Source organism: Humulus lupulus, chromosome 5, assembly GCF_963169125.1.
Source record: "Humulus lupulus chromosome 5, drHumLupu1.1, whole genome shotgun sequence".
Lineage (NCBI taxonomy): Eukaryota > Viridiplantae > Streptophyta > Magnoliopsida > Rosales > Cannabaceae > Humulus > Humulus lupulus.
Genome location: NC_084797.1, coordinates 233,343,294 through 233,415,382, shown reverse-complemented (window position 1 = coordinate 233,415,382; position 72,089 = coordinate 233,343,294). Strand labels below are relative to the sequence as shown.

General features: G+C 40.6%; 4 protein-coding genes across 11 annotated transcripts in view; 1 reads left to right on the top strand and 3 right to left on the bottom strand.

The window, feature by feature from the left end:
- The window catches only part of LOC133778394 (probable copper-transporting ATPase HMA5), a 4,669-nt gene extending 2,497 nt beyond the window's left edge, over window positions 1-2,172 (bottom strand). The window contains exons 1-2 of the mRNA XM_062218300.1: window positions 1,666-2,172; window positions 1-757 (exon numbers count right to left, since the gene is read on the bottom strand). The exon at window positions 1-757 is cut by the window's left edge and continues 641 nt beyond it. Coding sequence (XP_062074284.1) covers window positions 1-757; window positions 1,666-1,965 — 1,057 coding nt within the window. The 5' untranslated portion in view covers window positions 1,966-2,172. The remainder of the gene's footprint in view (window positions 758-1,665) is intronic.
- Window positions 2,173-46,601: 44,429 nt separating this feature from the next.
- On the top strand, window positions 46,602-52,500 carry LOC133778393 (uncharacterized). 6 transcript variants are annotated; one of them, XM_062218295.1, is made up of 6 exons: window positions 46,602-46,664; window positions 46,994-47,079; window positions 47,153-47,268; window positions 48,457-49,474; window positions 50,090-52,170; window positions 52,257-52,500. In XM_062218295.1, exon 5 carries the CDS (start codon window positions 50,239-50,241, stop codon window positions 51,964-51,966), a length of 1,728 nt encoding a protein of 575 aa, XP_062074279.1. In that variant the 5' UTR covers window positions 46,602-46,664; window positions 46,994-47,079; window positions 47,153-47,268; window positions 48,457-49,474; window positions 50,090-50,238; the 3' UTR covers window positions 51,967-52,170; window positions 52,257-52,500. The 6 variants fall into 6 exon arrangements, with proteins under 6 accessions (XP_062074279.1, XP_062074281.1, XP_062074283.1 ...); XM_062218297.1 differs by having other exon boundaries at window positions 46,646-46,713; XM_062218294.1 differs by lacking the exon at window positions 46,602-46,664 and having other exon boundaries at window positions 46,878-47,079; window positions 48,457-49,170; window positions 49,304-49,474.
- Window positions 52,501-52,881: 381 nt separating this feature from the next.
- On the bottom strand, window positions 52,882-54,849 carry LOC133778391 (uncharacterized). 3 transcript variants are annotated; one of them, XM_062218292.1, is made up of 3 exons: window positions 54,034-54,849; window positions 53,729-53,899; window positions 52,882-53,394 (listed from the first exon to the last, which is right to left on the bottom strand). In XM_062218292.1, exons 2-3 carry the CDS (start codon window positions 53,877-53,879, stop codon window positions 53,126-53,128), a joined length of 420 nt encoding a protein of 139 aa, XP_062074276.1. In that variant the 5' UTR covers window positions 53,880-53,899; window positions 54,034-54,849; the 3' UTR covers window positions 52,882-53,125. The 3 variants fall into 3 exon arrangements, with proteins under 3 accessions (XP_062074276.1, XP_062074274.1, XP_062074275.1); XM_062218291.1 differs by having other exon boundaries at window positions 52,883-53,394; window positions 53,729-53,905; XM_062218290.1 differs by lacking the exon at window positions 54,034-54,849 and having other exon boundaries at window positions 53,729-54,017.
- A 106-nt stretch (window positions 54,850-54,955) lies between these two features.
- Window positions 54,956-57,737, bottom strand: LOC133778390 (beta-amylase 3, chloroplastic-like). Its single transcript, XM_062218289.1, has 4 exons — window positions 57,172-57,737; window positions 56,645-56,855; window positions 56,145-56,255; window positions 54,956-56,037 (listed from the first exon to the last, which is right to left on the bottom strand). The coding sequence occupies exons 1-4, from the start codon at window positions 57,696-57,698 to the stop codon at window positions 55,243-55,245; spliced, it is 1,644 nt and encodes a 547-aa protein (XP_062074273.1). The 5' UTR covers window positions 57,699-57,737; the 3' UTR covers window positions 54,956-55,242.
- Between the last annotated feature and the right edge of the window lie 14,352 nt (window positions 57,738-72,089).

Below are 72,089 nucleotides of genomic sequence, written 5' to 3'. Positions count from 1 at the left end.
GCCAACCAATGATGAACTGAACTGGAGTAGACAAAACCCATCTCAAAATCTCTCCAATACTTAACATGTTCACAACTTTAGTATCCAAGTCACCCTTAATTCCAGGAATGTACATAAGAACCATGGAGGTTAGAAACACTGGAATTGTAAAAACCAAACTCCACATAAACGACATGTAATATTGCTTGATCTCTTCATTCCTATGAGCTTCTCTTCCTCCACCTCCTTCAGGAAATATATTTGCCTTGTAACGCTGAGACCCAGTTGTCTCAATCACGTTAATGAATGTTCTAGGTCCCGTCATATCAGGTTTGTAAGAAATGGAGATTTTTTTCCCTTCAAGAGAGGATTCAATAGCGAGAACCCCTGGAAGGGCTTCAAGAGACTGTTCAATTATCCTCATGGAATGTCCAGTTTGGACTCCATCGATCTGAAGGTCTATCTTGCTCATGTCTTCCCCGGAACTAAGAAGAATAGCTTCGAATCCGGTGTCTTCTATGGCTTGCAAAAGCTGATCGTACCTTACAACTTTTGGATCGTACTGAACCTTTGCTTCCTCTGTTGCTAAGGCGACTTGGGCCTCTTGGACACCCTGAACTACTTGCAAAGCTCCTTCAACGGTGGAGGAACAAGAAGTGCATGTCATCCCTTTTATACGTATTAGGCATACTTGTGTGGATCTCTCATTAGTGTCGTTCTCCGGAAGGAGTGTGGCTTCAAATCCAACATCATCGATCGTTTCACGAATGGTTTCCTCCTGAAAAGCGGTACAGATGATAACATGATGATTCAGAACAAATGAGAATGATAAAAACCAGCACTTAGGAAGCAATCTTTGCCATGCAGTATAACTCAGCAAGACTTAACATAAATATACGAAGTCTATGCAGGTCCAACTCTAGTGGAACAAACGACCCAAAAGACAAAATCCGAAAACCCAAGCAGGTCAAAATGTTTTGGAAATTTTGGACCTATATGCTAAACAATCAAGGCCAAATGTACCAATCAACTACCCATACAGGAGAAAACAAAAAAACGACAAAACAAAGCTTTGAAAACGACAAAAAGTCATAAAACAACAAAACAAAACAAAACTTAGGAGTTGGGAGTTGGTAGTCTATAAAAATAAAAAGGCAGCCTTTTTTAACTTCAGATAAAAAAAAAATCAAGTCAAATTGGGTTATGCCTAGCCTTGCAATTAAAGAAAGCTACCGAATTTTTGTGGGTCATACAACAATGGAAATTTCAAGGCCAGAAAAGAAAACAGGTCATGGGAAAATTGACACCATCTCAATTGTCTGAGTTTGTTGGGAAATTAGGTGTAAAATTTAGAACTGAAAACGACAGAACATGAGCTATTTTGTTTTTCCTTGTTCTTTTTCCCCTATATTGGATCCAAACCAGTGCTTCAATTTTTACAACAACGGAACTAACATCAAATTTATTATTGAAAAACATATATATCATAACACAAGAACCACATCAATTTACTAAAAAATAAATAAAAAGAATAAGAATATTTCAATTCCAAAGACGAACAAATTAAAAGTAAAGACAAAAAACATCATGATGTTAAATCTCATCAAAACGATCACAGTGAGACGAGACAAACAACACACATATATATGTATACATAAAAAGTGATGAAATATTTGATCAACTTACGTTAACGAAATCAGGGAAGAAATTAACTTGAGCGCGACCATTGAGGACATCTATGGCGGCCTCACGAATCCCCGGAAGGCGCTTGATGGCCTTTTCAACGGAGCCAGCGCAGGCGGCACAAGTCATACCGACGACACTGAACAGTGCCTTTGCTTCGGTCCTAGACGCCGCGGTATCGTCCACGGCGGCGCCCTTAGGGTACTTCGGCATGGACGGATAATGAGGGCTCGGCGAAAGGCCAGCCGATCGGCGACTGCCATTCCGATTTATGCAACCCAACGCCAACAACTTCATCGCCATCGAACAAAAAAAAGTAGAGCCAATGTCAATGGTGGAACAGAGCGTATTGTATAGATAAAGTTTTGAAATTTTTGGAGGTAATTTATATATATATATATAAAGAAGGTGACGTGGGATTTAAGATTTCTAGGTATTCAATTAGAATTAGTATACAATTTTATGATTTTAGATATTTAAATTCTGTTGGTCCTTTCATAATCTTTTATTGGTTGGTTATTTTTAAAATTTAAATTCAAATGTAACAAATTTTTTTTTGTGTGTGTTGTATTGTGTTGTGAAGGAACCGTTGAAATCAGTATTCCTATTATTTTTTTGGGTTTATATATATATATATATATATTTTGACCTTATGTTTTTTTCTATTATAAAAAAAAAAAAATTTATCAAAACAACGCATATAATTATATAAATTTAGATTTGAATTTTTGAATTAAGTTATAAATATCATATTAATTATGTTGTAATACTTTGATGTATTTAAGGATTGTTATATTCATTTTATTTTTATCCCAATATCTTCTCTAAAACAATTGTTTGACTAGTATTTGTTTTAGTTGATAAGGTTTGATTTTGTACGATGTGGGAGTTTATTAATGTTATATTATTTTAATAATATAATGTTGATTAAATAAGTGTGACAAATAAAATAGTGTGTGATTAAATTTATTTTGTAAAACCTTGTAACATATATTTGGTATATTTGGGTGTACAAACTCTGGTTACAATTTTGTAATTTGGAGTTATATTCTTTGAATTTAATTTTCATAAAACTATAATATTTTATAGTTATTAAGGTATGATTTTGACTGCCATAAAAAGTATGGAAGTTACAAAATCATATGAAATTGATCTAGGCATTTTTTTGGCAATTTTGGGTGCTAAAAAGAGTGAGCAAAACAGAGGTACTTGCGTTGAGTCGCCTATTGTGAGATGATGCATCGTATGTATTGTTGTGAGAAATTACACACCAGGCGACGCGTCACGTGGATTGTAACAGCTCATATAACTTCCAAATCTTTAATTTAATACCATGAATGTCCAATTGAAGTTTTGTAACAGCCAAAGAGTTGGTGGAGTTTGAAAATCAAATAATTATCCAAAACTCTATAAATAGAGACAATTTGGTCACTTGTGAATTGAAGTTTTTCATCCATTTTAGCACTTGGTTGAAAACAAAAGGCATAATAATTCTATAGAGTTATTTCTAAAACTTGAGAATCATTTGGTGCTAAGAGAATATGGAGAAATAAGTTTTTGGACAAAAGTTTCAAATCTTGTTCAAGTCTAATAATTCTCACAACTCTTTACTTTTGTGTGAGTGTAAGAGTGTTCTTCATATTTTATCTCGTTCTTCCTTTGTTCTTATTTTATTTGTATTATTGTTATTCTTCTTTGTTTTTATTATTTTGAGTTTGTAATCTATTTCTATTCTACTTCATATATATATATTTACTTATATCTTATTTAATTAATCAATTTGTACGAGAAGGTTGTAGCGAAATTTCTTTCCTCTATTTTTTTACTTTTTTGTCAACATTTACGTCAATTTTTACTAATATGGTAGATCATCGTTGTTGTGTATTTTCGAAGTGTATTATCATTATTGGACTTGATATGTTATATTATTATTAATTCGAAAAGATAATTTTGTTTAGTAATAGATGCTCAATTGTTAATATGCCTATTGTATATAGTTGAAGTTTATATATGAGTTTTCATTCCTTTAAAAATTATAACAGATTGTTAGTGAGGCATAATAAGATATACAAAATTTAGTCATTTTTAATAAATATTATATAATAACGGATACGTGCCTAACTAATGACTAGTTTATTCCCAAGTTGTTGCTTGTAGGTCACCTCTCGAAAATCAAGACAAATAATATAATATTAAAAATATTGACTTAATTATTTTATTTTTAAATATTTTAATTAAAGAATTTAAGAATATAATTGATAAGAACAAATATATTCATCAGCATATACTATGAAATGGAATATAATCATTTCTTTTATTTTCTTCTTCTTTACTTTTGGTGTGTCCAAATTATTTATGAAATTTTGTACTTTAATGTTACAAACTTTTTATTTAATTAATCAAATTAATTAAATGGAGAACGAACAAGTTGTTAAAACAAACCAGTACAGATAAAGTTCTTATCACTACAGAATATTGAACTAGTGTGATAAAATAAAAATGATTGAATAATGAAATGACATATAAAGTTTTTTACGTGGTGTCAGTATCATTTCAGATATTACTAGTCTACGGGGTCACGCCCAGAGATAAGATTCATTAGTCAAATTTCACAAGTACAAAGTAATTGGCTTAAACAAAACTTAGACTCTCTCTAATGGTTTTGCCGCAAGCTTGATGTACTCTCTCTTTGCTGAATGAATCTCTTTAAGACACCAAGGTTTGAACTCCCTTCAAATTACTTGATGAATGCTTGATTCCTCCCGATGCAAGACTTGATGAACCTTCTCCCGAAAGTTGTTCTTCGTTCTTCTCTTTGTTGAATTGTTTCAATACACAAAACACATACAAAGACACAAAATAACAGAGGTATAGTCGAACCACTAACCTCTACAAAAGAAAGACACTCTTCTAAAAGTATAAGAAATTAAGGGGAAGAAGAGGTACTTAGGGTTGATGCTTTGGTTCGTATTTATACACAAAATACTTACCAAAAGTCAGTTTTACACAATTCTAGACGCACAACATACACTAGGAAAGTTTCCAAAATAAACTTTCAATCACAATCAATGCAGCCGAAATCGTAGGAACAGACAGAAATTCTGTAGTTGCAAAAATGTACGAATCTAGACTTGTTCATGGTCAAGTTCATCATCTCACTAACTTTGAGTAGTTACCCATTCTTGACTGATTGAGAGTTGTCTAGAGATATATTCGGTTAGCTATAAAAATAAATAGTCAATTAGTTAAATTTGGAAAAAAATAAAGTCTAAAAAGTTATTAAGAATATGGAGACTTTATTCTTTCCAAAAATACAAACCTAATAAATAAGAAATATTGATAACTCTACAAAATAGAGTTATTTTACCACATTTTTATGCTAATTGTTACTTAGTCTTTGAGTTTTTAAGTAATTTATTAAGTTTTTAAGTAATTTTGAATTTATTTGGTTTATTTTGATTTTATTTATTTTTGTGTGTTTTTATAGTTATTTTGTTGTAAAATGTTGTAGTTAATTATTGGAATTATTGTTGTTTAATTTGAGGTAAAAAAATGTTATATTATTGAACTTAAATATTAAATATAAATTAAGTTATAATTAATATTTTCAAAGAATTAACTTGATTTATTTTATAGTTAAAAATATTTTATTATGATTTATTTTATGTTTATTTTGTAAGGAATTTATTGCATTTTTTGATTTGAAAAGTAAGGAAAAGAAATGAAAATTTTGGCATTTATGAAAGCCAGCCTTCTTTCAGCAGCTTCTGCCCAGGCCCAAGCCCAAGCCCAGCCTTCTCCCAGCTGCTCCTTAGCCCCACGGCCCAACTCCACCAGCCTTCTCCCAGCTGGGAGGAGGCTACTCCTCAACCCCACGGGCCTCCTCCCAGCTAGCCCACCGAAGGCCCTCCTGCCCAGCCATCTGGGCTGCTTGCTTCATCTCAGCCAGGCCCGTGCCTCCTCTTGCCCAGCCCGAAGATCCCCTCACCCAGCCAGCCCACCAAAAGCACCAGCCCACCAGAAGCCTTCACCATCCCCTTGCACCCCACGAGCCACAGACCAAACCTGGCCTAGCCACCTACCACACCAAACAAGCCCAGCCACCTCCTCCTTCCGTAAGCCCACAAATTGTCACATTGTCCCTTTGTTTAAAAATGTCATATTTTTACCCAAACTTTTCCACAAATTTTACCCCAAAATCATCATTACACCCTAAAATTTATCCTTATATATCATATTATTCTTCATTTCAATTTTAATTTAATCAATTTAATTAATTTAAATTGATTATTTTAATACTCTCATTTTGGCTATAAATATGGAATTTTCAAGACCATTTGGGTGTGCTTGGAGGAGAGGTTACACTACACAAATTTCTACACTTTCAAGACCACTTCATTCTATTAATCTTTTTCTTCTTTTTGGTCACTTTTTCTATGAATTTTTAGAGGAAAAATTTGGGGGTTCCTCCTCCAAATTTTCCTATTTATGTTTGTAATTTTTTGGTTTGTAATTTCTATTCTAGTTATGAGTTTCTAATCTTTTTAAGATTATTAAGGAGATGATGAAACAATTTGTAACTAGATAGTATATATGTTGTGTGTTGATTTCCCATTTTGTGCAATAAAGTTTATGGATTTTCTTCTTCAAATATTTTCTTTCATCTTAAATATCTTGTATTTTTTTATTGTTAGAACATATTTACACTTTGTTCTTCATTAGTGCAAAATCATAATATTCTTTTATTAAGGTATGCCATTAAATTGTGCACATTAAATGCTTAGAACAAAAATATTATGTTTTGCCTTATAAATAATATTCATTGATTTATTTGTTATTTCATTAGATTGATTTACATTAAATACTTTGAAATTATAATTTTAAAAGTGAAGATAAATCTTGCAATTCTATAATAATTTATGCTTAAATAGAATATCTAATTTGAATAAGTGATAGTTGATTAATTTCTACTATTAATGAAACTTGGAAATCAATGTACTTATAAATATTATTGAACTTATATTTTGTAGATTCTATTACCTTAATAATCTTATTTTACCATCTTGATTTGTAATTTATTTATATATATTGTCTTTAATTTCTTTATTATTATCTTTTATTTTATTTTCATTAAACAAAAATCTCATTAATCTTTAGAGCTAGGTTAGAATTTATTAATTTTGATTTAAAATAGTTTTCTTTTTTATTTTAGACAACTCATTTGGGTTCGATCTCGTGCTTACACGAACACTATATTTCATAAACGATTCGTGCGCTTGCGAGTTATAAATTTTTAAAACATACCCGTTTTGGGTCTATCAAATATCATAAATTAATAGCAATAAAATCAATGATATTTTTCTTTATAAAACCGAAAATAACCACATTAAATCAAAAATATATGTCAAATCTTAAATTGCCAAATGTGGATTTTACAATTTATAAGGGTAGGAAAACTAATAAAGGTTACAAATAATAATAATAATAATAATAATAATTCAATTCACAATAATTTTAGATTTGAGAGATCTTGAAAGTTATGGAGAAAAGAGGTTTTAGAGCACTCACAATGAGAGATGTAAAATAGTTAAATATGTATATTTATACAAAAAGAGTCTCAAAATGATATTCAATCGGATGCGTTATTTTAGGGAAATTTTACAATATATGTATAATAATATAGTTAACTTTTTTAACAGGCCATCTTAAATATTCTCCTACTAATGTGCCTCCTCCCCTATTTTGGACAAAAATACCCTCATCAGTTAAAAATAGGAAAAATTTAAGACTTCACACATTTCTCTCTCTATCTCTCTCTCCTCCATCATTCACAACCATTTTCACAGCAACCTAAATAGCATTGTCGAATATACTGAAATCGATGAAGAAATTGGACTACTCGGATCTGAAAGTTTCATTTCAAGTGAAGAAATTGTCATTCTTGGAATTTTTGAAGAGAAAAAATTATGGGTAAATATCATTTCATTCTATCTAGTTATGAATATGAAATGTCATGCGTAGATATTAACTTCAAATTGTTCTGGTGTTGAGGGTGGTATTTTTTTCTACATTTTTCAATCTGTTCTTCGGATCTGGAAATATGTGGGTGCCATTCGAAATCGATGGTAAATCGATGCTGAATCGATGGAATTTTGATGGTACATTGATTGCATTTTTATGGTACATCGATGGTGTTATCCCCATTTCATGCATGGGCTCGGGGCCTTCGTCTTGGCCCGCTGTCAGAGGGCCAGCTCAGCACGTGGACCCGGCCCAAGGTCTCTTGGTATGGAGAATGCCCAAGGGGACGGGTATGGACCGGGGACTCAAGACTGGGCCCATTGGAGGGGTCCGGGATGTCCCTCCGGGTTCGTCCTCAGCAAGGATAGTCCGGGCGATGTCCAGGGAGCTCGGACCATCGCATCCTACGCGTCCTGGTCCCGGACCCTGATACGGTCCGGGCCTGTGGTAAATGAAGCGGGACAACGGTAAACGGACCTGGATCACCTCACCCCCAGTTGAAGGGGCCAAGCGTCCAGGACCCTGAAGCCGCCTCATTCCACATACCCGTTTTGGGTCTGTCAAATATCATAAATTAATAGCAATAAAATCAATGATATTTTTCTTTATAAAACCGAAAATAACCACATTAAATCAAAAATATATGTCAAATCTTAAATTGCCAAATGTGGATTTTACAATTTATAAGGGTAGGAAAACTAATAAAGGTTACAAATAATAATAATAATAATAATAATTCAATTCACAATAATTTTAGATTTGAGAGATCTTGAAAGTTATGGAGAAAAGAGGTTTTAGAGCACTCACAATGAGAGATGTAAAATAGTTAAATATGTATATTTATACAAAAAGAGTCTCAAAATGATATTCAATCGGATGCGTTATTTTAGGGAAATTTTACAATATATGTATAATAATATAGTTAACTTTTTTAACAGGCCATCTTAAATATTCTCCTACTAATGTGCCTCCTCCCCTATTTTGGACAAAAATACCCTCATCAGTTAAAAATAGGAAAAATTTAAGACTTCACACATTTCTCTCTCTATCTCTCTCTCCTCCATCATTCACAACCATTTTCACAGCAACCTAAATAGCATTGTCGAATATACTGAAATCGATGAAGAAATTGGACTACTCGGATCTGAAAGTTTCATTTCAAGTGAAGAAATTGTCATTCTTGGAATTTTTGAAGAGAAAAAATTATGGGTAAATATCATTTCATTCTATCTAGTTATGAATATGAAATGTCATGCGTAGATATTAACTTCAAATTGTTCTGGTGTTGAGGGTGGTATTTTTTTCTACATTTTTCAATCTGTTCTTCGGATCTGGAAATATGTGGGTGCCATTCGAAATCGATGGTAAATCGATGCTGAATCGATGGAATTTTGATGGTACATTGATTGCATTTTTATGGTACATCGATGGTGTTATCCCCATTTCATGCATGGGCTCGGGGCCTTCGTCTTGGCCCGCTGTCAGAGGGCCAGCTCAGCACGTGGACCCGGCCCAAGGTCTCTTGGTATGGAGAATGCCCAAGGGGACGGGTATGGACCGGGGACTCAAGACTGGGCCCATTGGAGGGGTCCGGGATGTCCCTCCGGGTCCGTCCTCAGCAAGGATAGTCTGGGCGATGTCCAGGGAGCTCGGACCATCGCATCCTACGCGTCCTGGTCCCGGACCCTGATACGGTCCGGGCCTGTGGTAAATGAAGCGGGACAACGGTAAACGGACCTGGATCACCTCACCCCCAGTTGAAGGGGCCAAGCGTCCAGGACCCTGAAGCCGCCTCATTCCACATGGGCGTTGTCCCCACTTTTCACCTGCAGAAAAGGTCACCTCGGGATTGCACGTCGATGTGTCAGGACTGCGCAGCCAAGTACTCTGACTGGTCTTGTCTCCTGAATCTGCCTCGTGACTCGAAGTGATCAGACCCAAAGCGCTGTTTTGTCGAGCGAGACGTAGTTCTAAGGTCAACCTATTGGGCCTTAGCTGGTTTGGATTTCGTGTATTTTGTATCTTTTTGTATTGGGCCTCCACTAGAAAGGCCGCTTGCATCCGTTTCCCCAACGGGCCTGGGTCGGATCCCGCCCAGACCCGGCGTTCCCATCAGCTTATAAATATAAGCTACAGAGCACTGTAAACAGGCTCTCCTATTCACGAAAAAAGACAGAAACTCTGTCAAGATATAGAGAGAAAACTTCATTGTAAAAGCTTCTTCAAGCTCTAATAATATAGACTCGTGGACTAAGGCTAGTTAACGCCCCAACCACGTAAAAACCCCGTGTCAATCTTCTGTTTTTCATTCTTATTATCAGAATATATTACCCATTGAGAGAGTTGCCGAAAATCTCGGTTAACAGTTTGGTGCTTTCATTGAGAGCTGAAGGAAGCTAGTGCCAACGTCAGGCCTTTACTACGATGGTGAACACACGACACACCACCTTCGACCCTACTGTTGGACCCAAAACGGGTATGTTTTAAATATTTATACTCGCAAGTGCACGAATCGTTTCGGAATATAATGTTCATGTAAGTACGAGGTCGAACCCATGGGAGTTGACTAACATCAAAAGAAACTATTTCAAACAAAGCAATAATATTCTAACCTAGTTCCAAATATTTGATGAGATTTTGTTTTAGAAAAATAAAAGACAAGTAATGAAAAGATTTAAGATTAAATAGAAAAAAATGGTTTTCAAATGAGATATATAAAATAAGATTATTAAGATTTTAGAATCCACAAAATGCAAGTTCAATAGTATTTATAAGTATATTGATTCCCAAGTTTTGATATAGTTGAAATAAATCACACTATATATTTTTTCAAAATATATTTTCTATTCAAGCACAAGTTACTCTTTAAAAAATGTAGGATTTTTCTTCACTTATATAAGATATAATTTCTAAGCATTAGTTGTGTTACAACCTAATGAAACTACAAAAAATCAAAGAGATTATGTTTAGGCAATATATGATATTTATGCTCTAAGAATTAGATGTGAACAATTTAATGAAAAACATTTAATCAAAGAATATCATATTTTTGCATAATGAAGAACTAAGTGTAATATGCTTTAACACTCAATAATAGATGAAAATGCATATCTTTGATAGAAAAATCCATAAACAATATTACACAAATGGGAAATCAACATACAATAAAAAAAATACTATCTAGTTACATTTTGCTTCATCATCATCTTAATAACCTTTGAAAAAGATTAGAAGCTCATAACTAGATAAAAATAAAAATTACAAAATAACATACTTGACATGCTCTTCAAAAGATAAAAATGGTAGAGAGAAAATAGTGAAAAGAAGAGAGAAAAATATGTGTAGAAGATGTTGAAAAGATGAAGAAGAAGAGCTCCCCAAATGGTCTTACAAGACTCTATTTATAGGCAAAATGTGGAGATTAAATTAATCAAATTAAAATAAATAAATTGATTAATTTAATTGTGTTGGGAAGTGGTAGGATAAATAGAGTAAGTGTAAGAGTATTGGAAAGATGAAATGTTTTGTTGGGTAAAAGATTAGTGAAAAGCTAGAGTAAAAAAAAAAAAATTAGGAATGTTTATTTAGGTAAGAAAAATAGGGAAGAGTGAATTGATATTTTGGTGAAAAATATTGGGAATAAAAATGTGAGTTTTTGGTCTTATTTTTGTGGCTTTGGCATGGTTGACTTGGACTAGGCAGATGGTGCTTGAGCCGAAGTGGACTAAAGAAAGGACTTGGGCTTTGGTGGAGAGAAGTCAGGCGTTGGACCTGGTGGCTAATTAGGCTGCTTTGGATTGCTCTTGGGCTTCGGTGGGGTTGGCCTTGGCTTCATGCGGCTGATGGCTGAAATGGGATGAATTGGAGATGCTGAAGGCTTTGGAGCTTGTCACGTGGAGGTGCATGAGCTAAAGGATATGTTGATGGCTGAAGGGGCTTCATGGGCCAAGGAGATGGGCCTGCTTTTGGTGGGCTTTAAGCTTTTCAAAAATGCCATAATATCTTTATTTCTTTCAGCTTTAATTCTTGAAAATGCCACATTTCCTCTATTTTTCTTTCTTTTTAAGAGAATAAATTCCCTACAAAATAAATATAAAATAAATCATAATACAATATTTTCAACTATAAAATAAATCAATTTAATTCTTTGAAAATATTAATTATAACTTAATTTATATTTTACATTTAATTTCAATAATACAACATTTTTTTTACCACTAAACAAAACAATAATTCAAATAATTAAACTACAATATATTACAACAAAATAACTATAAAAACATACAAAAATATATAAAATCAAAATAAGACTACTAAATTCAAAATTACTTAAAAACTTAATAAATCAATTAAAAACTCAAGAACTAAGCAATAATTAACACATAAAAAGTGGTAAAATAACTCTATTTTGTAGAGTTATCACCTACCAATCCAGAGCAAGGCAACGGAGACCCGCTGCCTTCTCAGCATATTCCTCAGGACCTGCCCGAGGACGTGCCTCCTCAGACATCTCACCAAGATGAGTCGTAAGACTACGAGGGTGAGACAGAGTACGAGGTGGAAAACGAAGAAGAGTATTATGAGGAGGAAAATGAGGGGGAGTACCACGACGAAGCAGCGGATCCCAGGGCACCCCGCGCCGATCAGCAGGATTTGGAGGTGACTAGACTAAGGCAGCAAGTCCTGGACCAAGAAACCAGGATCGCTGAGCAGGCGGAGGCGCATCGCCGGATGCAAGAGTCTCTCCAAGCCCTGCAGACGCTCATGGGAGCGCAGGGTCCGACAGCCAACCCCACAGTTGGCCCACTTCCAGAAACGTAGCAGCCTGCTCCCCAAGAGCAAGCCGGGGTCCCCAGAGGTGCTAGCCCGGTCCGCCCCCCGGAGCCTTTTGCCGAACCGGCTCCAGGAGTCCTGGACAAGGAGCGACGGAAGACCCGGGAGAAGACCACCCCCGTCGAGAAAGCCAGGGCACGTTCACGGCCGTTACCTAGGAAAGAGAAGGTGCGCGTCGTCCCAGGACGAGGCCACCCGATCGATCCGTAGGGGACGCGGCCACGGAATGGACAGCCCCGGCACGCCCCAGGGCCAAACGGGCGGGAAAGGTCTTTGCACCCAAGTGCCTCGGTCAATAAGAACCGTCGAGAAAAACCTCGCCACGAGGAACGTCACGCCCTCAGTTCCGGGGACGACACTTCCCGGATAGATTTACGCGATGGGCTGAACGCTCGGAAAGAGCGGGCCCGCAAGGAAAAAATATTCCCTCGAGACGGCGACCTCAGGAACGACATCAACGACAGGAGGAACGAGAGAATCCCCCTGGAGGATAGCACGGCAAGGCTGCTCGTGGAGTAGATGGCCGCATTAAAAAAGGTCACTGATCGCCTGGTCCGCAAGCAGGAAGGCGCAGACACCAACTCCGACGAAGAGGATAAAGAGCCGTGCGCGAGGCACATCCTGGATGCCGTACTGCCCAAGGGGTTCAAGATGCCGAGCCTCACTGCCTATACTGGAAATACCGATCCCAGGGACCACCTGTCCCGATACAACTGGCTCATGACAATGGCCCATGTCAGCGACGACGGCAAATGCCTCTGCTTCTCTATCACTTTGGGCGGTCCCGCCGAAGAATGGTGGAAGAGGCTTAAACCGGGGTCCATCCAATCCTGGTCCGGGCTGCAGTCGGCGTTTCAAAAGCAGTTCGTGGCCACAATGAGGATGGATATGCAAATCAGCGCTCTCGCCAATATTAAGCAACTACCCGCGGAGACATTAAGAGACTACATCCAGCGCTTTACTGAGGAAGCCTCCAAGAAGAAAGTCGATGACGGACAGCGCCTGGTGGCACTGCAGTCCGGGATCCGGGCCGGGTCCCCCCTTTGGGATGACATGCAGCGCAGCAAGGCCGCCACCTTGGAAGAATTCATCAGGAGGGCCCATGGATTCATCAACTGGGAGGAGGCTCAGATCCAGGCCTTCGGGTGGCCCCCAGCTCCTCACCCCATCTCTCAGACGATTCCGAGATGTGCGGGACAGTTCCTGGCGCAGTCCTACGCCACACCCCCCATTGCCCCGGGATCGGTCGTCACGCTCGGAATCAGTTACACCCCTACGGTATACGGCTCTGCCACCTCGGGGTACGCCCCGGCCCAGTCAACCCACTTCTCCGGTTATGGCGTCGCGCCGGCAGGACACAGCATGGCCCCCATTGTGGCCCAGCAGTCACAAACGGGAGTGACTGAGGCAAGCGTGAATCCCTCCCGGGGGAAGCGATCAGGCAAAGGCCAGAACTGGCCCAAGCTGGCCAAGAAAGGGAGGAGTGGCTACGAGCCCCAATATTCGGAATACACCAACTTGGTGGACACCCGGGAAAACATCTATCTGGCGACAGAAAGGGCGGTCCACTACCAGAAGCCTAGCCCCATGTTTAAGGGGGGAAGGAATCCGAGAGACACCAGCAAAAGGTGCGCCTATCACAAAGATGCGGGCCACACCACCGATGAGTGTCGGCAGCTCAAAGATGAGATTGAAAATCTCATCAAGCTGGGGCACCTCCACCAGTGGGTAAGAATGCCCGTGGGAGTCCCGGGCATGTCAGCAAGCTCCAGTAGCGACTCAGACATACCCCCCCCCCCAAGGGAGGGTATGCACAGGGACCTCCAGCGCAGGCCCCTCAGGGGGCCCTTTCCGCGCAAGTTCCCAACCAAGGAATGCCCTATCCCTCCGGGGCAGCACCCCCTCGAGTGGACGGGCATGTGGCGACCATCTCGGGCAGACCTCACCTAGGAGGACCCTCGAGGAATGACCAAAAACACTATCTGAGCGAGCTGGACCACGACCGAGAAGTTTGCGCCCTTGTCCAAGCTCCGGCTCAGCGCCCTAAACTGATGAACCTCCCCATCACCTTCACGGAGGACGATGCCTGCAACGTCCATTTCCCGCACCACGATCTGCTGGTCATAGATGCGCAAATCGCCAACAAATTGGTGTCCCGCGTGCTGGTGGATGACGGAAGCTCCGTCAACCTGTTGTTCAAACCTGCCTTCGCTGCCATTGGCTTGACGGAAGCAGATCTGGCGTTCTGCCCGACCCAAATCTACGGCTTCAACGGAGACGCGCTTCTCCCCATGGGAAAGATCCAGCTGCCGGTAACGCTGGGGGGTGAATTGCAGCACTCGTTCAAGTTCTGCACCTTTGTTGTGGTGGATTGCCCCACCGCTTACAACGTCATCTTTGGCCGACCCGCACTGGTCGAGTTCGGGGCCATCACCTCCATCCGCCATCTTTGCATGAAGTTCTCATGCGACAACGGAGGGGTAGGGATCGTCCGGGGAGACCAAAAGAGCGCCCAAAAGTGTTACCATATCTCCGCCCGGCCCATATACATGGTCCAGGAGGAGCCCGTCGAACCAGCCCCCCTCCTTCCTGCTGAACAAGCGGTACAGGAAGAGGATGATCTAGACCCGTGGATAGGAGACGATCGCGTCCTGGAGCCAATGGATGAAATAGAAGAGGTATGCATCAGCGAAACTGACCCGGCCAGGATCATCCAAGTAGGAAAGAGCCTGCCGGCAGACATTCGGGCCGCCATCATCGCCCAAGTCCAGGAAAACCAGGACCTTCTGGCCTGGTCCCACTCCGACATGGCCGGGATCGACCGCAATATCATCTGCCACGCGTTAAGTGTCGACCCAAACGCGACCCCGGTCCGCCAGAAGCGCAGGCCTCTGGGGACGGAAAGGGCCAAGGCCCTCAAGCTGGAGGTGGAGAAGTTGTCTTCCATTAACTTCATACGCGAGGCTGTATATCCCGTGTGGCTGGCCAACCCCGTCTTGGTGCCAAAACCTATCGGGACCTGGAGGACATGCATTGAATTCACAGACCTCAACAAAGTGTGTCCGAAGGATTGTTTCCCGCTCCCCCGAATCGACCAAATGGTAGATGCTACGTCTGGATACGAAATCTTGAATTTCATGGATGCCTACTCCGGCTACAACCAGATCTCCATGCACATGGCGGACCAGGAGCATACCAGTTTTCAAACCGACAAGGGCATCTATTGCTGCATAGTCATGCCTTTCAGACTCAAGAATGTCGGAGCAACGTACCAAAGGCTCGTCAATCGAATGTTTCGGGCCCAACTAGGGCGAAACATGGAGGTGTACATCGATGATATGTTGGTCAAGTCCAAGACGTCTTGGGACCATTCGGACGACTTGGCGGAGGCTTTCGCAGTTGTCCGGAAGTACGGGATGAAGCTGAACCCTAAGAAGTGCACTTTCGGCGTAGCTTCCGGGAAGTTCCTGGGCTTCATAGTGAGCTTCCGGGGAATAGAAGCCAACCCAGACAAAATCAAGGCACTGATCGATATGGCCTCTCCCTGGAAGCATAAGGACGTGCAAAGCCTGACAGGGCGAGTGGCCGCCCTGAGCCGTTTGGTTTCTAAAGCCACGGATAAGTGCATCCCTTTCTTCAACGTCCTTTGAGGAAACCAGCGTTTCGAGTGGTCGCCCGAGTGCGAGGAGGCCTTCCAACAGCTAAAAGAGCACCTGGCCAAAGCCCTTATCCTGGCGAAACCCGTAGAAGGAGAGCCACTGTATCTATACCTGGACGTGACCGAGCACGCGATCAGTGCCGCGATGGTGAGAGAAGAAAAAAGGACGCAACTCCTGGTATACTATGTGAGCAAGCTGCTACTAGACGCCGAGTCTCGATACGCATTGATCGAAAAGCTGACCTTCTGCCTGTTGATGGTGTCCCGGAAGCTTCGACCTTACTTCCAGGCTCATGCCATAAAGGTCTTAACCAACCATCCCTTGCGGCAGGTATTGCAGAAACCCGAGTCGTCGGGAAGACTCCTGAAGTAGGCAATGGAGCTGAGCCAGTTCGATATATCTTACGTTCCTCGGGTGTCCATCAAGGGACAGGCCCTGGCCGATTTCATCGTCGAATGTTCCGGGATTTCTTCTGAAGACAGTATTCCCGCAGCCCCCGCGGCACCCTTGTGGAAAATCTTCGTAGACGGAGCCTCGAACGAGAATGGTGCTGGGGCCGGGATCATCTTGGTGTCACCACAGGGGCACCAGCTACAAAATTCCCTCCGTTTCCAGTTCAAAGCATCGAACAACGAGGCAGAGCATGAAGCTGTCCTAGCCGGTTTGCGCCTGGCCCGGGAGGTAGGGGCAGCGAACCTGGAAATTTACAGCAATTCTCAGCTAGTCGTCAGACAAATCTCAAGGGAGTATCAGACCAAAGGAGAGAGAATGGCGGCATACGTGACTCAAGCGAGGGAAATGCTCCAAACGTTCGCAGCGCATTCCATCCGCCAGATCCCCCGGGAGCAAAATGTCTTCGCAGATACACTAGCGAAGCTGGCGACCGACGCAGAGGCTGAGCTAGCCGGACTGGTTCCCGTCAACCACCTCCCCGTCCCGAGCATCGGGTCCCCCACCGTCCACACCGTCGACCACTCCATTTCCTGGATGGGACCGCTGATCCGATACCTATCCACCGGGGAAGTTCCAATCGACCGGACCGCAGCCACGAAACTCCTGTACCAGGCGCACCGGTACGTCATGATGGACGGAAAACTCTACCGCCGGGGGCTATCCATGCCTTACCTCAGGTGCATGTCCGGGACTGAGCTGAGTGCCATCATGCATGAGGTACATGAGGGTTTTTGCGGAGATCACACGGCCGGGCCCAGTCTGTCCAAAAAGATCCTGCGCCAAGGATACTTCTGGCCCACCATGAAGAAAGACTATATAGACTGCGTCTGCAAGTGAGAACAGTGCCAGAGGTACGCGAAGGTCCCACGGGCCCCCCCGACAGAGATAACCTTGATAAATAGTCCCTGGCCCTTCGCAGTGTGGGGGATCGATCTTGTGGGATCCCTCTCGACCGGGAAGGGAGGGGTTAAGTACGCCATTGTGGCTGTGGACTATTACACAAAATGGGTTGAGGCAGAGCCCATGAACACGATCACTTCCAAAAAGGCCTTAGATTTCATCATCAACAACATAGTGTGTCGGTATGGCCTCCCCTACAAAATCGTGTCCGACAACGGGAAGCAGTTCGACAGCGCCCACTTCACGGATTTTTGCGAGAGACACGGTATAGTGAAGAGCTTCTCCGCGGTTGCCAGGCCTCAGGCAAACGGGCAGGCAGAAGCCGTGAACAAAATCCTAAAAGGGACGCTGAAGAAAAAGCTCCAGGCCTGTAAGAGCAAATGACCCAAGGAACTCCCCCACGTGCTATGGGCCTACCGGACGACCGAGAGGACGTCAACCGGACACACCCCCTACTCTATGGTCTATGGATGTGAAGCCGTCATCCCAATCGAAACGACCGTCCCGTCCCACTGACGCGAAACGTATGATCCCACCCAGAACCACGCCTTACTCTAGGAATCGCTGGATCTCATCGAAGAGATCCGGAAGGAGTCGCAAGTGCAGCTGAAGATGTACCAGGGCAAGATCGCGCGGCATTTCAACTCCAGAGTCAAGAGCCGTAAGTTTGGAACCGGCGAGCTAGTCCTGCGAAGAGTCTTCCCTGCTACTCAAGATCCGGGAGTGGGGGTTCTGGGCCCTAATTGGGAGGGGCCATATGAGTTCCAACACGAGGTATGTCCCGGAACGTACCGCCTGTAGCGGCTCGACGGTTCAGAAGTCCCGCGAGCTTGGAACGCGGAGCTTCTCCGCAAATACTATCAATAGTCCTAGAAATTTTCCCTGTTTAATATTTTCGTTGCAAACAATGTACGCCTCAGGGAGAATTTCTTTCGAACAATGAAAATGACGTGTGCAAGACGTCATAAAGGGCTATTGTCACAACTATGCCAAATCTTTCTCAAGTGACCCCAGACCTGTCTTCGCTCACTTGCGGGGGGTACCATCTCAGGTATAAGCAAACACCTGGCGGGGCGCAAGCTCAGGCTAGTCCTGGCTCGGAATACAGTCCGGGAAATCCGAGGACCACGCCCAAGGTTGGTCCCGCCCCGGACGAACAATGTCTGGGGGTATAAAATAAAGAGGACCGAGCCCAAGGCCGGTCCCACCCCGGACGAGCGACGTCGGAGGGTATAAAAAGGGGCCACGCCTAAGGCTGGTCCCGCCCCGGACGAACGATGTCCGGGGGTATAAAATAAAGAGGACCGAGCCCAAGGCCGGTCCCACCCCGGACGAGCGACGTCTGGGAGTTTAAAAAAGGGGCCACGTCTAAGGCTGGTACCGCCCCGGACGAACGATGTCCGGGGGTATAAAATAAAGAGGACCGAGCCCACCCCGGACGGGCGACGTCCGGGGGTATAAAAAAGGGGCCACGCCCAAGGCTGGTCCCGCCCCGGACGAACGATGTCCGGGGGTATAAAATAAAGAGGACCGAGCCCAAGGTCGGTCCCACCCCGGACGGGCGACGTCCGGGGGTATAAAAAAGGGGCCACGCCCAAGGCTGGTCCCGCCCCGGACGAACGATGTCCGGGGGTATAAAATAAAGAGGACCGAGCCCAAGGACGGTCCCACCCCGGACGGGCGACGTCCGGGGGTATAAAAAAGGGGCCACGCCCAAGGCTGGTCTCGCCCCGGACGAACGATGTCCGGGGGTATAAAATAAAGAGGACCGAGCCCAAGGCCGATCCCACCCCGGACGAGCGACGTCCGGGGGTATAAAAAAAGGGGCCACGCCCAAGGATGGTCCCGCCCCGGACGAACGATGTCCGGGGGTATAAAATAAAGAGGACCGAGCCCAAGGCCGGTCCTACCCCGGACGAGTGACGTCCGGGGGTTAAAAAAGGGGCCACGCCTAAGGCTGGTCCCGCCCCGGACGAACGATGTCCGGGGGTATAAAATAAAGAGGATCGAGCTCAAGGCTGGTCCCACCCCGGACGGGCGATGCCCGGGGGTATAAAAAAGGGGCCACGCCTAAGGCTGTCCCGCCCCGGACGAACGATGTCCGGGGGTATAAAATAAAGAGGACCGAGCCCAAGGTCGGTCCCATCCCAGACGAGCGACGTCCGGGGGTATAAAAAAGGGGCCACGCCTAAGGCTGGTCCCGCCCCGGACGAACGATGTCCGGGGGTATAAAATAAAGAGAACCGAGCCCAAGGCCGGTCCCACCCTGTATGAGCGACGCCCGGGGGTATGAAAAAGGGGCCACGCCTAAGGCATGTCCCGCCCCGGACGAACGATGTCCGGGGGTATAAAAGCATCCGGTTTGCTCCAGGGTAAAGCCAGGGCCGAAAACTGATAAAAGGAGGACAAAACACCAAGTTAAGCCAAGCTCCGAGGGCCCTGGACTGGGTGCCAGGATTAGTGACTTGGAAAGTTAAGCCGTTTGGTCTAGTCCAGGCCGTTGGAACCGGAATTAAACCCCTGCAATCAGTTAGTCGCGACAACAAAATGAAATTTCTACTGAACATTGGAAGGAAGCCTTCGTAAAAACCAAAGAAAGTAGCAGTGTTTTAAATTTAATTACAAGCCAAAAACACTAATAAAAAAATCAAGGTCGGGGGTAGGGCCTACAGCGCATCCGCCCGGAGGTCCGCATCCTCCCTCTCCTTGGCCTCGTACTCGGCCCGCTTTGACTCAGGATCAGGGAAGACAAGGAGATTCATACTCTTATCCTTGCACCAGGCCATGTAGATGGCCTCATCAAAGGTGACATCTAGTAGGCCCTCAGCCTCCTCCTTTCCCTGACGGGTCGTTTCATGCGCTGCCTTCTCCTGAAGCAGAGAGTTATTCAGTTCACAGACTCGGGCCTTTAAGGCCAGGATCTCCTCCTTGTCCAGGGCAGATTGTGCCGCGGCCGTCTCCAAGAGCGTCGCCCGTTCATCGACATCCTTTGTCTTCTGGGACAACTCCTCTTCCAATCCGACCTTGGCACGGCCGAGCTCCTCGGGCTCCGCCTTCACATGGGCCACTTCTTCCTGCAGGCGGGCCGTCTCCCGGCCAAGGGTCTCCTTGACGGCCTCCCTCTGATTCACGGCCGCCTCCAGCTCCAGCTTGGCCGTCTCCATCTTTATGGCAAACTCGGCCACCAGATCGGCACTCCGCTGGGACAACAGATCGACCTGGAGCAAAGAAAAGTTAGAAAACAAAACCATCATCAACAAGTGAGGTAAGGAGTTTGAGAGAAGTAAAAGTTACTGCGGTGGCCAGGTGGCGGAGAGCCTGGGAGATGAACAGCACGTCTGGGTTGGCTATCGTGGCGTACCTCTTCAGCTAAAGGTTGGACATAGTGCTCCCAACCTGGTCCAGAAGATCGACCGCCAGGGGGGCTGTGTCCTGGCCGAGCTTGGGGCGGAAGCCCACTTTGGCGACTAGCCGGTCCACGATTGACTGGGAGGCGCTGAACTCGGCAGGGCGGTCCGAGAACTCGACCTGGCGATGGATCGTCAGGGCCTTATAAGTGTCGTCCCTCCAACACCGGCCGTTTTCCCAGGTCCGGTTGATCAGCCGGGACTGCTCATCCCGCAGGGCTAACTCCCCCTCCTCGAGAAGAGTTAGGCGAAGGGGAAGGACTGGCGGGGCAGGGATTTCCTTCGCGGTCAGCCGACTCTCCCCGTGTGATTCTTCAGTCGAGCCTGCCTGCGTCGTCCGGGGCCTCTTCCCGATGTTGCCTTCTCCAACATCAGTCTCCGGGCCCCTCTTCCAGGAGTTCCGGCTGGTAGCTGCGCCCGCCTCCAAATCAATCATGGGGGGCTGGTCAGAAGCGAAGTCTGCAGCAGGCTCCATGGCCTGGAAGGGAACCACGGCCAGAGCCTCTCCACCCGGACGGAGCTCGGTCCCGGGCGTTTCCCTTGTAGGGTGGGGCTCCGGACCCGTCACCGTCACCTCATTTCCTTTCCTGGCTGCCTTCTTGGCCGCCCTGTCCTTGATGAGTCTCCTCATTTCGCTGGCCGGGTTTGACATGTCAGAGCCCTCTGCAAAAGTACAGAAAAAGGAGTCAGGACAGTAAACCAAACAGATGAAAACACACAGCAGTTAAAGACGACCCGGGACGAACCCTCATCTAGGCCCCGGGCGAGACTCAATTCCCTTAAAGCAAATGAATGGACCGGATCCCCTACGTCGTCTGGGTTCAGAAAGCCCCCTTACTAGAGGAACTCGGATAAGAACATTAGGACCTCTGAGCCTACAGGGACGAGAGCTGAAGGCCTCATCTCCCCATCGGCCCCAAATGTGGGGCCCGGGGGTACTAGCCTATCCCTAGCTAAGTCCCCAACTTGGGGAGCATACGCTAGCCCCGGGAGTCCCGACGTTTGGTAGGGCATCTTCGAAGAGCTCCTCTGAGGTAGCCGCTTCCGCCGGGGGCTGGTTCTTCTTACGCTGGGCCGCGTCGGCCCGCGCCGCTCTCACCACCGTGGCAATGTGGTAGAGGGCCAACTGCTCCCAGACGTCGACGTTCTTCTCGCAGGGGATGCCCCGAAGGTTCGGGATAACAATGGTCTGGGTGGTCGCGAGCATCCCAACCAGCCAGAGGTTGTCGTCCCTGATGTAGCCCCCTACGTCCAGCTCCTCCGCGGTCAACTTAGCATAAAACCTCCTCCTTTCCAGGATGAACTCAGTAAGGGGGGTTTGAGCGAAGGGCCCTGCGATCTGGAAGACATGATAAGAGACGAGTAGAAAAGATGAATAAAAGAGAGAGGTTCGGAGGAATACTTACCCACTCGCTGGAAGTCCATCAACAGTGTGGGGTTCTTGTCAACAAGGAACCCGGACGTCATGAACCAATAATGCCTGCCATCCGGGGGGTGCCTCGAGGAGCTGGTAGGAGCAGGATAGCTGCTCCACGGCTGCAGCCTGTAAAAGCCGTCCAGGGTCTTGTTTTTGACGTTGACCTGCGGCACCAGCTTGTAGAAGTACAAGACTTCTGCAGGGGTAGGCTCCGCGATCTCCTTCGCGACACAAAACACCCTCCACCCAGCAAGCAGGCGGTACGCTTGCAGCAACAGCTGGAACGGTGCGATCCCCACGTACGTTAGGAATCGCACGAAATAGTCATGAAGCGGGAGCGTAGCTCCCGCGCTGATATGATCGGCGCTCTAGGCTCCGAATCCTTCCACGGACATATGCACCCGTTCCTCGAGCCTGGCCAGGCGGTTGTGAAAGAGGCCCGGGGTTGATTCGATGCCCAGTCGCTTCTCTAGGAGCAGCATCATCCGGTAGTTCCGAAACGAGTTGGCCGATACGTCCATTTCCCACCTGTTGCCCTTGGGCGTCCGGGATCCGGGAACGACGACAGGGACCCTATTGACCTCTTCTTCATAGTGAAGCATAACGCCCGTTGCCATAACTGACGATCTGGGAACAAAGAAAGAAAAACCAAGCAATCAGTACATAAACCCAAGAAAGTCGGTCAAGGTACGGGGAATCTCCTAAGGACTGCTTGGAGTCCCTTCGGATCAGGTCCGGGCCCCCAGAAAGCCCCGGAACCCTGATCGGGAGAGGAGACTACTAAGGCCCGCCCCTTGTCCGGGAGGCATCCGAATACGGAGCAACCCGAACCAGGCAGCCTTCCTAGCAATTTCTAAAGCACAGAGCCTAAACGCACGCATCAAGAGAACATAAGTTCACAAAGTTGGCAAGAGAGTTAAAAAAGACTTACTGTATGGTGTCGACCGTTGAAGATGATGGTTGTCCGACTGTAAGGATGGCAGAACCTCGTTCTTGAAGTGGCGCAACCGGTGTAGTAGTTTGTCGACGGGACAAACCCGAGAAGCGCCGTCAGGTAGAAGAGCAGAAGTTGGGGTTCTGGGAAATAGGCGGCGACGCAGAACTAGCAGGTGGCGGTGTATGTCGTCGGCAATGTCGGACATGCAAAGCTCGAATAGTGTTTGCGTTTTCTTAAGCTTGTTCGAAGAGGTAAAAGTGCCAAATGTGGTTTTCTTGGGGTATTTATACTAGCCCCAAATTTTGGCCCACGATCCAACGGACAGGTGTCTCTTCATCAGACGGTCAGGAGTCGCGCAGGGGCATTTATGAGTCCTTTCAGGTTGGATCCTCACCGCCTCAGATCCGACAACCCAGGAGTGGCGGATGCCAAAGGTCGCCCCATCCTACGGTCCACCTCGTTCCAGGGACATTAATGATGGCCCCCCCGTGTGGATGGGACGCCTCGAGACGTGCACTGACACCCTAGTCTAGGCCTAGAGACCCTTGGGAGGTCTAGGCGACCCTTCAAGACCCGTACAGCAATCACTCGGCGACACGTGTATCCTTGCCATAAAGCGGGCCGAAGGTAAACGGCCCCGGATCGTGGTAAACAATCCGGGCTAAGCATCCAACCAATGCCACGGCCTTCTGCCCGGACCCACGAACTCGGGCAAGAACTGGGGAGGCAACCTGGCGAGCGCCGCGGGGACGATGCAACCCTTCTCTCGGCGAGCCCGGGCGAAGGCTTGTGGGATAAATGTTATCCCCATTTCCTGCATGGGCTCGGGGCCTTCGTCTTGGCCCGCTGTCAGAGGGCCAGCTCAGCACGTGGACCCGGCCCAAGGTCTCTTGGTATGGAGAATGCCCAAGGGGACGGGTATGGACCGGGGACTCAAGACTAGGCTCATTGGAGGGGTCCGGGATGTCCCTCCGGGTCCGTCCTCAGCAAGGATAGTCCGGGCGATGTCCAGGGCGCTCAGACCATCGCATCCTACGCGTCCTGGTCCCGGACCCTGATACGGTCCGGGCCTGTGGTAAATGAAGCGGGACAATGGTAAACGGACCTGGATCACCTCACCCCCAGTTGAAGGGGCCAAGCGTCCAGGACCCTGAAGCCGCCTCATTCCACGTGGGCATTGTCCCCACTTTTCACCTGCAGAAAAGGTCACCTCGGGATTGCGCGCCGATGTGTCAGGACTGCGCAGCCAAGTACTCTGACTGGTCTTGTCTCCTGAGTCTGCCTCGTGACTCGAAGTGATCAGACCCAAAGCGCTGTTTTGTCGGGCGAGACGTAGTTCTAAGGTCAACCTATTGGGCCTTAGCTGGTTTGGATTTCGTGTATTTTGTATCTTTTTGTATTGGGCCTCCACTAGAAAGACCGCTTGCATCCGTTTCCCCGACGGGCCTGGGTCGGATCCGGCCCAGACCCGGCGTTCCTATCAGTTTATATATATAAGCTACAGAGCACTGTAAACAGGCTCTCCTATTCACGAAAAAAGACAGAAACTCTGTCAAGATATAGAGAGAAAACTCCATTGTAAAAGCTTCTTCAAGCTCTAATAATATAGACTCGTGGACTAAGGCTAGTTAATGCCCCAACCACGTAAAAACCCCGTGTCAATCTTCTGTTTTTCATTCTTATTATCAGTAAATATTACCCATTAAGAGAGTTGCCGAAAATCTCGGTTAACAGATGGCATTTCGATGCTGGAGCGATTATATAATTTAGATGTTATTTTCGATATAATATCGATGGTATATCGATGCCATATATGTTGATTTGGTTCAACATCGATATGGCATCGATATACTATCGAAATGGAATCGCGTACAAATGGCGACCATCAGTATCGATTATGCATCGAAATGTCATCGATATTGAACTGCAATACAAATAGCGTTACATAGGCATCGATTCATCATCAATTATACTTTATTTTTATAATTTTCTTGTGCTTTTTTTTTTTTTTGTAAATTTGCAGGTTCCAGAGTTAATATAATTGTTTCTTAAAATAGTGTTTGGGAACGGAAATGAGAGAAATGGAATTTCAAAGCTAGTTTGAACACTATAATACATGTACCAATTGATGTTGTTTACATAGAATTATTAGAGAAGTTGTATTCGAAGCTGAAAGTGGATAGGTCATTGTTTGACTTAAAGTTGGAAGTGTCGTTTACATGCAATGATTTTAGCCTAGATCCCATTGAAATCACAGATGATGAAGGAGTTAGTGCTCTTATTCTTGACAATTCGAAGTCCTTAAGACATCAGGTTCCTTAATGGACTAGTTCGATTGCAAAGAACATTTCTCTTCTTGATCCATCTCCTAGAGCGAGTGTTAATATGGAAAATCATAATCAATCCCGCACGGCTGTTCCACAAACAAATTTTGGGCCAAGTGTATGCATGAGAGGTCCTAGTCAAAATGAAACTTTTTTCCCCCAACAAATCTCCCGCATGATGATGGGTATGAGTACGAGCCTTATGTCAATGACGATCCAGTTGCCCATTTTGGTGATGATGATGAAAGAGTTGAGGGGTTCGGTAGTTTTGATGATAACTCCGCGGATAGGTTGTCAATGCTATCTGTGGAGCAAGTAGATAATTTCAATGTACGACCCTTGCCAAGACGTCAAGAAAGCCAAGGACACAGGACTCCTGGCTCAGAGAGCAGTCGTCCAACTACACAAGATGATAAAAATAGATGGAGTTCTCCGGCATATACTGCTGAAGATATTCCATGCCCCTCTTATGTTATCCCCACATATCTAGAGTGAGTTGTGGAGTAATAGAAGTTGGGAAGGTTTTTGAGAACAAGTTAGAGTTGAAGACGAAGGCACACTTGTATGCAATGAAGCAAAACTTAGAGTTTGTGGTGAAGAAGTCAGGTACTGAAGTTTGGTATATCACTTGCAAGGATCCTGATTGTGGGTGGAGATTGAGGGGGAAGAGAATGTCTAAATCTGATATGTTCGAGATAACTCGTTTCACCAATAAACACACTTGCTCACTTGACCTCCGACATAAAGGTCATCGCCAAGCTGCACCTTGGGTTATTGGTCATCTCCATGCTCCTCAAACCTTTTCTTCAATTTAGTTAACCTCTCGAAACCCCTATAGGTCATACGACTGACATTATGATCTTCTATGGGGATCTCAAGCGGTGGGATTCGTTTGGGTGACATCTGCAAAATATCCAAAAAAAGAGAGAGAATTAGATGAATTTACAAAAAAAAAAAATATTCAGTCTGTTGTTGTCATCGAATTACCATCGATTTGGCATCGAAGCAAAAAGCAAAAATCAACAAACATAATTATGCATCGAAACAACATCGAAATACTATCGATATACCATTGAAACTGATTTTACAAATAAACAAACAAACTATCGATATGGTATTGAAATACATTTAACAAATAACAACTGACTAAGCCACCCTCGAATCAGCATCGAAATATCATCAAAAGTGCATCAATTATATACAAAATAAAATCAACAAACAATGTATCGATATGCCATCGAAATGGCATCGATTATGCATCGAATATCTTTTAAGTAGATAACATATAAAAGCCATCGACATCGCATCGACATAGCATCGACTTAACATTAATGCATCACCATTAAATTAATGTGCTCGAAAAACCATCGAAATGGCATTGAAATAGCATCGACAAAACATCGAAATTAATAGATTTATCAAAATATAACTAAAACCAATAAAGCATCGAAATACCATCGAACTAGAATTGAAATTTTATTGAAATCAACATCGACATATCATCGATTTTATACAAAAAAAAAAATTGAAAACCATGTAAACATCGAAATGGAATCGATTGACCATCGCCTTCATTTAATGGTCCATCGAAATACCATCGATGGAGCATCGATGGCACAACATTTCAATTATTTAAAAATATACACATGCACTGAATGTCATCGAATTACCATCGGTTAAGCATCGAAATGGCATCGATGTGGGATCGAATGAACATCGACCCACAAAAATTTTGCAGAACTTAAACCCAATCTTCCAAAATGATGCGCATAGAATCAAACCCATTTAAAACTACATTTTTGCAAAATAGAGATTAAAATTAAACCCATTTCATCGATTTTATATATTACGATTCAAATTTAAAAAAAAAACATAAAAAATGACCTTACCGTTGCCGGCAATGGAGAAGATGGTGGTGACGACGGCAATGGAGAAGATGGTGGCCTGAGAGAGTTTTGCCATAGAGATAGTGAGAACGTGAGGTCTGAGAGAAAATTTCACTGAGAGAGAAGTAAGAAAATATGGCTGAGATGAGAGTGTTTAATGTTAGGGGTGTTTTTGTCAAAAAAAATTAGAAATGACATATGTTTGGAAGAGTAAGTTATGTGGACATTTTTAAAAAATTAGCTATTATATGACATATAGTGGAAAATTTCTCTTATTTTTCATAGCACTGTTGCTCCTTTAAAAATAGGGTTTATATTTTTTTGGACCAGGTATTTTTTCCCATTACTTGTTTGGACCCTATGTTTTGACAAATTACTTTTTGGATCCTATGTTTTGTAAAATGGTTAAAATAGAACCTTAAACTCGATTTTGGTCAATGTTTTCTCAACTAAAATCACAAATAATTTACCAAACTAACAATTCAGAACAAAAATAAAATTATTCTGCTTAAAAACTGTGTTGTTATATTCAATTTTTTCTTCATCAAAATTGAGTTTAGGGTTCTATTTTAACTATTTTATAAAACATAGGGTCCAAAAAATAATTTGTCAAAACACAGGATCCAAACAAATAATAGGAAAAAACACAGGGTCGAAAAATGTATACCCTTAAAAATATTTTAATAGTTTCCTTTTGACCGAGATAATCAATGCTTTAGATGGCTTTTATCATGTTCCTTTTATTAATATTAAAAACAGAGTAACAAAATTTTCTTTAATATATATTTTTTGTTTGGGTTAACAATTTAATTTATCTTCTTTTGGAATAAAATTTTTTGTACCAAATGTGCACATAATTGTTAAATCTTTCTTATTCTTCTTTTTTTTTTTAACTAAGAATGTCTTATTTCTCATATTTGGAATTTTATTATTTCTTTTAGTTGTTTACAAGTATTTAGAATGAATATTTTTATAATAAAATTTGAAAATTATTAAAAATTTATTTTTATATTTTGAATTAATTTATATTTTAGCTTATTTTATAAATTTAGATTAATTTAAAATAAAATAAAATTATATTTGACATTATATATGGATAAATATAATAAATATTAAAAAATATAAATGTATTATTAATTGTGAGAGAAAAAATTTTAAATGAAAAAATATTATTTAAATGTTATTAAGAAAAAATAGAAAAGCTTATGTATAGTGTAATATAAAAGTTTGAGGTTAAATAAAAAAAAAGTAGTATTTTGATGAGATATTTTAATGAATAGAGTAGAGTACGAGTACTCCCAATACAACGGGTAAATAATTGGTGTATCTTTTATTGAAATAATATTTTCATTTCAAATTTTATTTATTTTAAGAAATACTCTTTATAATTATTTTTAATAAAATATGTTTGTATAATCATTTCTAAAAGAAGTGTAGGGCAGGTCTTAAAAACATCGTGCTCAATTTTATTTGTTCCCATTTAGGTTGGATGAACACCATAAATATTTAAAGGGTCAAAACGACACTAATATAGGGTTATACGACAAAAATACACAATAATTATTTTTAATAAAATATGAGAAGAGTGTCAAAACGACAGTCATACGACATGGCACTATTATTCTATTTAGTAAATTTGTATTGTGTGAAATACCATATTTAAATTTAGATTTTTTTAAAAAAAGTTAAGATTTTTCTTTTATAATATATATTAACATGTTCAATATTTAATACTTTGAAGGGAAAATATTATTGAGAAATTATAGTAAATGGCCAAAACAATAGCATTAAGAAGCTAATATCCTCATTTTTAAAATGGTAGAGAAATGACTATTTTACATTATTGATTACCTAAATTGTCATTTTCTATAATTTTTATATATTTAGGAGCGTATAACTTTAATATAGTGGCATATGTATATTAGTTTTGTTTAATTAGTTTTTATTTTAAAGTTATATTAATTTTTTAAGTATTTTATTGGTTGGTATATTATTTTCTAATTAGTGTATATGTTTTTTGTGGTATGTTATATCAGTTTTTTTTTTTATGATATTTAGTTTCTATTTTATTATACATAATGGTAATATATAATTTTGTATCATGGTATATACATTTTAAATGTAGTAAATAATTTTGTTATCATAGTATATACATTTTTTAGTAATAATTTTGTAAGTTTTGTTGGTGTATTATTTTTCAACTTAGTATATAAATTTTGTAGTATGATATATCATTCAACAACCTATAAAAAACGAAAAAAATCAAAATAACTTTAAAATAAAAACTAATATACATATACCATAATATTAAAATATTTAGAACAAAATAGTAATTTGCTAAATGATATATTTGGTAATATGTAATATTAAAAAGGTGATTAGGCTATTTTATTACAAAATTAAAAACATAGGCATTTACTTACTTTCATACGGGAAAAATTGAAAACTACCCACTTTTAGGAGTAGTTAACTAAAATTATACACTAAATATATTTAGTTGAACTTTACCCATTATTATCATGAGACTTCCCAAATTACTCTTATTTGAGCACATGGTACTAAGTGTTGTTGTATGTTTATATAATATGTGTCATATTATAGTTAAATTAGAAATGCATTCTAATTGTAGTATGTCATATATATGTGTAACAACTATATTTATGAGATTGTATTCTGTTGACGCGGTTCTTCGCCAACAGGTAATTAAGAAAATAAGAGAAAAAGATTAGTGCTTAATAATGAACCGAAATAGATAAATGATCTTTAAATGGATTGATGACACAACTACGTTTTTAGGTGGTTCAAAGGTTAAAATCATTCTACTCCATCAGCCAATATTATTGCTATCTTTTGGTATTCTTTATAGGATACTTTGTTACATAATCGAATCCACCCTTTTGCAACTCCCAGGGTCCCCATATTTATAGGAGAGGGCACCTGGGAGTTGGTAAGGGGGCTTATCCCGTGACCTTCTTACCCATCATGTCACTTCTGTGACACTCATGATTAATTCCTAAAACCTGACAAACGAAATGTGGTCTAATCAACAGGTAAGGGGGATAATGGGCCGCACGGCCCAACCCAGTCGTGGGTGCCCGAATACGCACGTTCATGCTGCGTGTCCGAGAATTCAAGGATATATCAGACACGTGATGTCTGATATATGCACGTTTACATTGCGTGGTTGACTTTATAAAAGGTCATAGCTTCCAACTCCAGTTCGTACCCTGAGCTGGATGCCTTCTCGACCTGCGGCCTTCATAGTCCTGACTCGGCCCTTGAGTAATCTTGGTGAACCTTTGGGTACCTCGAGCTAAAGAGGTAGGACCTGACGACGGAAGCTCCGGTCATGGGGTATCCACGTGGCTGATATAATTAGGTCATATCTCAGCTCGCTAATAGCCCGTTAGAAAATCAGGGCGTACATCTGCCCCCCAAGCCCCTACTCGTGGTACACGACGTCGTGTAGGGCCACAGTAGGGGCTTTTAGGCTTCTCCATGGACTCTCCATATTCCACCCTTTACGCAGGCGCCGAATACGTGGAACCTCGTGGTTGGTGACGGTATGTCTTCCGAGAACCGCATTAAATGGCCTAGCCTATACTCAGCCGTCGTTTCGCCTTTCGAGTGGAGAGCCTCGGATCCCACATCAGGGCAATCCAACGACCCTCCTCACGTGGCCTCTCACGTATATAAAAGGGGTGGCCACCTTACGCATGGGCCACCCATTTATTTGAAAATTTTCTGAATTTCCCTTCTTCTTCTCTCTTCTCTCCCTAAAAAAAAAAAACATCTTTTTCTCCCGGTTACCGTTCCCAGCATTCCAGAAGTTCAGGTGCAAGGACTCCTTTGAGGTCTTGGAACCAGTCACACCGGCGAGGCCCCAACTCAGATGACCCCTTCATTTCCCCCACAGCAAAACACTTCGTAAGTTCTCTGACTGTGCATGTTTTAAATTTTCTTTTCACTGTAGCCTAGGTAAATAGTTCCTGTAGCTGCATGCAATATTCTGTTGGTTTTTGGTGGGTATGAAGGGTGTAGGTTTTTATTTTAGGGCATCGATCGTAGAAGAAAAACATTTAGGAGCATGGTTCAGTAGGGTGCGTTTTCTGGGGAAACCTTCTGGGTATATTTTTGGGTATGCTTGTTCAAAATACCCAGTACTTTGGGTGCAAAACCGGGTAGCTTAGGGGACACGCTTCACAGGCGGTTTTGCACCTCTTGCCTACTGAAACTTTCATTCCAAGGCAAATTTATATCCTGACCCTCCTGACACACGAATTCCAAGTAATCGGGGATCTGTTGGGAGCACAGGCGCGTGTTCATAGAATCGCGTGGTCTCACTCTCCACGGGCTGAGATTACCTTAGCCCGTGCAAAGGAAACACCTCTTTTTAGATTCTCCCTTATGCTTAGGTCACCTTTTCTGAAATTTCTTCTTTTGTTCGCTAGGCGACCAGATGGGACCCAAGAAGAACGCTCCTAAGAGGATCACGGGCAGCTCGTCCTCCCAACAATCCAAAGGAAAAGAGGTGATGATAGACTCCCCAATCCCCGTCTTTGGGTCGGCCGTGGAGCAGGAGCTCGAGGTGGCGCCCGATGCTTTCTTCGAGGCCGAGAGGATTGTCTCGAAGATCACTGACCAGGGGAAAGTGAATAGAATATTCATTTCCCACAACATCGAGCTGGGGAGGGGCGCCCTGATCGCCCGACCTCCCGCGGAAGGTGAGTGGAGCTGCGCGCCGTTCGACGAGGAGTTCGCGGCCTGGAGTAACGAGCACTTCAAGGCTGGAGCCTTCCTCCCGCTGGACCAATACTTCGCCGACTTCCTCAACTACATGAGGTTGGCTCATTTCCAGCTCCCCCCCAACTCCTACCGTTTGTTGGCGGGGTTGAGATATCTGTTCTTGAAACAGGAGTGGGAGGTCCCCACTCCGGCAGATATCCTATATTTTTTCTGCCTCAAGGCCAGCCCGGAGCAGCGGGGGCGAGGCGACGGGTTCTATTACTTTACCCGATTCCCAAACACGGCTGCGGTCATCGAGCTACCCAGCCACCCCAACGATTTCAAAAACCAGTTCTTTATGTCCAAGGGGTTTCGCAACTGTGAACTGCACTACTTCAACCGTCCTCGTAAGTACATTTTTCTCTTAGCTCGTAAGTTAAGTATTGGTTAGCTCCCCCCTTTATCCATTTCTGACTTAGAATAATTCTGCAGCCATTTTCGCGAGGACAGACAAGTCTGTGATTCTCGGGAGTCAGTACGAGACACTGGCAGGTTTGCCCCCAGTGAAAAGGACTATCGCCGGTTCGTAACAGACAAGACGATGCTGGCGTGCAAACTGATCTCTCCAGGCCAGACTTTGGCCCTGAGGAGACCCCAGGGGCTTCCCCCAGCTCGCGAGATGAGGCCCATCCCCGAGGAGGAGGCCGCAGGGGATGAGGACGAGGAGGACGAGGTGCCTCTCGTATGGACGAAGAGGAAGCGGGCGCTGGAGGTCGCCCAAAGAACGAACGAGGAGAGGATCCGATCCGGAGCAGCCGCAGGTCCCTCTGGGCAAGGTAATCCTTACATATTCAGGGGCTTAGATAGGGTCACCGCCGGTCCTCGGTTAGCTAGGTTCAATCCCAATCAGCCGGTCCAACGCCATCGAAACAACCCCGACCTCGACGTAACCTTACTCCAGTGTGTTGACCGACTCGTGCTGGATTACGAGAGTAGTCGCCCTAGGGGTACTGTAGTCGTAGACAACACCCTAGCTTTTAGGTCGACCTTATTTAAGGAGTATGGGACCAACCTTCGGTCATGGCCCTCGCTCCAGGAGGGTATCGTAGCTCCGGGTCTTCGGCAGTACGTAGAAGAGTCTAGTCCTGAGCCAATTTCGGACCCAGAACCCGTGCCAGCCCGCGAAGTCGTTGTCTTAGATTCCCCCGCAGAAGCTCCGGGGCCGATGGTTGTGACCATAGATTCCTCTTCTAGCTCGGGGGGTAGGATCCCTTTCAATATATATACTTGAGTTCCGCTTTTCCCCCTTATTTTTGTTCTTGCATGAATGCTTACTTGTATATTAATGTTGTCTTTGTTTTGCCAGAGGAAATGTCTCAGTCCAGGAACAGAGACCTGCGAGCTTTGTTCGCCGGAGGGAACTCCTCTGCTGGGGCCTCTGGGCCCAAAATGAAGAAGCTCCGGGTGGCGAAGAAAGCCGCTGGACCCCAACCAAGTCCCTTGCAAAGAGCCGGGTATAAATCCTCGCTGTGACTTTTTCGCTAAACTGCTCACTGGGATTGCCTCGAGTCACAGATTACAAATATATCCACATAATAATGTGGTCTCGACAGTTTATCACATATATACAGTTATGCCATCAACGAGACAAAATTACGATTATGCCCTTCTAACCTAATCAGGGCCTACATGCTTACTAATACACATAGCCATGCATCATAGATATTCAAATAGTCATATAACATGCTTTAATCATTAAATCACGTATAATCCAGTAATGCCCTCCCAGCACACTAATCAAGGCCCTTAAGCCTTATTAGCAAATTTGGGGCGTTACAAGTACGTAGTCAGGTGTTTAACCTGTCAGCAGGTGAAAGCTGAGCATCAGTGATCGGCAGGGTTGCTTCAATCTTTGGGTATTCCCGAGTGGAAATGGGAGGATATTACGATGGATTTTGTGGGAGGTTTACCCAGAACTGTAGGGCTTTATGACTCGGTGTGGGTGATAGTGGACAGATACACCAAGTCAGCCCATTTTCTTCCAGTGAAGTCGACATATACTGTGGATCAGTATGCTGAGTTGTATGTGAGGGAGATCGTACGTCTCCATGGGGTTCCTAAGTCTATAGTGTCAGACCGCGATCCCATCTTTACTTCCAAGTTTTTGGGTGGTTTGCAGAAGGCTATGGGGACTCAGTTGAAGTTCAGCACAACCTTTCATCCTCAGATTGATGGACAGTCTGAGAGGACGATCACGGATTGTAAACATTGAAAGCCCTACCGGTAGGGCTTAAAAGTGAAGCCCCTATAGGAGAATTCCCCCTAAATTTATACCACAAATAATATATACAAAAAGTTATAAAATATTAAGGGAAATTTGAGTTTTAATGCAATAAGTGACACTACATTTGAAAAATACCCTATCCCTATAAGACTCTCGTTTTGGTGCTACTAATGACGTTACTACCCAAAATACCCTTGGCATAATTTTCTCAAACTCTCCGTATTCTCTCCCAAAATACCTGAACCAAGCAAACTTTGAAATCGATAGGCCTCGATTGAATCCGTAGAACCCAACCTTCATTGTCTTGCACGACCACGAACAAGGGCTCCCAAAGGGTTGGACTTCACGATCGGAGAAAGGGAAGGAGAAAACGTCGAGCAAGCCAACCAAATCTTTAGGAAACAACCTCAAAGAAAGCGAAGGTGAAGGATTTCGTTTTTAATCTGCAATATGTGTATGTGCCTGTTTTTTTTTGTTGATTTTTGTTCATAGGATAGATCGGGGCTAGGAATGAAGAAATATGAGTTTTTTTCAATATTTTTCATGCAATTCGATAGAAATCGATAGGACTCGATAGTATAGGATAGGGACTGGATTAGACTGTGCCTCAATAGGAATCGATAGGACTCGATGATACAAGGCTTTGGGAATTTTTAGAACCTACCTCGATAGGAATCGATAGGACTAGATGATACACGGCTTTGGGATTTTTAGGACCTACCTCGATAGGACTCGATGATACACGGCTTTGGGATTTTTGGGACCCACCTTGATAGGCCTCGATAGGACTCGATGATACAAGACTCTGGGATTTTTTAGGACATATCTCGATAGGAATCGATAGGCCTCGATAGGACTCGATATTACTAGACTTTGGTTTTTTGGCCTTACCTCGATAGGCCTCGATAGTAACCCGATGATATTATTCTTTGTGATTTTTGGAACCCACCTCGATAGGCATCGATAAGACTCGATAGAACTCGATAGTTTCTGCCTCGATGGGACTCGATAGGCCTCGATAGTAACTGCCTTACCAGATTGTTTTACATTTTTAACATTTTTTTTGTTTTTTTTTCCAGATGCCTGACCTTATTGTGCCGATGGAGAAACACTTTCCTGGTCGTGTCACTTATAGGGGTAGTGCCTACTTGGATACCCTTATAGAGCAGTTTAAGAGGCATGGTCTTATTGAAAGGGCACAAGCATGCCCGTTGGGACAGTTCTTTAAGGCGAAGCCATTTAGTTTTTCTGGGGTTCTGCTGCATCAGCTAATGTTGCATAAGGTAGAAAGTAAGAAGCCTGAAGAGGGTCAGTTCTACCTGGGCAACACTCTGTGTAGATTTGGTATTGCAGAGTTTGCCTTAGTTACCGGGCTAAATTTTGGGAAATCACAGTCCCCAAATGAATTGAAAGAGCATCTTTCAAGTGATCGGATCATCCAGGAATATTTTAATGGTGATTCGAAGGTTAGTTTTGGTCAGTTGGAAGATGCATTGAAGGCCTCCACAAACCCAGAAGATGCATTTAAGCTGGGTTTGTGCTATTTGATAGAGGGGGTACTGAATGCCCCAAAGAAGACAACAACGATATGGGGAGATTCCCTGAGGATGGTTGAGGATATTGATTACTTTTTCAAGTATCCTTGGGGGAAGTTGTCATTTAAGAAGGTTAGCAAAGGAGTTCAAAAGGACATGAAGAAGCAATTGAAACACTACGAGGAGAAGAAGAAAGAGGGGTCAAGCAAAAAACAGAAGGAGGCGAAGTATAGTTTCAATTGCTATGCACCCATGCTTCTTTACTGGGCTTTTGAGGCCATGCCTTCTCTCGGGAGTAAGTTCGGTGAGAACAGTGGGAATCAGATTCTGAGGTGCTTAGCTGGGCTGCAAAGACTGATATCACTATTTCGACAGCTCTGTTGGTTCCTATATTCGCTAATCGTCAAGTAAGTTCCATTTTATCTTGTTAAATGTCACAAATTAATTGATTAATGATTTATTTTATTAAAGTTTTTCTGACACATGTTATTCAACCATGCAGTTAGTGGTATTTTTCATGCTGAAGCCACGTCCCGTTAAGGTAGTCTACTACAATAGCCTCCCAGAAGTTGATTCTGGTTATTCCCTGAGTTGGAATCAACTGTGGGGGAGGCTGGGACTGCAGTGGATGAAGTAGTGGTACTTGAGAAGGAGGCAGAGAAGCTAGCAAAAGTTGCAAAGGAAGCCTCCATTATTTATGAGGATGTCCCGAGGGTTGAGGAGGGCACTTCACAGGCCTGTGCAGCTTCATCTAGTCAGGTTGCCCAGCCTGATTATGAGAAATTGATGTAGAGGCTCAACAGGGTTGAGGAGGGCCAGGCAACCTTACTACAGAATCAGACCACAATCATGGCTAAGTTGGCGCAGCTGCTTTCACTGGTCTCAGGTCGATCCACCGACGTAAAATCAGATACAGAGTCTGATATCTTGCCTGCAGACTACGAGTGCGGTGATCAACCCTCCACTCCACAAGCCCAGACATCTGTAGCTGCCAGTGATGCTGACAGTCCCAGTGTGCGAGTACTGCAGCCCGAGGAGGCAGATGGCCTTGAAGTTGTCAGGAAGAAATGCAGGCCCAAGCGTTTTGATGACTTCACTGACCCAACAAAGAAGATCAAACTAGATAAACAGGGGCTAGTTGCTGAACCACTGAGGAAGTGTGACCCACAGCAGGAGAAGAGCTTCCATAAGTGGATCATCGGGAAGATCGACAATAAGAGAGACCGGAACGTGTATACTAGGACGCACGGTGTGGCATGGTTCTTACAGTTGCACACAGTCCAAACTTGGCTTTGGGATTCGGTATGTAAATTACATTCATGTTTCCAATTCAATCTTAAAATATATTGATGGTACTAACGAATTTTTATGTTTTTTTAGCATATTGATGTCGCTTTGCACATGCTATGCCGCCGATGCCACTTTTACCATGCTGCATTTCGGCAGGATGCTGCGATCATGAACACCACCTTCCCCCAGGTGTGCCTAGGTCGTTGGAATCATTTAAGAGAGACTGACACTAAGTATACATGGGACGACGATGTGCCGAGAATGTTGAAGGGCGATGATAATCAATTCCTTATATCAATGCAAAATGTGAGTGAAGTATATTTTTCCTTGCACATCGAGAAAACCGCACATTGGATCGCCATTGAAGTCTCCATTACAACGTGGTTGTAATGCCCCGGATTCCCTATTATGGTTAATGGCTGGATTAGTAGGCCGGGAGGGCCATAACTGTTTAATTATGCCATTAAATGTGTTTATGCATGTTTATGAGAATTATGTTATGATATGATGTTAAATGCATGTATGTGAGTCCACATTTGTTTACACGGGTGTTTTGGTAATTTGGCCGTTGGGGGTATAATTGAATATCTGTTAGCATGTTAATGATATATTGTGAGACCACATTATAATGTGGATTGGTTCGAGTATTTCGACATGAGACGATCTTTAAACATGATTTATCCGTTTGGTCATAACAGGTTTGAGCTCGGGGCTCGGGGTGAGTCTCGGGGTGATATTTATGGTTATGGCGTTACCGGGGATTTTAGGGTAACGGGATATGAATTATTGGTGTTTGAGGATTTTGAGATTAGCGGAAATTGGGAAGCGTTAATTATAATTAATGGGATAAGCGGAAAGTACCAATTTTGCCCTTGTGATGGTTTTAGAGGTTTAGGATGACACAAGGGTATTTTGGTCAATTTAGGGAGGATATATGTGACTTTAGGTGGCTGTTGGCTGTAGAAAGTGGTAGACTAAACAGGACAAAAATAGAGACTCTCATCTTCCTTTCCCGTACACAATTTCCTTCATTCTTCCTTTGAGGTTTTTGAGTTCTAGGTGGGGATTCAAGCTAGGAAACTCAAGGGCTGGCTTGGTGGTCTTGGTTCAACCATTGAAGAAGGTTCAAATCTGAATTTGAGGTGAGTTTTAGTCACTGGTTTCAGGTGTTGCTCTGTTTTCGTTTTAGTTTTCAATTCATGGTTTTTGATGTGGGAAGTGAGAATCAAAGGGGGTTTTTGTGTTGTTTTGATTGTGGTTTGATGAGGGTGAGCTATGGGTGTTATTTGGGGGTTTAAATGAGTGTTTGGAGGAGGTTCGAAAGGTTAGTTCCAAGGGAAAACGCAGGGGAGAGAGTTGGCTGGTGCGTGCTGGTTTCTTGGCTGGTTTGCGTAATGAGCCGCGGCCTGTTTATGGTGTGCCGCGGCCTGAGTTGGCTTAAAGGGTGAAAATGGCCCTGTCAGGAGGGTGAGCCGCGGCCCATCATGGCAGATTTAGCCAAAAAGGTGTTTTTAGCTTGGGGATTCAAACCTTAGGCCTTGGGGTTGAACCTAGTACCTAGTTGAGTTATGTTTGATGTCCCGGAGGCTAGATCTTGGTTTGGGAACCCTCAGTTATCATTTTTATTGATGAATCCTATATTTTGGTTATGACCAGGTGACCGTCGAGGAATTTAAAGGTTGATCGTTCTCAGGGGTCGTTCATATTTTAATTCTCACTCGAACCAGAGGTAAGAAAACGGTGTATGAATACAGTTGCAACCTGTATAGGTATATGACATGCATGGTTTGATATTGGAGCATGTTGGTTGGTATATGTGGACGTGGATTGCATATTAAATGCTAATGTACGCTGGTTACCTGTTTAAGACACTGACTAGTCAGGGACCGACTCTAAAGTCGAGAATCTCGCATTGAATGGCTCTATGGCATTAATGCTAGACCGACCCTAGGGTCGAAGAACTTATAAGTGCTTGCCTGGTCTACGACCAGATGTCTATAGCCAAGGTATATGACCCCGGTGACCGTTTGTCACATGGTTAAGGGACATTGTCCATAGTTTCGACTCTAGAGTCGTGAGGAATGTTATGTTGGTGACTAATCACCATACACCTGTCCTGGCCAAGCTTATGAAAGAATCACTTATCCGTTAAGCCCTGGTGACCCTATCGTCACATGGCTAGAGGGAGCGATGCTCATTATTGTGACTTTTGGCTATTGTCACCTATTTGTTGGACTGTTAGTCATGTACGGTTATTATGATCGTTGTTGATATTATATCATGCTTTATGGTGTTTTCTTGCTGGGCCTTGGCTCATGGGTGCTATGTGGTGCAGGTAAAGGGAAGGAAAAGCTTAACCTACCCTGAGTGGAGAGCTTGGGCGATGTGATGTACATACAAGGCCGCTTGACCGCCACGGTCAAGGAGTTCTCAGAGGGACTAGGGGTTTACCCTACTTTTGCCGCTTAGGCCGGCGGGGATTGTAAATTTGAAACTGTAGCGACTCTTTTGTATTATGGACATCTTGTAAACATTTTAAAAGGCTCATGAGAAATTTATTTACTTAATGAAATGTACCCTTTCCTTTTTACTGGTTTTTCACCTTAACCTGATAATAGCACCTAGATCACGTTTTTAACCAAAGGACTCGGGTAGCGAGTCAAATTTCCGGTTCACTGTTCACCGTAACTGTTCTGGGGTAACCAGGGCGTTACAGTGGTGCATCAACATTTATGATTCCAACCATAGCGTGCTCAGTCCCACTCTGATGGAGGAAGCGATCAAGCCTTGGTGCTTATTGTTGCCTTCGTTGTTATGGTGTTCTGGCATGTTTGACGACCATGAGGACCTCCAGGTATATCCTGAGCAGAATGCAAAGCCATTTTCTTATTGTCGTATTCCTCCAGAGGAGTGTCCGTAGACTAAGACAAGGTATTCCCCTATTTAATTAGTGTATTTTGAAATCTGAAAATTAAAGTTATTTTTATCTTCTATTGACACAAAATCGATTATATGCAGTGGGGATTGTGGTATGTTTGCCATCAAACATATCGAGCATCTAGTTTCCAGGCTATCACTCGATGCTGTTATCGATGAGAACATCCAGTATTTCAGGACCAAGTGGTGTGTGGACCTGTTCTATCAGAATTTGGCCCCGTGATGCTCATTTTTGTCTTACACATCTTCTATAGTATAGCATATAGTTAGTTTTGTATATTATTTTTTATCAAACAATATTTTTTGAAAAAGTTATTAAATAAAAAAAGTACTAAATTCACATAATGTGTCTGCCTCGACATCCAAACCAACAAAGTATTAGAAGAAGTATTTCATATAATAAATGCAGCAAAATTAATTAAATAATTACATAACACAATATTTTAAATCCTAGCCTTACATGACTTCATATTGTGCCCACTACCACCACATTTGCTACACTTACGTGGCTTGGCAATCTTTTCCTTGCGTGAAGCATAGCGATTTGTCTTTCGCCTACCCACTTTCTGTTTCCTGGGCCTTCCTACAGGGGTTCTCTCAACGGGGACGCCGACAACCGTATCTCTGATGTGATCAGGGATTACCCATTCATCCTCATTCCCAACAAGGTAAATAGTATATTTATAAGTGTCCTTCAATGCCTTGATTCTATAGTAAGGGGAACACAATGAGTAAATGTTTATGCTTCTTTTTCTGGCTGCAGCAAAAGCATGTACATAGGGTATCCCAATGGTTTGGAACATGCCACAAGAGCATGATTTTGTGGCCAAGTTCACCTCACCATCACCATTACCATCGACCACAAGAAATTCGTGATGACCAAGGACTTGGACATCTAAAAAAATTATTTTATCACCTATTTGCTTTAAATCCTTTTCCATCTCAGGTGATAACACAGTTGTTTCTTTTGCAGCTCTTTCACGTCTATCTGCAAACCAAGACTGAAGAGTGAATCTTATGAATTCAAGAAAAGTGGCGACTGGAAAGCTCCTTGCCTCCTTGGTCTTATTGTTAAAGCTTTATGCGTAGTTACTCGTCATGATATTGTATCGGTTACCAGGAAAATAAGCACTACTCCACCTTTCAAAGCCAATTCCCTCTAGATATTGAGCAATGGGCGGATCAATTACCTTAATCTTGTCAAAGAACTTGTGAAATTCTGTTCTTCGAAATGCATACGCTGCACACCCCATGATGTCTTGCACATGGTCAGTTTTGAATTTTGCCACAACATTCACACATATATGATGGTAACATGCTCCGTGATACACATCTGGGAACACAAGCTCCAAAGCATGATTAATGCTTTTATGCCTGTCCGATACAAAAGCAAGGTTCTCAACGTCCCCTATGGCTTCCTTCAATTTTCTCATGAAATAAGTCCAAGAGTTATGGTTCTCACTATCCACCAATGCAAACGCAATTGGAAACAACTGGTTGTTTGCATCCAACGCAACAGCACAGAGCATGTGGCCACCATACTTATTCTTCAAGAATGTGCCATCCACACAAATTACAGGACGACAGTACTGGAAACCACACCTAGAAACACCGAGGGAAAAGAAGCAATACAAGAAACGACCATCTTCTGCTACAAAATCAGTAATTGTACCGGGGTTCTTATGCTCCAACTAACACAGGTATCCAGGTAACTTGGAGTATGATTCCTCAGGTGTCCCTCTGACATACATAAGAGCCTTTTCTCTGCATCTCCACGCCTTCTCATAGCTCATTTCGACCCCAAAATGGTGCTTCATGTCCTTCCTTATTTTGTTTTCCATGTACCGAGTACCATCGGTAGCAAATTTCCTCTTGATTAGGTGCCCAACAAACCATGATGATGCTTGACGGTGGTCCTTATCTCTTATTTCTTGTGAGCAAGTGTGTACTTCGTTGTATACAGTAATCTCGAACATTTCAGATCGCATTTTTTTCTTACCCCTCAGTCTCCAACCATAATCAGGATCCTTGCAGGTAATGCATCACACATCAGTCCCAGATTTCTTCACCATAAACTCAAAATTATTCTTCATCACAAATATGGATGCTTTGGTTTTCAATTCAAGCTTATTCTAAAAGAACTTCCCAAGATGCAATTCTCCTGAAGCTTTCTGGTTGAGGAATGATGTTGATGTGAGGCCTCTATATCCTCTTTGGTGAACATGGGAGCACTCCATGTTCTACGATCTTCACCTAAGTCCAATGGAGAACTCCATATAAAACTATCATCGGTTCTACTTAGACCTGGACGACTACTGCTGGTCCCAGGTGTTTGCCGGTCTTCTATTCTGCGCTCCTCATCTACCATAACATCTGAACTCTGTGTTGGAAAATCTGCCCTAACATCTGGCCCACCAAGATCTGTTGCATTAGCAACAGGATCGTCGTTGACATAAGGTTCGTAGCCATAGGGATCGTACTTCGCCGTGCATGCACATATGACGGATCTCTAATCGGGATATCATCATGGGCTATGACATCTGGATTTGTCTCGGGAACACATGTTCCAACGTCACCTTGAGTTCCTTTGAAACCATGACATGGAGGAGAAACATTCTCTTCAAATCGAACTTCTTTATTAACGCTGACAGAAGCCGATGCATTTCTTACACCTCCCTTCTTAATCAATGTCACACATAGAGGAATGAGCTTCTCTACAGATTTCAATGCTAACCCAATGAATGCACGCACATGCCTATCATTTTTTATAACGGTAGGTTTGACGGATTGTGATAGGCATGTGTACGGGACCTCAATTTTCAAGTCATGCACACATTTATCCACTTCAAGCTCATCGTACAGAATGTCAAGTAGTTGCTCATATGTCACACCCTTCTCCGCGGGCAGAACTTGATTTTCAGCATCTCTGAAAATCCAATCCCTATTTTCGAGTTCTCAAACACCATTGAATGCAACAAATATGGAAACAGTTGAATCTGCAACAAAAAAACAAAAAAAAAAAGGTCAAAAAGTTAAACTACAACATAAAACAGAAAATATCGATTTCTATCGATATATGTCGAGTCCTATCGAGGTCACACATATCGAGTTTTATCGAGTACAGTCGAGGACTATCGAGGCAAACAATCCAATAAAATTCTTATACACCTATCGAGTTTTATCGAGTACAATCAAGGACTATCGAGGCAAACAATCCAATTAAACTCTTATACACCTATCGAGTTTTATCGAGTACAATCGAGTTATTAAATCCAATTAAACTCTTATACACCTATCGAGTTTTATCGAGTACAATCGAGGACCATCGATGTATTAACATCCTAACACTATCGAGGCACGTCGAGGTCCATCGAGGACCATCGAGCCAGCATGCATGCAACACATCGAGACCTATCGAGTTTCATCGAGGCAGGAAAAAAATCCAAAAAAAAAAATGCACGAAGTAACCAAAATTCATTCTGACAGTGAAAAATTGCAATAAAACATGAAGGCATACACAGATCTGTTCGAAATAAGACAAGTAATGTAACCAGACAAGTTTCCTCACTACATATAACAAATATACACTTACCCATATGATTTTTCCCCTAAATCCGAAATCCAAAATGAAGTTTCTTGACTTGAAAGGACTCACAACTTGCCCCTAGATCCGAAATGCAAATTAATGGTGGCTAGCTTTTTTTATGTGTACGAGAGTTTGAGAGATAGAGAGGGAAAATATAAGAGATAAATAGTGAAAACTATGATAAAAAGATAAGGAAAATTATGCTAGGGGTATTTTGGGTAGTAACGTCATTAGTAGCACCAAAACAAGAGTTATATAGTGATAGGATATTTTTTATATGTAGTGTCACTTATTATATTAAAATTCAAATTTCCCAATATTAATTTAAAAATTAGAAAGAAAAAGAAAAAAATATGTCATTGGTATAGTGTCTCACGAGGAGGAATACGTCATTGCATTGGGTTGATTTTTGTGTGCAAAGGACACCATTTTCCTGTTTTCTAGTATCATTGGATTTGCTAGTGAAGAGAAGAAAATAGTAAATGAGTACTTTGAAGAAAATAGAAAATAGGAAAAAAATAGAATAAGTCTTAATATAAATGAGTAAAAAACAAAATGAAAAGCATTTTTTTTAATTTACCCAAGACATGTAATTTTAATAACCACTTCCATTTACGTTTAAAAATAAAAGTTACAAACTTTTAAATTAAATAAACTATATTAAATTAACAATAAAGTGGGCGTAATAAAATAAAAAATTTGTTATATATGTATAAATTGGAGTAACTTAATATTTTAAAAATGTTGTACTTTTATATATAATTTTTTTTGTGGTAAATATAATAAATATTTTCAAAATGTTATACTTTTATATTCAAATTTAAAAGTAAGCGGTAATTTGAAAACATTGTGTATTTTAATCGTTATTTATTAATCTATAAAATAATTTTATTGTCTTAAGTTAATCATGGTAATTATCTATTAGTTTTCTTTGGGCAAAACAAAAACTATTTTTATTTTTAATTTAAATTATTATTATTTTTTATAATATGTTGTGTCAGATTATCTTTGATAAAATTGTTATCTTTTTTTATTATGGGAAATTTGATAAATGATGCATTAAATGGGGTCCTATAACAAAATTATTCTAGCCACTCTATTCATGTCATATTGATCCTATTGTTTCCCTTAGTTCCCAAAATACCCCTGGCATTTGTTTCCCACAGTCTCTCTGTTCTCTCTCTATTCTCTCTCTCACTTTCTTAGTCCCGAAAGAAAAAAACCCCCAAACCCAATTTAATCCGTCAGAACCCAAGCAAATTGGTGAAGCATTGTCTTCCACGACCACGACCACGCATCTGTGGCTCGGATATTGTCGGAGTTGACGATCGGAGAAGGCAAAGGAGAACCCCAAAGAAAGTGAAGGTGAGAGATTTCCTTTTTAATTTGCAATATGTGTATGTGCCTGGTTTTTTTGTTGATTTTTGTTCATAGGATAGATCAGAGCTGATTTTAGCATCTACCTCGATAGGACTCGATGATATTAGACTTATGGTTGATTTTAGCATCTGCCTCGATAGGACTTGATGATATTAGACTTATGGCTGAATTTTGACATTTGTCTCAATAGGACTCGATGATATTTGACATATGACTGATTTAGCATCTGCCTTGATAGGACTCGATATGACTTGATGATGTTGCATTTGAAAAAAAAAAAAAATGTTAAAAAATGTAAAAAAAAATGTTAAACAATCTGGTAACTATCGAGTCCTATCGAGACAGGTGCTAAAATCAGTCATATTGCCTAATATCATCGAGTCCTATCGAGGTAGATGCTAAAATCAGCCATAAGTCTAATATCATCGAGTTCTATCGAGGTAGATGCTAAAATCAACCATAAGTCTAATATCATCGAATTTTATCGAGTTCTATCGAGTCCTATCGAGGTAGATGCTAAAATCAACCATAAGTCTAATATCATCGAGTTCTATCGAGTCCTATCGAGGTAGATGCTAAAATCAGCCATAAGTCTAATATCATCGAGTTCTATTGAGTCCTATCGAGGCAGATGCTAAAATTAGTCATAAGTCTAATATCATCGAGTTCTATCGAGTCCTATCGAGGTAGATGTTAAAATCAGCTATATGCCTAAAATATCATCGAGTCCTATCGAGTCCCATCGATGCCTATCGAGGCATAATCAAATCCATAATCTAATATATATTATCGAGTCCTATCGATTTCTATCAAGGTGCATAAAAATCTCGAGAAAAAAAACCCAGATTTCTTCATTCCCCAGCCCCAATCTATCCTATGAACAAAAATTAACAAAAAAACCAGGCACATGCACGTATTGCAAATTAAAAAAGGAAATCTCTCACCTTCACTTTCTTTGGGATTGTTTCCTCCTGTTTGCTCGATGTTCTTCTCCTTTGCCTTCTTCGATTGTCAACTCTGACAATATTCGAGCCACAGATGCTTGGTCGTGGTTGTGGAAGACAATACTTCTCCAATTTGCTTGGGTTCTAACAAATTAAATTGGGTTTGAGGGTTTTTTTTCCTTTGGGACTAAGAAAGTGAGAGAGAGAATAGAGAGAGACCGAGAGAACAAAAAGATTGTGGGAAATAAATGACAGGGATATTTTGGGAACTAAAGGAAACAATAGGACCAATATGACATGAATAGAGTGGCTAGAATAATTTTGTTATAAGAATCCATTTAATGCATTATTTCTCAAATTTCCCTTTATTATTTATTGTGTTTCTGTTCATTGTTGATTTGATATCGATTTGCTCATAAATATTCTGGTTATTTGCAGTAAAATAAACAAAAAACTAGCAAGTTTGCTGAATTTGTGAGATGTGGTGCGACTTTACTCTACCACTTTCTAATCTCATAATAGAGTTTTGAGATGTAGATTAATCTAACCTCATAATTTTTTTTTTGCTTAATTTGTTATAGATGAACTTCTTAATTTTGATTAAGAAGTTTTAGATGTGGGAGCTTTCTTATGCACTGTAATTTGTTATTTTTAGCTTCATTTTCACACTTCAAGTAACTCTTTCATTCTTTTTTTATCTTATCTCAATAAATTTTTTAGACATTTGTTCTGTGTATCTAGCAAATTATTATGTTTTTTTTTTAATGAAACGACTAACTGGGAAAGACTAATAACCCTCACTTGTGTGTTTAGAATTGACAAACTGAGAAAATGGAGAAGAGCTTCACTCTAGTTCAGACGGTCCTCACTGCCGGAGTCTTCTCTGCCGTTTCCCTCTGGTACTTATCTTCTCTCTAGCTTTTTTTCACCACTTAGGTATTAGGGTCACAGTATAACCTCGAGCTTTCTCAGGTATGGATTCATGTTCGGAAGAGAATCTGCTCGAAAAGAGCTCGGCGATGTGATTGAAAATCTTCGCCGTGGAGACCAAGACCAAAATCCCCCTCTGCCACATTCTTGATTCCAACGTAAGAACAAACTCTCTCGCTTGATCTCTTCCCTTTTATTGATTCAGAATTGTACTAGCTTTCTCTGTTCACTAAATGTTTTGACCCAATTGAGTTCTAGTTTCTGAAATTTGTATTTTAGGGATTTTGAATTAGTTCAAAGTGTGAGGGAGAGAGAGGTTATGGAGCTTAGTTATTTTTGACTATATGTTTCATTTTGGGTCTTGAGTTTTTAAAAATTCTGAAAGCTACTAGTTGCATCTGAAAAATAACCCTTCTGGGTTATGCCCACAGACCAAATTTAACAGCTACATTATGGATAATCTAGTTGCTTCTCTAAGTTCTTAGTGTATTGGCTTTTGAAGTTTTTTTTTGCCACTTAATGGGAATGATACATATGTTTGTATCTGTCAACAACTCTTTCATGAGTAATTTTCTACTCATTTATAGTTATGGAACATAGATTTCCATGTACTCACATGCTCAAACATGTCTTATTTGGTAATTTTTTTGGGTTGATTCCATAATTTTATCTGTATGAATATTTCAGTTGCTCCCTGTTGACTATGATTCAGCCACTTAAGAGAACTGACTTATGTGGCATCTTACCTGTCATCTTTAGTTAAGTTAGTTGGAGTCTTATGCCTATATATATATTGCCTTTGTAAAGGGGCTTGGGTACTGAGAGAGTTTTAGACACTTGAACACTTTGTGAGAGAGTTTTGTAACAGAGAGATTTAGAAGAGTAAATTGAGACAAGTCTCATTGGTGTAAAGATCTCTGTATTGTAATACTCTATTGATCAATAAAGTAAGCCATTATTGTGGCTGTTCGGACCCTTGGATGTAGGCTCTTAATTGAGCTGAACCAAGTAAATTCTTGTGCATTTTGTTCTACTGTTTTATCTAGTTCTATTGTTTGTTGTTTCTCAACACTCCTACAGTTAAAATTTTCTTGCCACCAAAGAGGGAATGCTGGACATTTTCGTACCTGAATACTGCTCCATGCTTAATTTTCTTTTAGCTCCTCAGTTTTTGTTATAGAACACAGCTAGTCATGTATTCCCATTTTGTACTATATCATGTTATGGGCTGTTTATGTACCTGATATATTGTTTAAATCTACACAATTGTTGCTGAAGATTATTCTTGTTAGTTCTCCTCCTAAATCTTCATGTTTGCCTCAAATATGGATTTTCCTCCACTAAAGATTATGGCATACTCAGGCGCTTGGATTTGAGGCTGCGGGCATCATATGGGATTCAACTTCAAACAGCTTTCATTCATGAATTAAGAGATTCAATCAAGTGGAAAGTAGCTTCAGATTTTTGTTGAGAACAGCCCCTGTCTTCTAACAGCGTGCTTGCTGGTGGATGTGCTTCTGTACTTTTTATGTTCTTGCAGTGCTTACCCCAATTTGAGATAAACATCGTTTATCAAGAGATTTGTTTGTATGACATAATTTGAGCAAGAAATGTTACAAACACGATATGTGCATCCTCAATATATCTATAAAATTTAGGGTAAATTGCGGCTAAACTCCTCATTCTTTTGGGTTTGTTACAGTTAAATACCCATTCTATTTTTTTAATGACTAAACTACCCAAATATAGTGGAACAATATTCCGTTAATACCCAGCTGTTAAGCTCGTTAACTTGACTATGGGGTTATCTAAAATGCATACACGTGGGTAGGATGTCAAAACTTATTCTAATATTTTTTTTTTAAATAAAGTTAATTAAACAGAAAAAGAAATAAAATAGATAATAGAGAGAGAAGTGGAGAAGTCGACAAATGCTAAAACTTTACCCAGATTTAGACTTCTCCCAAAATTAAATCCACATTTTGACTTCTCAATGGAACTGCAAGTTTTTGAATAAACTAATATAGATCCAATTGCAAGTCGTGAGGCTTCTGAGTATGGTAAGTATACTATTCCTTATTCTTCTTATTTTGCTTGTTTGGAAGTATGTGTTTTTTTTACTGAAAGAAATGTGTTTCTTGATAAAGATGAGAGTGAGTTGATTGGGTTTGATGCTTACTGGGTCAGTTTTAGGTGGAAGCAATGAAGGTAGAATGGGTTTTGGAGCTGCTGGTACTTCACAAGATCATCACGATGATGGTGGTGGCCAGAGCCGAAGGATTGATTGTGAAGATGGTCTCATTTTGGGGGCCCAGAGAAATGATTTTGGGTCTGTTGTTGGCTTTAACTTGATCCCTCCATCTGGTACGGCTGTGTGTTTGCTTGTTTGTTCATTTCATTTGTGGTTACATATCTTGAACTTTGTATAATACATTCTAAATTCAAGAAAGGAAAAGACTTTATGTTTATTGGAAGCATTTGACAGAATATAAATAGTTTTACCAAAGATAATATTTATTCAATCAACTTGTACTTACCAATACTTTGATTTGTTGAACTAGTTTTACTTTTCTCACTATGTATATCATTTATTGTTGCAAGCAGACCCAGATTGTTAAATTGCAAATCTAGATACTAGAGAGAGAGTATATCTATATCTTTTGTACAGAGTAGATAATAAAATACAATAGATAAAGACAAGAATGAGTTTATCAAGAGTTGGCCATTATTGCTTCTTGCTATAACCTTGTTTTGGTCACATCTTCTTATTAAATGTTGTCTTTTCTTGTATGTATTATATTATTTAGGACTTGTGTGGTAGGTAATAAAGTTATGATATTTGGTATGATTTATTGGTGGAATGTGGTTCACGTGATTGGGAATTCTTTTTTGGTCAGTGGGTACACATGGAGGTTATGAGTAGTTTTTGTTAAAGGTTTTGCTTTATTTTAAGAACTTTTGTTTTGACTTTTTCTGTAGTGGTCAATGAAGTCCATGACCCTTCTGCTCGAGTCGAAGTTGAAGAAGAGTCCCATGCTTTTCAAGAGATTTTACTCTTGGCTAATATAGAAGATGGGTTCATTTTTTAAGAAGATGAGTATGCACCATATGTACAAGAAGAGAGACAAATGGATATGCCACAAGATCCAAGTAGATGGTGGGCATCTGTCACTTCGTTATGCATCCAAGGGGTTGACGAGAATGAAGATGCTTACATATCTGATAGTGATGTCAATAGTTTGTGTAGTGATGAGGATGAGTGTGACCGAAAGAGGAGCAAGAAAGAGTACAATCCAAGGACTGCAGAATTCATCACATTCAAATTCTGTTTGGGGATGGAATTTGCCACTGTTGAGCAACTCAGACATGCTCTAAAAGAGTACTTTATTAGCAATGATAGGGAGTTTGTGTATGTCATGAATGATCAGTTAAGAGTTCGAGCAAAGTGTAGAGGCAAAGGTTGTCCATGGGTGTTATATGCAAGACAACAAAAAGGTGTGGACAACAAGAGTTTTAGAGTTAACACTCTAGTTGATCGACATGAATGTGGCATTGTTTTCAACAACAGGCTTGTGGATTCCACATGGCTAGGGAATCATTTTTTAGAGCAATTTCGTATGAATCCCAGCATGAGTTTCAAATGTTTTAAAGAGATGACTTCGAAGGGTAAATATGCAAATACAACCAGTGATGCGTTCTACAGAGCAAAGAAAGTTGCTACAGAAATTCTTGAAGGGTCTGTGAAGGAGCAATATGCAATTCTAGAAGATTACTGTAACCAGATTCGAGCAACTAACCCTGGTTCTACTGCTATACTGAAAACTAGGATGGAAGGGGACAAGAGATACTTTGAAAGAGTTTATATTTGTCTACAGGCATGCAAAGAAGGATTCAACAGAGGATGCAGGCCATTGATTGGTGTAGATGGTTGCTTTCTTAAAGGCTATTGCAAGGGCATGTTGTTAGCAGCAATTGGAATTGATGCAGTTAATGCAATGTTCCCAATTGCTTATGCTGTAGTGGAGAAGGAGAACAAATCAAGTTGGACTTGGTTCCTTGAATTAGTGAAAGAGGATTTACAGATCCAGAATCCACACAGCTTTTGTATGCTAAGTGACAGGCAAAAAGGCCTTGAAAAAGCTTTGGAGAAGTTATTTGAAGGTGCTGAAATTAGATTTTGTGTTAGACATTTACATGCCAACTTCAAGAAAGATTACCCTGGTTTGCTACTTAAGCAAATGTTGTGGGCAGCAGCAAGGGCCACCACCAAAGAAGAATGGCGAAGGAGAATGTATGACTTCAAACAAATCAGCGAGCCTGCGTACACTTGGTTGTCCAATAAGGCACCTACAGAGTTGACTGAGTCCCACTTCAAGGAGCATGTGAAGTGTGATATGCTTTGCAATAATCTCTGTGAGAGCTTCAATGCAGCAATAATAGGCGTTAGGGACAAGACTATTATAATCTTGTTGGAGAAAATAAGGTATTGGCTCATGCGCATATTTTGTACCAAGAGGGAAAGTGTTAAAAAGTGGGTGCATCCGGTTGGCAAGAGGATCTTGGACATTATTGAGAAGAACAAAAAAGTGGCAAGGCGTTGTCTCCCAACCATGTCCACCTTAACTACATTTGAGGTAAATTTCATGAACATTGAAGTCTTTGTTGTAGATTTGTACAAGCGAACTTGCGCATGTAGGAGTTTCCAATTGAATGGCATACCTTGTGGTCATGCACTAGCATGTATTTGGTTTAGCAACCTAGATGTCATGAATTTCATAGATGGTTTCTACAAGAAAGTTGCATTTGAAGCAACCTATTCAGGAGCAATTCAACCAATGTCAAGTCCTGATAAATGATCTATGACTACTTAGAATCCTATATTACCACCCCCAGAAACTTCAATGCCAGGAAGACCCAAAAAATCTAGGAGAAGAGAGGTGGATGAACCACCCCCCGGTGCCACTAAAGCAAGGAGATTTGGAAAGGTGAACACATGTAGCAATTGCAAGCAGCCTGGGCATACAATGCCAACTTGTAAAAATGCAAAAGTTGCTACTGAGGTAACATTTTTTTTAATTGAGTTTCTGTTGAGAAGTTGATTTAATTTGTTGCATTGTTATGATTGCTGAATTTTCTATAATTTTAGCACTTGACATACAAGAAACCGGGGTGTCCGAAGAAGAAGAATCCCAAGCCAGAGTCTATTAAAAGAAAGGAAAGGGAAAATAGGCAGAAAGCAAGAGCTAATGGCCAGTATTTATAGGCCAAAATTATGTCTTTTGAAGAATGGCAAGAAACATCTATTTTGTATAGGCCAAAATATCTATATCTTTTGTACAGGCCAAAAAAATCTATCTTTTGCCATAACATAAATCTATCTCTTTTGTATAGGCTAGATAAATCTTTTGTATAGGCCAGGTAAATCTATCTCTTTTGTATAGGCCAGGTAAATCTATCTCTTTTGTATAGGCCATAACATATTTGTCTTTTATGTTGAATGATGAATCTACAAATCTACAATTTTAAGTTTATATTGAAGTCATTATTAAATTCAAGTTCATTGTAATGCATAAGAAGTCCACCAATCGATTGAACCGTTCACTAGTATAGATTTTAGGAATTGATTCTTATGACTGCTTCCAACATCTAATTGAGAGAGTCATTCAATGTTTTTGGTGGGGAGGATGGGTGATGCTCTGTGTGTCTGGTGGTGTCCATATATATATATATATATATATTTATATATAAAGTATTGGACTTTATTTGACCCACACACCTTAATCATTCATTAACAAACAAACAAAAAACATACTTAACATGACATTATAAGTATTATTGTTGAAGCAAAATATTGACCATTCAATTAAATATTGAAACAGGCTCTGCTCAAGTTGATTTGTAAAACATAGAGAATTTTTAAATTCATTAACCATTTCTACAAGTTTACAAAAACAAGATTAAACACCATAATTGTCACCAAGATTACAAAAACAAAAACAAAAAAACACAAGAAGTCTACAAGTTTTCAACCAATTCTCTCGAGTCTACAAAAAAATTCCTTCCTAACAATTTGATTTTCAGCCAAATAAACACTGCAACAACATCAATAATAAATTCATCAGTTTTCCTATTTCTCATTATCCAATAATGAGCAACTTCATCTTCAGTTTCCAAATGCAATCCTCTTTCCATGTGCAAATTCTTGTCCTGGTGTATGTGGTCAATATTCACTTGGTCATACATATATTCAAGATCACTTTCACGCTCACCAATATTCACTGGGTCTGCTTGCAACAATAAATGATATACATAGTGAGAAAAGTAAAACTAGTCCAACAAATCAAAGTATTGGTAAGTACAAGTTGATTGAATAAATATTATCTTTGGTAAAACTATTTATATTCTGTCAAAAGCCTAGTCTATTCCACATTTTTTATAATATTTTATTACATAACAAGCCAAAGCGCCATTGATTAGACAAAGTACACTATATATATATATCAAATGCTTCCAATAAACAGGAAGTCTTTTCCTTTCTTGAATTTAGAATGTATTATACAAAGTTCAAGATATGTAACCACAAATAAAATGAACAAACAAGCAAACACATAGCCGTACCAGATGGAGGGATCAAGTTAAAGCCAACAACAGACCCAGAATCATTTCTCTGGGCCCCCAAAATGAAACCATTTTCACAATCAATCCTTCGGCTCTGGCCACCACCATCATCGTGATGATCTTGTGAAGTACCAGCAGCTCCAAAACCCATTCTACCTTCATTGCTTCCACCTAAAACTGACCCAGTAAGCATCAAACCCAATCAACTCACTCTCATCTTTATCAAGAAACACATTTCTTTCAGTAAAAAAAAACACATACTTCCAAACAAGCAAAATAAGAAGAATAAGGAATAGTATACTTACCATACTCAGAAACCTCACCACTTGTAATTGGATCTATATTAGTTGATTCAAAAACTTGCTTGAGAAGTCAAAATGTGGATTTCATTTTGGGAGAAGTCTAAATCCGGGTAAAGTTTTAGCATTTGTCGACTTCTCCACTTCTCTCTCTATTATCTATTTGATTTCTTTTTCTGTTTAATTAACTTTATTTAAAAAAAATATTAGAATAAGTTTTGACATCCTACCCACGTGTATGCATTTTAGATAACCCCATAGTCAAGTTAACGGGTTTAACAGCTGGGTATTGACGGAATATTGTTCCATTATATTTGGGTAGTTTAGCCATTAAAAAAATAGAATAGGTATTTAATTGTAACAAACCCAAAAAATTAGGTAGTTTAGCCGCAATTTACCCTCAAATTTACACATAAGTAGACTTTTCTTGAAGCTTTATTTGGTTCCGCTTTTATGAATTGATCTTGGTCTTTGTTTGCTCATCGATTATGTACCACTTTCTGCTAATATGCTCAACATAGATGATTTGATGTATAATTCTTTTGTTCCCTTTCTAGAAAATCATCTATTAGATGAGCATGTTCATATGGGAGGGAATTTTTCTATTTTAATACTAACCTTTTGACATGAGAAACATTCCATCTTTTATTCTGGTCACTAATTGCTCAAACATGCAACATGAATATGATAATATATGTTTTACTGATTTTCAAAGGATGTCATTATAAATCATCACGAGAGACAAGATATGTGTTGAGCTGAGGGGAATATGCAAAATGTGATGTTATGTTGGGCTTAATTACGAGGAATGGCCTTAAAATAGAGAATAAAATAAGAACTTATAATGGTTAAAACAAGCTCCTATTTTTGTTTGAACTTGACATAGCGCATGGACTTGTATAGTTGTATGTCAGAGTATTCTATCAAATGAAAAAATAAATATATATTGACAAGATAAAATGTTATTTATTACAACAGCATTGCTTCTAGGAATCCCAAGAAATTTCCTGAGCCACTGGTTTGAAATTTCGAATGAACACAAGCTGTCCATTATTGTAAAAATAAATATATAGATACAATTTCGAATTTCTGCTCTGTATCTCATACCCCACTATTTCTGCCCTGTACCTCATGCTTTTTGCTTCTCTATTATATATAATACACTAACCGATGCACTCTATTATACATGAATATGAGCCAACACATGTACATAATCTACACAAGAGCAGCCTCTTTTGCTTTGTTGACACTGCTGGCTTTGACATACCCGACATAAAGCTCACTTCCAGTAAAGTCAAACTCCTCACAAATTCTTTTGTTCCGACCACCTTCAGACATGTTCCTTACAAAGTTCACCAAGTTCCTCCAGTTCTCTGGTTCAAATAATCTCTTGTTCATTCTAAGATATGTAAATGCGCATAAGGCATTACCTGAATCTGACCTGCTTGTGTCCACAACTTGTCCAAATGCACTGGGATCATACCTTTCCAATGCATTCTCACCTGCAAGTTCAACTCTTGCTAATTTAGTGGCCCTTTTTACTTGTCGTACTAAGCCTTCTGGTGAGCAATTTGCATGTCCAGGTTGTTCTCCATCTTTCATTTCCATGCAGGTGAAGTTAAACACAGCATCGTGTCTACCAAACATCTGTGCTATTGGAAGGTAACCATCCTGATGTCTGGTGTTGTAGTATCCTGCAGTCAATTCAGCTGCGTGAGATCTTGTATTGTAATGCCAGTGGATCCCTGCTATTTTCCCAGATAGTTTTGCTCCAGTTCCTCGGAATACTCCTTGCGCGGCGGCCAGGATATCATCACCATGAACCAACAGTTTTTTGGAGTACCATTCAAGAAAGAACTGGCCGTAACCGGTGTTCCAAGTTCCATCTCTCCTGAAAAACTCAGATTCTTCAGGGAATTGGCTGTACTTGGCAGAATCATGTGGTCCACTTTTTCCCCAGTCCATCTTCCCAATAGCCGATGCTGATGCTTGCAAGGAAGCTCTCATATACTGAATGACATGAAAAGCGTGTTTAGAATTGAGAATAAATGCATCACATACTATGAGGTTATGACATTATGATTAAAGGAAATAACTATTATTTTAATGAAAAATACCTTGTCATAGCATTGGAATTCTCCTATTCCAGGAAACCTCCAAGTACCATTGCTTTCTGGATAAGATGGATATCTGAGCTCCCCACAAGGACCCATTCCTACTTGAACTTCCTGTAAATAAATAAAATTCCAAGATTAGCTTTATGAAGCTTGAGAGAAACAATTTCTTTGTTTGTTGTGGGGTTTAAAAATGAATTGACCAATATTACTCCTATGACTTGTCCTGGGTGTGACCCAAATCATAACAAAATTTGGTAATTGAGTGTGAAAGAACAAGTTAATTAGTAATTTATTTGGAAAGCTTTTCCTCATATCCTATATTTTCTTTTGTTTTGTCTCCTAGCAATGTTTGATTGTGATCCTCAAAGTGTTTCCACTTTACTCCACCAAAAGAAATCTAATGCTTAATAATGCTTTTTTTTTTTTGGTTACTATTTTGTTGAAAATATCTCTATAAATGGAGTCAAACAGTTGTTGGCATGGCTTGAGAAGGTTCTTACCACAATAACTTCGCCCAAATAATCACTGAATCTGTCACGGAAACTCCTCATGAAATCTGAGTAGACCTGGATTGGGGTTCTTCCTCTGAGAATAGGCATTGCATCACATCCTAAGGATATGTACTCTGGGTTTCTCCTTCCTGACCTGTCTGTGTAAACAATATCTGGGTTCTTGCTGATCTCTTCAAGCACCCATGGAGGTAGAGGAATACTGAAAATTACAACACCAAAATGGTTCAACACAAAATCCATATCTAAGACTACATGCTTAATCAAATCAACTATATATTCTATTAACACTAGACTAACTCTTTCTGGTTCATTCACACAAAAAGTATCCATTTGACTCTTTTGCTTGTTTAATCTAATTGGCTGTTGTCTAATCAATATTGATCAAAATTTTTTGAAGACCCTTTAAAATGAATGGACTGAAAATGTCATATTGACAACTACTCATTTTAAATACAAGGTTTACAAAATAGGTAAAGTTTGAGGACCCAAGAGTGATTGGAGTAAATGATTATTACCTGCATGAGTCTCCAACATTTCCTCCGCACTGATGGAACGACATAACAACTTGAAGCTTCAAGCCATGCTTTTGAGCCATCTGAACAAGCTCAGCATAGCCTTCCCAGTTGTACTGAAGAGGTCCATCCTTCTCCACCAAGCCCCACCAAGCATCAACCATGATTCCTTCAACTCCTGCACTCTTCATGGCCTTGAGACTAGCATTCATGGCTCTTGCCTTGTTCATGTGCCCACCATGACCCACTGTATCCAATGGAAGCATAACAAAAACAGGCACTCTTGTGTCGTTTTGGGTAGCATGAGGAGCAGAAAATGCATGGAGCTTCTCTACTCTTTTCTCACTTGTGAAGACAGTTTCATGAGAGATTTGATGAGCCGCTTGGATTGAATTCTTTGCTCTAACACGACACATCGGCTTGATTTGAGCAAAGCAAACCGAGCCTGAAAACAACTCTTCCGGTGTTCTCAAGCCTATGGTCTCCTTAAGATTAAGAAAAGAAGTTGATGAACGTAGTGTTAAAGCCATACTTTTTTTTTTCAAGTTTGGAGAGAAGAATAGAGAAGTGGGATTGGATTGTAAGGTGTTTGTGTGGTTTTATTTATAGAAAAAAAATAGTTGTGTGGGCTCTAGTTTACAAAAAAAACGAGAAAAAGTGCAAACAATCAAAGCTGGTCAGCTCACATTTTCATTTTCAATGTGTCACTATCTCCACGCGTTTTGGCCTTTTTACCCTTCTTTCTTCTTATTTTAAACTTCAAATTTAAATGCATGGTTTATTTAATTCTATTCAATATGTTTGTTTTATACGTTATTGTATTATGTTTATTTACGAATAAGTTTTAATACACTGTTAATATACAGCATATCCATATTCTTTCTTTCAAATCTCTAAAAGAAACTAACATCTCATAGTCATAGTTAAATCTGAATCATAAGGAACATTCAACATAGATAAAAGTTGTTACTATATTGTTACAACGATGAGCAGCAGTGTCTAATAAAAGTAATATTAATGAGGAGAATTTTCGAAAACTTATTATTAACCTCTATTCTTTTGAAGGAAAAACAAACTGCTAAATTTTATTGATCTTTTTAGATCTTCTTAATTTATTTATTTATTATTTTTTTTGGCATGGAAGCTTTATTAAAAAAATTTGAAATATATTTTTCAATTTCTTAAGTCGGTATTCCTGTCCTTGTCATAAAACTATATATTATATATATTTAAATGTTTATTGGTTTGGTATATAAAATAATATCTTTGATTTAAAAGTTTATATACTTTTGATTGGTTTATGTAAGAAATATCTTTGCGATATGTACACGTTTTGGTGTATGTTCTTATACGTTCTGATATTTTGGATTGTCTTGCCATGTTATGGGGGCCTAATAATAATTTATGAAAATTTATAAACCCTTTTTCCAAGTAGTGTAATCTTTCTTTATCTCAATATAGAAATATATATTGAATATTTTGGGGTGTGATAATTAGTGGGTGGATTTTGTTTTGCCACCATTCCATATGAATACCAAACCCCACAGAAGCAGCTTGGTTCTCCTTGAGACGTCATGCTCTTTTATCTTTATTCATTGATTTATTTATGTGGATGGTAAAATCATTCAATTGTTTTTTAATATATATATTATTGGTTTTGGTTGACAAAACTGAATAGCATTGATCTAGACTAGTCGTACACATGCCACGTGAAGTAGAATGGTTAGTCATGTGAATTAAAAAACAATACACACATGGCAGCCACGTAGACTAGACTAGATATTTATTTTCCAATTTTACTAATAAAATTTGTTTATATATAAAGTGATAAATCTGTACACTTAAAAGCACTGGCTAAAAATGATGATTATAGTAATTTCATTAGCAAAAGATCATCTAAAACAACTCATCTTGCTGCTTACAAAACAATTGAAGCTTTTAAAGTAGTTTTACTTAATCTATAGGTTTATGAGTGTCTACACTCTTGTGTCATTCATATATATCCTTCTCATTGGCCTCCGAAGCTGTTATTTTATTTCAACACTATTTATCTACTCGGCTTTTACCACACAAGCTATGTGACCATAAAATAAAGGGATTTTTTTTTAACAAATATACGTAATATTATAATTAATTACATATATACAGTCAGATATTAATATTACAATTATGCCGTGATATATCAGCATACCTATACTGGATTCCAAACTTTTATACCGAAAACTGGAAATAGAAATTGCTATCTAATCTCAGTAAAACAGGGACACAATTTGGCGCGATTCCAACTTATCTTCTGAAATTGGAAAGCTACCAAAATCATCCCCAAATATACAGGTAATCAACAAAGAAATTTCATTGAAACACAAAACATTCTCGATCAAAACCACATAACAACCTCCACATTCTCCATCAAAAAAATGTTTTCGATCTAATCAAGATATCATTCCATTAATTCATGCGAGCTCCAGATTATAATTGCAAAAAATGTTTCCGGAAATTTGAATACTATATATTCAGGCGATCACAACTATTTATTCCGGCGAGAAATCTGAAACTACAAAAATTCAGATCGTAGCAACATCAATCCAATAAACTACAAACCATGTATTTTTAAAATTAAATCTCTCTAGCAAAACATAAATATGGTGTATAAACTCATTTCTGATCAAAGTATTTGACAATACAATCTAATTTCAATAAACTACTGACAAACCTTATCAACGAATCATGAAGTTTAAATCCAAATTAAAAAATTACTGTTTTAGTTGTTTATTGTTTCCTTAGTTTAACCAAATCATAAAAGGAGACAATTTAGTAAATTTTAGAATACAAACTGTACCGTTCGGTTGCATTAGCATACTTAAAATAAAAATCTACTTATATAAGAAACTAAATGGTTTATAAAAAATAATCTTGAATTTTCAACCTTTATGTAAAATAAGTTTCAAAACAATTCTAAAGTTTATATCCAAATTTAAACTTAACTGTTAGGTTGCTTTACTATTTAGTTACTTTAAATTTTACAATTTAGTAATTTTTTTAAGACAAGTTGTATTGTTTTGGTTCCTTTAATACAATTAAACCATTAAGCTACAAATATAGGAAACCAATTCGAATATAAAAAATTGAGTTGATTGCTGTTGTTAATGAATCTTGATTTTTCAACCTTTATGAAAAAAAAAGTTTCAAAACAATTCTAAATTTTATATCCAAATTTAAAATTTACTGTTTGGTTACTTTATTATTTGATTACTTTAAATTACATAGCCATATAATGAATTCATAAAATTGATAGAATATAGTAAAGTTTTGAAAACAAGTTGTACTCATTTGGTTCCTTTAATACAATTAAAAACCAACAACAAATTAGTTAGACAACAAACTACACAGATAATTAAAAACATACAAGAAACCAACTAGTATCTTTTGATGCATTATAAATCTAAAATATACACTCAGCTTAGTTAGGCAATTGATTGGTACAATATGAACAACACTAACCAAAAAAAAACTTCTGATATGGTTTCCTATTTGTAACAGGATATGGATCCACGAACAGTAATCATTTTTTACAATGGAAAATGATAGACAAGAGCTACTACACAGATTATGAAGTGGTTGGAATATTAATACCAATAATTTGTTCCTATGAAGATCTTGTGTAAACAATTTGTGTTGCTTTGGATTTGAATAGGAGCAATTTCGACATTGATGTCCAATTTAAAATTAAAGAAGGAATCCAACATATGAAGATCAAATACGATAATGGATGCAAATTCTATGACAAATCAGAAAGAAACATGATGATGAGACTACTTACCCTCTAATGGTAAATTTTGTAGAAAATGAAGCAGCTACAATTGAAGACACACACCCATTACATTGCATTGCATTGGCAACAACTCTTCCCATGATGGATGCATTGATTCAGACATGGAAATGACTGAAAAGTTTCCTATCTGGACAGAATATGTACAATCCATAGCAGATTTCATACTTGAACAAGCTGAAGAAGCAGTTGCCACAAGCTGGGAAAATAAAACAAAAGTCATTTCTAATCCTAAAGTTGATGTGATAGCTGTTGGACAAGTTTTCAGCAACAAAGAAACACTAAAAATTGTCGTTAGCCTTTACTCAGTAAAAAAAAAATCAACCTTTCAAGGTAAAAAGATCATCATCACTTGATTACAAACTAGCTTGTAAGGATGACAATTGCAAATGAAGCTTTTTGGCATCAAAACATGACAAAACAGAAATGTTCAGGATTAGAAAAATAAAGAATACACATACATGCTCATTAGACATTACTTTTGGAGATCATCCTCAAGCTACAAGCAACCTAGTTGGGAATGTCATAAAAACAAAATTTATAAACCCAAAAAGAAACTATACACCCAATGAAATTGTTGATGACATGGTAGATGAATACAGTGTCTCAATTTCTTATCAAAAAACTTGGAGAGCTAGAGAGAATGTTAGACGCTGCCCACAAGATTCATACAATAAAATACCAGCAATTTTATACATGATGAAAAAATGCAGCCCATATATTACTTACTTAAAACTACTATAAATTTCTTACAGCAATTTTTAGCTAAATAACTACATAATATTACATTCTTTGCTTATTTTTATAACAGGAACAGTAGCAGACCTTGTCACAGATGAAGACAAAAGGTTCAAGTATCTTTTCTTCGCTGTAGGGGCTTCAATCAAAGGTTGGCAACGTTGTACTCCAATACTTGTCACTGTGGAACTTTCTTAAAAAACTCACATAGAGGAACATTACTAATTGCTAGTGCCCAAAATGCCAATAGACATATATTCCCTCTTGCATTTGTTGTTGTAAACTTTGAAAATGATGAATCATGGCATTGATTCTTCCACAAAATAAAAGAATCCTATGGTGAAAGATAAGGTCAATGCATTACTTCAGACCTAATGCATGGGGTATGTTGCTACCACTTGCTGAAAAATATTAAAATAAAATTCAACAAGAAAGAAGAAGCCATCAAAAATGCATTTAATGGTGCTTCAATGGCTTATAATACCACTGATTTTGACAAATACACGACGGACTTGGACAACATTGATGAAAAATATAAGACCTTGTTCAATGAAATTGGTGTAGAAAATGGACAAGGTTGTACAACAAAAACAAGCGATACTCGACAATGACATCTAACATCGCGGAATCTGTGAATGCAACACTCAAAGAGATAAGAGAATTACCAATCACTACCTTACTAGAATGTCTTCACTCTTTGGTGCAAAAATGGTATTGGGACAAAAAGAATAGAGCATTAGACACATTCACAAAATTTAACAACCATTCCAAAAGAAATGTTATGGACACAAAGAAAACTGAGCTTAAAGTATAAGGTAACCTTAATTTGGTTTGGTACAATGACACCAAAATATACACTCTGACGCCGTAGTAAACCTTTTAGTTACTTTGAATATTATACATTATGGTTTCTTTTTTATAGTAATGCCCTAAAACCTATTTATGTACCAATTAATGCAGGTTGAAACAACTAACCTACTTATATTCACAGTACATGATGTGACAAATTCTTACATAGTAGACTTGGAGAAACGAACATGCACATGCCAAAAATTTCAATATGATGAAATCCCTTGCTCCCATGCGATGACTGCATTAACCAAAATGCATTTGTCTTCCTATGACTACTGCTCATACTATTACACAAAATAAAATTTTATAGCAACATATGAAGATACCATACTACCATTAAGTGATGCAAATTCCTGGGATGTACCTATGAGATGAAGGAAATCATTGTTCTACCACCAAAACAAAAGAGACCAGTAGGGCGCCCAAAGACACAAAGATACAAATATGCACTAGAATAAAAAACAAAACCACAAAATAAATGTGGAAGGTGCAAACAAAAAGGACACAGCCGACAAACTTGCAAAAATGAACCAGTCCTAAAGAAAAAGAAAAACAAATGAAAGCATGACATGGCTGTTTCATAGCTTTTTCTAAACACAATATTTTTGAATAAAAGAACCAAATTCTTTTATATTGTTTAGAAACTTTGTAACCAAATATTGGTTTAATCAAATTAGAAACTGTTTACCCTAAAAAATAGTTATTGCTGATGTGGCAAGATTCGTGTACACGTGGGATATATGTGTCTACTCAGTGACTACAATCAGGTCGACCAACGACCAGGAGAGAAGTTGCTAAATGGATTTAAGAAGAATGCTCAACCATACGGTAGAGGCTGTGCTAGCATGTACGACCAGGTCTGGTCGTGGTAACAAAGTCATATTTCAAATACAATTATAATATATTTCTAAGATATTTTATCCTATTTTTATGTAAAGATTATGTTTTCTGTTATATTTTAAATATGTATAAATCAAGGTGTATTGGGCCTCGTCGGCCCACAAGTAGATTCTTGAGCCTATAAATAGGACTCAAAGGACTCTTTGAAAGAGGACCTGTGTTACCTTTTCGGAGCTTGTGAAACTCAGTAAACCCTTGTTTGTTGATCGCAGGTTCCATTAGATATCAATAATAACATTAAATGGAAGTAGGTTATTACCAATATCTGGGGCCGAACCACTATAAACTTTGGTGTCATTTATCTTCTGAGTTCAATTGATCTTATTTCTATCATTTTTATTGACTCCGTGTCATTGACCAAATCGAGGGTCAATATTTTGGTGCTTTCATTGAGAGCTGAACTCAAGATCTTCAAGAAGATCAAATGGAAAAGACAACCAGGAAAGCGGGGCAAACTTATGGGAATATGCCAAATCAACCTCCTCCACAAGATGTAGAAAAGGATGAGCCACAGGTGGAGTTGGAAGAGGAGGAGATGGATGCTGAAACATTGCGGTCAACTTTGATTGTATTGTAAGAAGAATTAGCCAATCTGAGAGCTAATCAAGAGAATGTAGCTGAGACAATGGTGTTGCAGCAAAGGGAGATTGACCGGCAGCGCTAAGAACTGAATGAGCGACAAGCTAACATGGACCGTCGATAGAAGGATGTCACTATAGCCTTAGAGGCAGCCATTCAATTGGCACGAGGACAACCTGCACCTGCCTCCCAACCGAATCAACCACCCAACACTCACCCTCGGCAAAATCTACATTCAGAGCATCCCTAGTATCATCATAATCTACCACAACCAAGGAATCCCCAAAGACCAGAGTAACCTCCTGCTGCTCAACAAGGGAGGCCAGTCCAAGATCCTGAGCAATGACCACCCTCTCGCGCTGGTCGAGATAACTTCCAGCAAAAAAGGCAGAATAGGGCCGAGCAGCATCCCAGAAGCCCTAGACGTCAAGCAGCTGAGGAGCAAAACCCTCCTAGCAGGGGAAAACATCCCTCAGGAAGTAGGAGACAAGCAGATTCAAGCTATGCGGTTAGAGGTCCCCCATGACATAGTAATGTCAGAGGACCTACCGACCAACGCAGGCCTCCCCTTGTTTATCGGGACGTGCCAGCAGGGAGAGAGGGAAACAGTGCGAACAGCAGGTCGCAGCCTCATAGGTCACAATTTAGAGATGGGCACGATTATAATGAGGCGAATTCTGGCAGGAGGAATGCTGGTCGACAGCAGGAAAAAAGAGGCGAACGAAAAAATCCTCTGCCAATGGAGAGCAGACCTGTAAGCCAAAACGTTGGGGGGTAGCCTAAATAGACCAATGTCTTTGACTGACTAGGTGCAAGCGAGCAAAGGAGAAGGGATGGAGACCTGAGGGATGTACTCAATAACTGAAGGGAAAGACATGATGAGTACTTCCCCTCAGCCCCGGTCACTCCAGCAATACCAAATGCTGTTCAGGCTCAAATATATGCCTTGAATTAGGTTGTGCAGCAACTAGTTGGGAACAGGACGTCCTATATAGAATTTGATTGGAGGAAGGGCACCCCATTCATTCATAGAATTGCTATGGCAGAAACTTCGAGCAAATTTAAGATGCCAATTTTACCCAACTTTACAAGAGGAGAAGATCATGTATCTTATGTTAACAACTTTGAGATACAGATGGACATCCAAAAGGTGTCAGATGATGCTCGATGTAGGATTTTTCCTGCCACGTTATTCGAATCTGCTCAAGAGTGGTATTTCAAGTTCACTCCGGCCAGCATAATTTCCTGGGAAATGTTCGTGAAGGAGTTTTACGAGCAGTTCTATGCTGGTTGAATATACCCAACAGAGGCCAATCAACTGGTCGAGATTCGACAGAAGGAAGGAGAAACTCTAAAGGGCTATATACAACGATTCATGTGAGCCGCTGCTCGGGCCAAATCTGTTGGAGATGAGGGAAAGATAGTGGCTCTTACGGCTGGAGTTCGGTGCCATTCTCCCCTCTGGAGTAGCTTACAAAAGAATGGAGTCAATAGCACTCAGGAATTCCTAGATCGAGCAGACAAGTATATCAAGCTTGAAGAGGCTATTGCTAATGAAGGGAAATCTCCTGTGGACGACCAGGGCAAGAAGGAAGACCCCACCAAAGGAGACAATGGGTCTGTTAAATCCAACGACAATGACAAAAATAATGGAAAAAATGGGGGGAAAAGGGTGAACAACGAGTCGGCAACATCTGATAACAAGCGCCCCAAGAAAAATAGACGCGAGCCAAGGTTCACCAATTACACTGCTCTGATTGATAGCCAAGCTGAAGTATATCAAGCCAGTCATACCAGTGTTTCCTTTCGACGGCCAGCACCGATTAGAAAAGATATATCCAAAAGGGACACGCCCAAGTTTTGTCGTTTCCACAACGACTATGGCCATGACACCAATGAATGTAACCAGCTCAAGGATGAGATCGGGTCCCTTATCCAAAATGGGCATCTAAGGAGGTATGTATGAGAAGGTGGATGATCTCAACAAGAGGCTCACTGTAATGCCCCGAACTCTCCGATATGGTTTAATGGCGGGATTAGTAGGCCGGGAGGGCCATACTTGTTTAATTATTCCATTAATCGAATATATGCATGTTTATGTGAATTATATTATGATATGATGTTAAATGCATGCATGTGGGTCCACATTTAATGACAGGGGTATGTTGGTAATTTGGCCTGTTGAGAGCGTAATTGTATACTTGTATGCATGTCGATGATATATTTTTGATGCCACATTATAATGTGGATTTGTTCGAGCTATTGGGCATGGGACGATCTTTGAATATTAAGTAGCGGTTTAGTCATAACGAGATTAAGTTCGAGGCTCGGGGTGAGTCTCGGGATGATTAAATGATTAGAACGTTGCCGGGAGTATAAGGGTAATGGGATATGAATTATTGGTGTTTGAGAATTTTGAGAATAGCAGGAGTTGGAGAGCGTTAATTATGATTAACGAAATAGGTGAAGGATGACGATTTTACCCTTGGGGAGACTTTAGAAGCTTTAAATGACCTAGGGGCATTAAGGTCATTTGGCTTGGGTTATATATGTTTTAAGTTGGCTGTAGAAGGATATAGAACAAAAACAGAGCAAGCTTATCCTTCCCGTACATCATCTTCTCCCTATCTTCCTTTGAAGTTTTTGGTCCCAAATTGAAGTAGCAAGCTAGGAAATCAAAGCTTGGAGGTTGTAGACTTAGTTCATCTACTAAGGAGGATTCAAAACTAGTTGGAGGTAAGGAATTGTCCATGAATTTCAGGTGTTACTCTGTTTTTCTTTTAGTTTTCAGCCTATGGATTTTGATGTGGAAAGTTAGAATCAAGGGGAGTTTTTGTGTATGTTTGATTGGGTTTTGGTGAGGGGGTGATGTAGATGAGGTTTAGGGGTTGAATTGGATGTTTTGGTAAGGTTTGGGATTGGTTTGGAAGGTTGGTTTCAAGAGGAATCACAAGGAGGGAAAATCAGTGTAGCTGTTGGTCTGAAGCTGGTGCCCCAGCGCCAGTCCTAGCGCCCCAGCGCTATGCAGGGCAGAGAGCAGCCCTCTCTATTTCTGGGGCAGCGCCCCAGCGCTGGTGGGCAGCGCCTAGGCGCTAGGTCAGTTTCAGGGAAATTTATTTTTAGGGCTCGGGATGGTTTCTAAGGCTCGGGGGTTGGTTCCTTTGCCCCTTTTGAGTAGTTTGAGAGTCCCGAGAGTGAGGGATTGGTCCCGGGAGTGTGGTTTAGATTGTGAACCATTCATTGATTTACTTTATTGATGGTTTCGAATTGGTTATGATTAGGTAACCGCTAAGGAATCTAAAGGTTGATCGTTCTCAAGGGTTGTTCTTATATTATTTCTCGCTCGAACCCGAGGTAAGAAAACTGCACCCTGTGTATAGGTGACATGCGTGATTGTGTTGAAGCATGTTGATTGATAAATGTGGACATGGATTGCCTATTAAATTCTAGCGAATGTTGTATACTTGTATATGTACTGACTAGTCAGGGACACTGACCTAAGAGTCAGAAATGGCATAGCGTCATGAACGCCGAGCCAAATGAAGATTAGATCTAATCGATATCAGCGTTGAATGGCTCTAAGGCATTAACGCTGGACTGACCCTAAGGTCGATGAACTTATAAGCGCTTGTCTAGTCTAAGACTAGTTACTAGAGCCAGGGCTTAAGGCCCCGGTGACTGCTTGTCACATGGCTAGGGAATGCTATTCCAGGGTTATGACTTTAAGATCATGAGGAGGGTTATGTTGGTGACTAGTCATCATGCACCTATCCTGTTTGAACTAAGAATAGTTCACTTATCTATAAAGCTCCAGTGACCCTATCGTCACAAGGCTAAAGGGAGCTGGACCCATTTTAGTGACTTTTGAGACTGTCACCTATTTGTTTGGACTGATGGTCCTGAATGATTATTACGATCATTGTTGATATTATATCATGCTTTATTGTGTTTTCTTGCTGGGCCTTGGCTCATGGGTTCTATGTGGTGCAGGTAAAGGGAAAGAAAATCTCACCCAGCCTTGAGTGGAGAGCTTAGGTGGTGATGTGTACATATGCGGCCGCTTGACCACCACAGCCAAGGAGTTCTCAGAGGAACTAGGGGGTTTACCCTATTTTTGCTGCTTAGGTCGGCGGGTTTGATATTTTGAAACAGTAATGACCTTTTTGAGTTGTAAATAACTTGTAAATGTTCTTGTGGGCCCATGAACAGTTTTATGTATTCAATAAAATATATCCTTTCCTTTTATTGATTTTCCACCATAACCTGTTAATGACACTTAGAACACGTTTTTTAACCAAAGGACTTGGGTAGCGGATAAAATTTCCGGTTCACCGTAACTGTTCTGGGGTAACCAGGGCGTTACAACTTGGTATCAGAGCATGCCAAGGTTAAGGTTCCTGTAGACTGGCTGGGTATGTACACACATCACTGAAGTCAAGCTCGACTCATGGTTTAGTAACTATTTTTGTAGTTATTTGTATAATTGCTTAAATATAATATATGTGCTTTACCTGTATGCGTGAGACACTATGTTAAACCTGTGCCCTGGAATATTATATCCTCAGAAATTGTGTGCTAATTAGTACTGGGATTGCTGGAACATACTTATAAGTATCGTTGATTATGAATTATTATGTGATACATGCTGAGTGCTAAATGCTATAAACATGTATCTGCTTGTATAATTGTATGATTGTGGAATATGATAATTTTCTGCTTGTTCTTGGACCGTAAGGCGGCAAGAGGTTTAGTTATTACTACCTGACTGGCTGTATTGATCGTTATTTCAGTAAGGTATCAAAAATAAGAATGAATCCAGGGCAGACAGACACTTCATCTGACCAAAGTGATCAGGGCCAGAATAATAATAACAGCCAGGGTCAAGAGAATGACTAGTCTCAGATTCCACAGCCAACTCCTGCAAACTGGCATCAGTTGTTTAATGATTTGCAGGCAACAGTGTTGAAACAGGGAGAGGAGCTTCATCTCCTGAGACAACAACAAGTGCCTGCAGTGGCTAGTGTATCAGAGGCACCTCCTGTGTTGGTGCCAGCGGCAGAGCAGCTGCCTGAGGTTGGAAATAAATGGGAGCCTCTTTATGATAGGTTCAGGAAGCAGCAACCTCCAGTATTTGAGGGCAGTGCAGATCCTGCCAAGACAGAACAATGGATGAGCATGATTACCACTATCCTTGACTTTATGAGGGTAACTGGTAATGAGAGGGTGGCCTGGGCCACTTATATGTTTCGGGAGGATGCCCGAATTTGGTGGGAGGTGATTACCTAGACCAAAAATGTAAATGCCCTGAGTTGGGAAGAGTTTCAAACTCTGTTGAATGAGAAATATTATAATGATGCTATCAGGGCAGCTAAAGCAGAGGAGTTCATTAGGCTACTTCAGGGAGGTTTATCAGTCACTGAGTATGCCTTGAAGTTTGATCGTTTGGCAAAGTTTTCCATGGAGCTGGTGCCCACTGATGGGACTAGGAGAGAGAGATTTCTTCAGGGGCTACAGCCCAAATTAGCCCGTGATGTACGTATCACCACTGTGGCTGGGGTCACTACCTATGCACAGGTGGTTGAGAAGGCACTCACAGTTGAGAGTGCAGAGAATAAGATCTGGCGTGAAAGTGTAGTGAGGAAGGATTTCAGGAGGACAGGTCCTTCATTTGTGGGTTCTGGTAGGGGTGTAGGCCCCACTGAGTAGAAGAGGAAGGTTCCTGACACCTTCCCAGTTCCAGGTCCTGATAGGCGGCCCCGTGGTATTTCAACGGGTCGTCCAGGGGGAAGTGAAGCCTGGAAGTCTTATCCTGAGTGCCTTAGATGCAAGAGGCATCACTTGGGAGAGTGTAGGGAAAGGGCATGTTTCTCTTGTGGAGAAGTGGGTCATCTTAAGAAGAATTGCCCTAAGGCAAGAAAAGAAGAACCCAGGAAAGCGGACAGCTCGGCCCCAGCTCGAGTGTTCGCATTGACTCAAGAAGAAGCTGAGGCTTCTCCCTCAGTTGTTATAGGTCAGCTTCTTAGTGCTGGAACCCCATATAATGTATTGATTGATTCTGGTGCTACACACTCTTTTGTTGCTAGTAGTATTATTGATAGACTGTGTAGACCTTGTGATTTTTATGCAGTGGGGTTTGGAACTTTGTTACCCACTGGAGAGTTGGTGGTATCCAGGAGATGGGTCAGATCTTTGCCAGTGATGGTGGAGGGCAGAGAGTTATCAGTGGATTTGATAGAGTTAGTTATGACTGACTTTGATATGATATTGGGTATGGATTGGTTGGCAAAGTATGGGGCAACCATTGATTGTAGGAGGAAGATGGTCACCTTTGAGCCTGAAGGTGAGGATCCTTTTGTGTTTGTTAGTACTGTGCATGGACCTCGCATACCTATGATTTCTGTATTAAGGGCTAGGGATCTATTGCAAGGAGGTTGTATTGGATTCTTGACCAGTGTGGTTGATACCACTCAGGTCGTGCCAGTGAGACCAGAAGAGACCAGACTTGTTTGTGAGTTTCTAGATGTGTTTCCAGAAGATTTGCCAGGGTTGCCACCACATAGAGAAATTGAGTTCGTTATAGAGCTGGCACCAGGGACGGAGCCAGTGTCTAGAGTGCCTTATAGAATGGCCCTAGCTAAGTTGAAAGAGTTAAAGGTACAGTTGCAAGAACTATTGGATTTGGGTTTTATCAGACCTAGCTTCTCACCTTGGGGTGCGCCAGTTCTGTTTGTGAAGAAGAAGGATGGTTCTCTGAGGATGTGTATTGATTACAGGGAACTGAATAAGTTGACAATTAAGAATAAGTATCCTTTGCCAAGGATAGATGATTTGTTTGATCAGTTGCAAGGTAAGAAGGTATTCTCAAAGATCGACCTTCGTTCTGGTTATCATCAGTTGAGGGTCAAGGAGGGAGATATACCGAAGACTGCCTTTCGTACCAGGTATGGGCATTATGAGTTCTTAGTCATGTCTTTTGGATTGACTAATGCCCCTACTGCTTTTATGGACCTGATGAACAAAGTGTTCAAGGATTATCTGGACCAGTTTGTGATCGTCTTCATCGATGCTATCCTGGTATATTCTCAGTCCGAGTTAGAGCATGAGCAGCATCTGAGGTTGGTTCTACAGAGACTGAGGGAACACAGATTGTTTGCAAAATTAAAGAAATGTGAGTTCTGGTTATCTCAGGTATCCTTTCTTGGGCACATTGTCAGTAAGGAGGAGAGTAAGGTAGATTCAGCGAAGATTGAGGCGGTCAGAGATTGGCCAAGGCCAAAGAATGCCTCTGAGGTTAGAAGTTTCCTTGGATTGGTAGGTTATTATAGGCGTTTCATGGAAGGGTTCTCAAAGATTGCTTCTGCATTGACTGAGCTGACACGCAAGAGTCAGAAATTTGTGTGGTCAGATAAGTGTGAGAACAACTTCCAGGAACTGAAGTAGAGATTGATTACAGCTCTGATTCTGAGTCTTCCGACAGATTGGGAGAAGTTTGTGATTTACTGTGATGCTTCTCATCAGGGTTTGGGCTATGTTCTGATGCAGTTAGAGAAGGTAATTGCTTATGCTTCTCATCAGTTGAAGGAGTATGAAAAGAGATTTCCCACTCCTGATTTAGAGTTGGCAGCTGTGGTCTTTGCTTTAAAGATATGGAGGCATTATCTTTATGGAGCGAAGTGTGAGATCTATACAGACCACAAGAGCCTGAAATACTTCTTCACTCCTAAAGATTTAATATGAGACAAGAGCGTTGGCTGGAGTTAGTAAAAGATTATGACTGTGAGATTTTATATCATCCAGGAAAAGCCAACGTGGTAGCTGATGCTTTAAGCCGGAAGGGTCCAGGACAGATTTATGGTATGAGGCTGATGGCTAGGGAGTTAGCAGATGATATGACCAGAGCTGGTATAGAGTTGCTGGTGGGATAGTTGGCCAATATTACGCTACAGTCTACGCTGTTGGAGAGAATCAAGTAGGGTCAGTTGAGTGATCCACAGCTGATCAAGATTAGAGAGGATGTTCTGGC

Excerpts from the sequence above, each read along its gene's own strand:
- LOC133778393 (XM_062218295.1), top strand. The coding sequence starts at position 50,239 with ATGGATATGCCACAAGATCCAAGTAGATGGTGGGCATCTGTCACTTCG.
- LOC133778391 (XM_062218290.1), bottom strand. The coding sequence starts at position 53,921 with ATGCTTACTGGGTCAGTTTTAGGTGGAAGCAATGAAGGTAGAATGGGT. Across the intron at positions 53,395-53,728 it reads TAACTTGATCCCTCCATCTG|ACCCAGTGAATATTGGTGAG; the intron begins GTACGGCTATGT and ends TGTTGCAAGCAG.
- LOC133778390 (XM_062218289.1), bottom strand. The coding sequence starts at position 57,698 with ATGGCTTTAACACTACGTTCATCAACTTCTTTTCTTAATCTTAAGGAG. Across the intron at positions 56,856-57,171 it reads AATGTTGGAGACTCATGCAG|TATTCCTCTACCTCCATGGG; the intron begins GTAATAATCATT and ends TGTAATTTTCAG. Across the intron at positions 56,038-56,144 it reads AATTCCAATGCTATGACAAG|TATATGAGAGCTTCCTTGCA; the intron begins GTATTTTTCATT and ends CATGTCATTCAG.